Below are 72,089 nucleotides of genomic sequence, written 5' to 3'. Positions count from 1 at the left end.
TCCATTGACGATCCCATCACCGAAATTCCCGATAAGAGATCAACTCGAACTCAAGGCATTCTAGTGGCCTCGTCCTTGTCCGGCTCCAAATGTACGTGTCATTGTCAACACAAATTATTCTTCTAGATAGAAATTGTCAAAGTAGTCAATACATGACACTATAAGAATTGTAAGTGTTAAAGGCAATTATATTTGCATCTATTAGTATGTATTAGGGGCAATTATTGTGGATTTCTGCCTCTAAAGGTTAGGAGTAAAAACCATCGTTGCTAATTCCGCCCCTATTGTTCTTTCTACCATGATGGCAATTACAAGATTAGAGAATAAAATATATTAATTTCGGAACGGGATATTACATGGTAGATAGAGTTACCATAGATATATGACCTGAGTCTTGAATCTCTTTAAAATTATATTTGTTTGGGTATACCAAATGATTGATTTCTTATGAAAGTAGGAACCAGATGTGGGTTCATCAATCCCCACTCTTATTCTCAAGAACTCCCTTACACAGCCACCACGAGGATCACAGTCAACCCTCACCACCCTACCAATCGCAGCCCCTAGGGTTTCCCCCATGCGCACTGACATGAAAGACGGTGGTAGCCCATGAATCCGAACCCAAAACTCCTGCTCACACAACAGAACACTAGCAGGCACCTCCATTCCCTTTACCTCAGCAAGAATAAGCAACGATTTTCCAAAGAACCATGACCTGCCATTTAGCACCGTGCGCATAGGATTTCCCAAAGGACTCAAACGTGCACATGGGATTTCCACCTGTCAGGTGTATTTTCGTAATTTTACAAGATTAGGGAATAAAATATATTAATTTTGAAACTGGATATTACATGGTAGATAGAGTTACCATAGATATATGACCTGAGTCTTAAATCTCTTTAAAATTATATTTGTTTGGATATACCAAATGATTGGTTTCATATGAAAGTAGGAACCGGATGTGGGTTCTTCAAATCTTCTCACATGTTGTCGAGATGGTAGCTAACGACGGTAGTGAATCAACATTTTTTATCATTTCTATCCATAAATTCGCGTAGTTATTAAACAGTTTTTGTTTTCTCAGTATAGATATTAAATTCGCGTATAATATAGTGCAAAGTTAGTAAATTCACGTGTATAATACACGTACAAAAATAACAGCGGTCATCAAAGGGCCCATGTGACTAGAAAATACTCAGAAAAATCTCAAAAAGGGACAAAGAACGGGAAGTGATTACCGCGTGGAAAAAAAATTGAAGATGTGAAAATTGGGACCCAACAGCACTACTAGATATGAGAAATTATGCAACCCAACATCATTTCTATCCATAAACGATCCCATCAACGAAAATTGAAGGAAAAATTTTAGAGATGAAGGAAAAATATAAAACAAAGAAAGTGGCTAGCAGGTAGTAAGAGGAAGAGGGGTCAGACATTCAAAGAGTTCCATGGATTTGAAATCTTAAGGTGTGAGGTAGGATTTTGTTTGATCTTGGTTATATACACTTCTTACTCTTAAATCCTACAAAATTCACAATTTAATGAAATACTACAAAATCTTTAGCTTTTTAATACATCTATGTTTGGATGGATTTTAAAAATAACTATTAAAATCTCGACTGACTACACCTAGATTTTCATAGATTCTAAAAATCCTTTAGTTTATTACACTAGGATTTTAAAATCTATTAAATTCTCTTAAATTCGAGTTTGACTACACCTCCTTAAATAGTTTAAAAGAATTAATTATTTTGTATAATTCATGTGGCACCGTTTTATTAGGACTCAAACGTGATAAAGAGTGATAAGGACTCAAACGTCCACATATGATTTTCACCTGTCAAGCGCATTTTCGTAATTTCAAAAGAATTAAATATGTGCAAGGTGATAAAGAGTGATAAGGACTCAAACGTTCACATAGGATTTCCACTTGTCAGGTGCATTGTCGTAATTTTACAAGATTAGGGAATAAAATACATTAATTTCAGAATGAGATATTACATGGTAGATAGCGTTACCACATAGATATATGACCTGAGTCTTGAATCTCTTTAAAACTATATTTGTTTGGGTATACCAAATGATTGGTTTCATATGAAAGTAGGAACCATATGTAGATTCTTCAAATGTTCTCACATGTTGTCGAGATGGTAGCTAACGACGGTAGTGAATCATTCGCGCAGTAGATGATCGTTCTCAGCAATGTCATCATCGTTTATAAATATTGTTGTTGTTCTTTCAACAGTTTTTATCATAAATGTTCTCAAATTGATAACATATTGTTGGACTCATAGGCTTTACATGTGTGCATAGTCAGTACCTCAACATAACACTTGACGAAATCTACACTGAATGAATAAATCGATATGCAGTGGCCAATTTTAAAGTCGACATTGATTAATTTTGAAATTAAAAAAAATCAAATGAAGATTTTGGACAATTTCAGAAATCATTAGTAAAAAAAAAATTAAAAAAAAAAAAGCATATTTCAAAGTTATCGGCTAGCCGCAATTAAGGATATTTTTTTTTTTTTTTTGGTCAAAAGCTACAATTAAGGATTAACAAATCACACATATCTCTTTGTCATTTACGTTAGGTAAAAGATACATACCTGTTGTACTTTAAAACTCAACATAAAGCGTCAAATTACACTCACCACATCAAAACTTGTCATTTGTGAATCACAAATTGATTAAATTTAGGGAGTTGTTCTGCCTCTCCCAATAAATCATTATGCAGTTCTTTATAGTGTTATGTTTTTCTCAAACTTCTTTATGAAAGGAGTGCAGTTTGAATATTTTTGTAGTGTCAATAACACTTTAAGAACTTATTTGGAAGTGATTTTAAGATGACTGAAAGTGTTTCTAGTAAAATTGTTTTTGAAACCAATCCTTAGTAAGCCTAAGTGGATATTGGAAAGATACTTAAAGTGCTTTTTGCAAAAAACACATACCAGTGTTTCTTCCATAAAGCACTTCAAGTTTTTTTGGAACTCAAAATTAATTTCACCTTAAATGCTTTTAGTCATTTTAAAAAGCAATTCAAACTGTGGAATAAAAAATAATCAAGAAAATTAAAGAGGCGACACATGGACTCTTGGGTAAAAAAGACAAAATTACCCTTGAGGCACACCAAAACTTCTACGCGCAAACAGGGGACAATCATGGCTCAATAAAGGTCAAAAGTGATCAAAATAGATATTTATTCAAAACATATTTCATCCATCCTCATCAAATCTCCCTCACAAGGTAACTACCAAATTATATTAATTAGCTAATTAATTGATTTATCACTCAATTAATTTATTAATTAGCTAATTAATTGTAAATTACACCCAACAAACCACTAAAGTGGCCGGTTCCCATCTCTCCCAAAGGGGCAAGCCACACCCCTATAAATACCACACCATTTTCTCCAAAAACCTAAGTTGAATCCTCTTGCAAAATTCTCTAAATTCTCCAAACACTTTTCTCTCAAAATTCTAACTTTGGCATCGGAGGTTCTTCAGCCAAAGCCCCCCCCCCCCATTTTTCGTGGGCGCGTGAGGCTCTTGGTCTTGACGTAAGGTGTTAATTGTTTTCTATGTGCAATTTTGTCCAAGAAGAAGAGGGCAGAAATTTGGATCCACAAATTGGTATTTTCATTGAGAGTTTGATTCACACACTCGAAGAAGACTCTCGCATTCAACGTTTCTAATTTCTCGTTCATTTGTAGATTTTTCGTACGTTCTACTTCCTAGAATTTTTTATAAAATTCTTTGAACAAACGTAGAAGAAAATTACAATGACAAGAAATTTGGAAACCATAACGAACGAAACTTCCTACGTTCAAAGATTCGGATCTAGTGATGGAGATTGCGATGTAGCCCCACCACGACGAAACAAGGCTCAACATGGCAGCAAGATGAGCAACTTTGCCACCACGGAGCACTACCACTAAGGCAGCCACGGGAACCACCATGGCAAAGGGGAGTGGGCCAACTCCATCCAACAGACCATGGCCTTATGCGCTACCACTACAGCAGCCCAAACCCAGGACCAAGCCCAAGCCCAAGCGCTGGCAGCAGCTGCGTAAGTAGCCCAGCAAGCAGGCCAATCTGCAGCCCACACCGCAGGGCAGCCGAGCCAAGCTCAGCGTGAGCAGGCCCAAACCGTTGCCCAAGACGCATCGCAGGCCCAAGCTACACTAACCATTCCCTCGGCCTAGCGCCACACTGCACCTGTCACGCCCCGATCCTGACATACGTCCCGGATCGACACGCAATGTCACCAAATACTCGTATATCTAACATACCCATCTCCGGGATATGGCAAATCACAACTCGAGAATCAAATCTCATAGTAATTTTTTTCGTATACTTTATGGCTTCATCTAACCTCCTCGTTAGACTGCATACGTACCCTCATTAGGGATCAAGCCATTCGTAGTCCACCTTCACTATAACTCGACATATAACATAGTCTGTTTAAGCCAAAATGCATAACATTCCTCAATCAAACATTTGGACTTGACAAGCATGAATTATTCGATTCAAACTACATAACAACCCGCATGACAGTCAAGGTTTCTATTTCATCAATCATATAAATCATTATGTTTCAACATAAAATCGCTATTCATATCATGTAATATATCAAAGAATCAATAAAGCACAACAATATCCTCTAGTCGCATTGATCACTGATCTAATCGTTTTAATAACAATCATATTCAACATTCTTCCACAATCATCTCAAGTAACTCATTCCATGATATCAAGGAGGCACGATATTAACATTTAATTATGTTAATCAGTCAATCAGATTACATCTCAATGCTCAAAATTAATAAAGGATTTCTATATAATTCCCTGCTTGGATTTCAAGTAATAACTTGATAATTCTAATTTATGTTCACAAGATTTATTGTGGGTAATTCTCATTCACTCGAATCCAGGGTACAAGTCTAACTTATGAAAATGAGCAAGAGTAGGGATTCCGGACCACTCAACGGAATCTAAAACTATCAATCGGTTTCTCGCATGTAAAATTAGTGTCATCGATCACAATCTATAAACATCAAATATAGAATCATGCTTTATGAAATCATAATCAAGTCACTGATAACTTCGAAAGAGTCACCCAGACATCCAACGACTTTTCTAATTCAAAGCACAAGATTCTCAAAATCCATCGTTTATATGTACATTAAAAACTAGGGCTAGATGGACACAGTTTGGCTGAAGCTTACATCTTTGAAACTATCTCAATCCAAACTCAATGAAACCCGAGGTGGATATGATCCCGGACCATCACTCAAAGGAATCGCGGAGTATAAGGGATTCTGGACCATCTCTTAATGAAATCCGAGTAAATACGATTCCGGACCATCATCAACGGAATCGCGGAGTATGAGGGATTCCGAACCATCTCTCAACGAAATCCGAGTGGATATGATTTCGGACCATCACTCAACGTGTGATGGAATCGCGGAGTATGAGGGATTCCTGACCATTTCTCAACGGAATCCGAGTGGATACGATTCAAAGAAATGAGACAAGCACAAGTTACTTAAAGAAATGAGATAAGCACAAGTTACTTAAAGAAATGAGACAAGCACAAGTTACTTAATTTACAAAAGTTCAACCAAGGGAAATAAGGCATAAATACTAAATTTAGAACGAATCAACGAAGCGGGAGATGAAACCATATCGAAGCAACAAATCCCCATCACCACGGGTTAACGGTCTACCACTAGTCCTCACATTTCATCACAACATGCCAAGCAAACCAAGCAAACCAATCAAACCATATTTCAATATATAATCTCATTTCATAAACTTAAATCAATGTCTTAGTATTGGAAATAACAATTCAATAGAAACATATTCATAAAACCAATTCATATCCACACCGGATCATAATTATGAAAACTTGGGTAATTACCAATATCACATATATTAAAGTCACCCACATTTTATCATATCATACAATCTATGCACATCAACCACCTTTCAAATATGCAAGTCAAATCACATATCACAATCCTCATCAGTACACAAGCCAAATCATGTTTAATAAACATAGGTCTATGGCTAAATATATAAAATTCCCATTTCAATAGAAATCATATTTATAAGACCAAATCATATTCATAAATGATACTAATATAAGAAATTAAGATAATAACAATATTTCATAAATTCAAGTCGCTATCTAACCAATATAGGCCCACTCGATTTTCACTAGTAATTCCCTAAGGTCCATAAACAATATCTACAATAGCATACTAAAATTTGGTGTCAATTCACTGGTAAAACCGTCAATTGTTAGAATATTCAAGTGGCGGACCTTATCGAAAATATACTCAACCAACATTTCATAAATCGAATGTCACACATCGAAAAATTCGACTTTTTCTAAAAACTCTCAAATTTTACAAAAATGAAGATCTCAACAAGTAGAGTAAACTTTATACCTGTGGCCGAGTCCAATTTGGTCGAGAAGGCCCCCAAATTGGCTCGCACTCGTCGAAACCCTAAGGTGGGTGTTCTTCAATTCGGCTTCCTTGGTGTTCCAACGCCTCTACAACTGATTGGGTCTTGTTCCTAGGTCCAAAAGAAGTTGATCAAGGGTGATGGTGAATGGTGATACTCACCGGAACGATGAATCACCGTCGAGAACCCCCGGGTTCTCTGGTGGAGTTCTACCTGAATTAGACCTTAAAAACCCTTGATTTTTGGTGGAGATAGAAGGAGGAAGGTAGTTGAGCAAGTTGCAGGTGAAGGAGATAAGAAAATCAATTGAGAAATGGTAGAAATTGGCCTGAAGTTGGCCGGTTTGAAAAATGGCTAATGGAGTACACGGGTTCAAGAAATGGGGGAAAGAAAATGTCAACCTCCCCCTATTGGTCCTTTCTCATCCTCTAATAATCTGATTGGTCCCCCTTCACTTAACTTTTAACCCACATGTGGGAATTAAATAATTTCCACAATCTATAGTTCACAACTTCAAACGTCTGTAACTATACCGTTATAATTCAGACTCGTAAACAGCTTTCGCCTATGCGTTCGTGGGTTCGAGATCTATTCAACAATATAAATTGTGACCTCGAAAAGTCTATGGATTTTAAATAATTAATCTCCAAACTTCAAACTTCGTAACTAATTTAATTAAAATCTTGATTCAAACAAATTAAAATAAATTCTCAAAAAAATAATATAAAATCTCAATAATACAAATACATAGATTATAACAGTGAAATCCGGGAACTGGATTTCACAGAGCCCACGTGCCCCACACATGGCACGGCCCACTTCCGCCGCCCAACCCGCTTCGTGGCTCACTTAGCGATCCCGACCGGTCCAAGGCCGGTTCAACCATCCCATATTCATATTTCTGGACCGACGATTGAACCAGGGGTATTTTCACATCATTTATCCGTAGATTTGACATTTCCCAATTCAAATCTCGTGCCCAGAGTCCATTACATTTCCACCACTCAAGGAGACGCATATAGTCCAAGCTTTTCCAACCTGAATGACAAACCATACTTGTCTTAACAAGTCATAGAGTTAACAAGCGCCCTCACACAGCACGACCTTGGTGAATCAGCTTTTACAACGCACTGAGATGCAGCGTGCACTGGACAAGGTGTCCCGAAGCATGACAAGGGCAGATGATGAACCTTTCCAGCAACGCCCCGACAAGCAGCTCCTCAACCAGCCACAATCCAAGCGTTCTAGCAGTGTACGCTCTCATCTAGGTCCTCAAGATAGCATATACTCTTGTCTTAGCGCAGGGAGGAGCGTGCACTCCCGATCAAGCCCACGGATGAGCATACGTTCATGATTGAGGCCACACTCTAATTATTAACATGGACAACCTTCCAAGTGAAGTGTTGATTCATAACTAGGCTCGCAAGGAGCATTCTCCACCTCACATCGAAGTAGACAGCACAGCAAATGGAGAAAAGCAATCACTCAATCAGGCTCAAGTTCAACTAGCAGCTTGCAAATAGCCTGCTCGCTTGCCAGGAGCATGCCACATGCACCGCAGCCACAGTATAGACAAGTCGAGCATAAGGAAGAGCGGCCTAAACCAATAGGTCATGATCGGAGGCAGCTGAAAATTCCACTACCCCAGCAGAGGCAAATTCAAGAAAAAGTTGACAGGCTCCTGACTAAATGATTACGCAACGAGGCTGCTAACAATGCGCTTCAACGAGACATGACCAACATAAGCATGTCACCATTCACGAATGAGATCGAGCAGACAAATCCACCTTGCACTATGCCTTACTTCACTCAGTACAAGGGGGACAAAGATCTGGATTGACATCTTAAGCACTACTGCAGTACCATGATCCTCTATAGGAACAACGTCGCGCTTATGTGTAAAATTTTTGCCACAACTCTACAAGGCGAGGTGCAAGACTAGTTTCACACCCTACCGCCGCAATCGATCCAGAGTTTCAATGAACTTTTCTTAGTTTTCACTAAGGGGTATTCATCTAACTGCTCAATCAAAAGGACATCCGACTATCTCTTCAGCATCGTAAAAGATCCTTGGGAGACAATTCGCGACTATGTCAAGAAGTTCAAAGCGGATAAGGCTAAGATTGTTGGCTGCAACGAAGACATAGCAACATTCAGAAATGGGATTCCCACCGAACACCCTTTATTTGAAAAACTGATCATGGGAGAAGAACTAACCCTAACAGCTTCTTATGCTTTGGCGGAAAAGCACGCACTATGGGACGAGGCCAAGTAGTCTAACAAAAATGAGTTAGAAAAGAAGCGCATGGAACGTTCCCCGACTAGAGAAGACTCAGCGCCCAAAACATTCACCAAGTTCACAGTTCCAATCGGTCAAATTCTTCGCAAGTTCAAGAACGAACCTTGGTTCAAACTACCGTCACCCATTAAAGGCAATCTTACCAGGCTGGATCAGACAAAGTATTGTGCATTCCATCAAAAACCAGGCTATACTACCAAACGGCTGCCAAAAGTGGAAACAGTGCCTTGAAAAGCTGACAAGTGAGGGTCGGTGCGACGAGTATCTTGACGGGTCAACGATATGGCCTGCACAAGCAGGGGAAGTCTCCATCACCCCCTGAACTTGTTAAGGCTTCTCCAAATAAGTTCGAAGTCTCAAGCAACTCGACAAACAAGGCCTCGCAAGCCGAAGATTATCAAGTTTGTTATACAGTTTCTACCTTCCAGCACGGTTGATTCATTTCTTTATTCTCAATGAAGATTCAAGAAGATATTCATAAGCCTAGCTTAACTGCTGTCTACAACAATTGCTCAAAACCCTATCTGGGTCTGCTCTCTAGTGCGAGAGAATAAACTAATTGCTCTCCAGTACGAGAGGTAAACTAATTCGCCGATATCCATTTGGGTCTGCTCTCCAATGCAAAAGGATAAACTAATTGCTCTCCAGTGAGAGAAGGTAAACTAATTCTCCGACACCTATCTAGATCTGCTCTCCAGTGCGAGAGGATAAACTAATTGCTCTCCAGTGAAAGAGGGTAAACTAATTCCCCGACACCCATTTGGGTCTGCTCTCCAGTGTGAGAGGATAAACTAATTGCTTTCCAGTGCGAGAAGGTAAACCAATTCCTCAACACCCAAAAGGGTCTGCTCTCCAGTGCGAGAGGATAAACTAATTTCTCTCCAGTGCGAGAAGGTAAACCAATTCCTCAACACCCAAAAGGGTCTGTTTTCTAGTGCAAGATGATAAACTAAGCTCTCCAGTGCGAGAGGGTAAACCAATTCCCTAACACCCAAAAGGGTCTATTCTCCAATGCGAGAAGATAAACTAATTGAGTTCCAGTGCAAGAGGGTAAACCAATTCCCCGACACCCATATGGGTAAGCTCTCCAGTGCAAGAGGGTAAACTAATTCTTTGACACCCATCTAGGTAAGCTCTTCAGTTCGAGAAGGCCACATAGCTCAAAAAATCAAATGCTTGAAGACCTACTAAGCAGCAAATGGTCAGAGGGGCAGCAGCCACTTTGCACCCAACAGTTCATTCATCTGACACTTCATCTTCAACAGCTCTGATCTTGGCAGCTTCATCCTTGATTGCTCCATCTACGGCAGTTGAGAAATCAAAATTAAGCAGTTTCCTCATTTTTGGAAAGTAGCCCAAACAGTGGCTCATGCCATGCCACTTCCTCGGCCCATGCCGAGCCAATCCTTGGCTTCAATCAAGTCGAGCAGCATAAGCAATGGCCCCTGCCTGCCGACGTGTAGCACCACCCTGACGACTGCCCTGTGGAAGCACCACCCAAGAAGAAGACAAGGAGAATTAAGTTTTTCTTACGTCGGTGCGACGCGAAGAAGACAAAGAAATCAACGGAAGACGATTCTTTGCACGGGCAAGCAAAGAAGAGTGCTAAAGGAGGGGGAACAAATATCCTCTAGTTTCTCTTTTTCTTGTAGGGATAAATAATTGCCCTTTGAAGTTGATTTAATCCCCTACTTAAGGTAGGCTTAAATAGGCTTTGGAGGTGATTTACTTCCTTTTCGTAGAAGAATCTAATTCCAAGTTCAGGTGAGCATCTGCATCAAAGTTGGAGATCTCTACACCTGTTGTCATTTCCTACGAGCAGCCCAGCAGGTGTGAGGGCATTTGTGGAATAAAAAATCATCAAGAAAATTATAGAGGCGACACGTGGACTCTTGGGTAAAAAGACAAAATTACCCTCGAGGCACACCGAAGCTTCTACGCGCAAGCAGTGGACAATCATGGCTCAATCAAGGTCAAAAGCGATCAAAATGGGTATTTATTCAAAACCTATTTCATCCATCCTCGTCAAATCTCCCTCACAAGGTAACTCCCAAACTATTTATCCTAAATTATATTAATTAGTTAATTAATTGATTTATCACTCAATTAATTTATTAATTAGCTAAGTAATTGTAAATTACACCAAAAAAACCACTGAAGTGGCTGGTTCCCATCTCTCCCAAAAAGGCCGACCACACCGCTATAAATACCACCCCATTTTCTCCAAAAACCTAAATTGAATCCTCTTGCAAAATTCTCTAAATTCTCCAAACACTTTTCTCTCAAAATTCTAACATTGACATCAGAGGTTCTTCGGCCAAAGCGCACCCCCCCCCCCCCCCAAAAAAAAAGCTTCGTGGGTTCTTGGTCTTGACCTAAGGTGTTAATTGTTTTGTATGTGCAACCAAGAAGAAGAAGGTGAAAATTTGCATCCACACAAACGAGCTCTAAATTTAAGTAAATTTGGATAAGTTTAGATGACGGATCTTAGGGTAAACTGAACAAAAGAGAAATATACTCTTAATCATCTTGCCAAAACCAAATGGAGGGAGAAGAGAATAAAATGTTTTTTTTTATTTTCACTAATTGACGGATATGAATCTTATAAATTGGATTGGGGAAGAAAGAGTTGAGAATTAGATTAAATAACTCTCCTAATCACACTCACATGCATAGTTAATAAATTCACGTATAATACAAGTGCACAGTTAATAAATTCACATATAATACACGTGCACAAACAACAGGGGTCATCAAAGGGCCCCTGTGACTAGAAAAAACTCAGAAAAAATCTCAAAAGGGTAAGTGGAAAAAAAAGGACAAAAAACAAGAAGTGATTGCTGATTGGAGGGGAAAAAAATTGAAGATGTGAAAATTGTGACCCAACAACACCACTAGATATGAGAAATTATGCAACCCAACATCATTTCTATCCATAAATGATGCGGCCCATCAACGAAAATTGAAGGAAAAAATTTAAAGATGAAGGAAAAAGATCCATGGATTTGAAATATTAAGGTTTGAGTAGGATTCTATTTTATCTTGTTTATAGACAATTCTTGCTCTCAAATCCCACAAAATCCACAATTTAATAAAATCCTACAAAATCTTTAGCTTTTTAATACACCTACATTTGGATGAACTTTAAAAATGACTATTAAAATCTCGACTGACTACACCTATATTTTCATGGATTCTAAAAATCATTTAATTGACTACATTAGGATTTTAAAGTCTATTAAAAGTCTCTCAAATTCAAGTTGGACTACACCTCCTTAAATAGTTTAAAAGAATTAATTGTTTTGTATAATTCATGTGGCACCGCTTTATTAGGTTTATAGTCCTATATATATGCCAGATCAACAAACAAACAGAGTTATATCGGAAACATAACGGAATGATCATATTGGTGGTGGAAATTCAAATACAGGGACTACATTTATTGATTTTCATTACTATAGACCAAATTAAAAACTTATACTAATATGAGAAACCATTTTGATTAAAAAAGCATCTAAACTTTTCATAAGTAAAGCCTCATCCAAATGTGTGCTCCAACATTTTAACCACGGGATTTCAACACTTCCAATTAGGGCATTCAAATCAGAATGTGATGATCCTCCTTTTTCAATAGCCCTCTTTGCCTGCTCTGCAAGTTCCCAAGCTCTACTTCTCATTTCCTCTGCTTTCAAACCCACCATAATCTTCCTTACAGCTTTATCAACAGCTTTCTCCTTTCTCAATAGGTATACTCTTTCTGAATTGGAATCCTTGATTTTTTTTTTTTTTTTTTTTTTTTTTTTTTTTTTTATAGTAGTTGCTTCAATGTGGTTGAATTGAAGGCAAAACCTTGGCAGATAGTTGTGACTTGTGAGCAGCAAAAATATACAAAGCACAACAGCATCAGTCCCACATCGACGCTGCGCTGAACCAGAACAGCCTTTATATAGTCATTTCCGTACTCACAATTCTTACCTTACTTGAACCATGACCGTGCGATCAGAGCGTGAATAATAGCCCTGTGATGCTTGGAGTGGTCACACGGTTGTCCTACAGACCCCGCCTTCCCAACTCTGTTTGTTTTTGTGTGTAAAATTTCATATTATTCTTCAATTCTTTCTGCACTCGCTGCCTTTTGGTTAAAATGCACATACCGTCCGATCACAGGCATTCCGATCGCCGTGTAGGAAAAACTTCCAGTATATTTCTTGGATTTCTACATAAGATTATAAAGAATAAAATACAAAATTGCCAACAAATGGAACATATAAATCTAGAATTACATGATGCACAACAAACATTGCATGATAAAAACGCATAAATAAATTACGTCTCAATCTTTTGAGGGCGGATGTAATCCGTCTTGCTTGGGAGGGATTGAAAGAGTGCTTTCAAGCATAAACGAGACATCATGCATCTGTGACATTATTCTCTCCACATCGTCAGATTTTGACCCTGCTCTTACGCTGGAAACATCTCCGCCCTCCACCACATCTTCAGATTTTTTTCCATCGTTAGTGCTTGCATCACCCAAGCTAAACACGCAACAGAAAAAGGAGTTAACATAGGTTCTTTACGAGCACAAGCATTTTCCATGAAGCTTCATGTATTACGTTATTGAAAACCGCAAATTAGCATTCCACGGTGATTCGAAACAGGATTCTGCAGCTATAATAGCACCGATAAACATTTGCTTATATACGCACCTGTCTAATACAGAAGGCTCTAGCTGCACTCTATTCACGACAGTTGAACTGTTGGAACTGTTCAATGCTCCTGCTGAGAAATCTGGTTGCAAAAAGCTACCAAAATCCAAGTCACCGGAGCTGCTAGTGCTGCACAAATTTATTTCTAAAGTGTGGTCAACAGATGTCGTCTGATTAATACTTTGTTTTACAGAATTATCTGCAAGATTTGATGCATTCTTCGAGCTAGCAAAATCATTCCAAGCATCGAATGAATCACCATCCTCATCAGTAGTCTTATTATCAAGAGCCTTGTTGCTAGTGGTCTGCAATTGGTTGTCTTGAACCCAATCCACACCACCTTGTTTAACAGAACTATCCACAAGATTTGGTGCATTACTCGATCTTGCGAAATCATTCCAAGCATCAAACGAATCATCATTCTCCACAGTAGTCTTACTATCAAGATCCTTGTTGCTAGGGATCTGCAATTGGTTGTTTTGAACCCAATCAACACCATCAGGAAAAGAGTTATTCACATTTTCAGCTATTCCACCCTTCACCTCAGCAAGGATTTCCAACCGTTCAGGCCCTCCAGAAAACCCAGAGTTGGAAACGCCCAACAGATCATCTTGAAACCAGTCGGAGGACATGGATGCAGACCCAGTCACACTATGGTTTGATTTTTCATTCGTTGAGTCCACTACAGTTCCAAATACTGTGCCTATGTGGGCAGAAAGATCCACCGTGGAACCCACAAAGGGGTCAAGGGATTTTGATTCTTGGGGAAAGCTTTCAGAAGCTTGAGGGAGGTTTTCAGAAGCTCGAGGAAGGATTTCAGAAGCTTGAGGAAGGTTTTGAGAAGCTAGAGGAAGGGTTTCAGAAGCTTGAGGAAGGTTTCCAGAAGCTTGTGATTCAGAAGCAACAAACTGAAAACTTGCTGCCCAACCAGAATCACCACTCTCTCCTTCAGTAGTCTGCACAACTGTCTCAAAAGGCTTTACATTCTCAAACAACCTAAGAGTTTCATGACCTTGGAAACTCTCTTTACCGACAATCTGTGTGCTAGATCCGAACAACTCTTCGGAATTACTCGAAGCACCATCTTTCTTTCCTTCAAAGAAAAAGTTGTCGAGATTGACTCCAGCCAAATCTGGTAATTTGAGCAGATTGGGGATCTCATTTGGGAGATCAGTCTCAATTTTCTCTGGCTTAGAGGTCCATTTTATTTCAAGATTTAAGAGATCAGACAGACTTAACTCATCCATCCGCGCAGTCTCTGCTCTGTTTAATTCATTTGCTCCAACAGGTAAATCCACTATCTCCTGCAAACCAAAGTCTCGAACTTTACCAAGTATTCAAGAAGCCCCACAAAATTAATTTCAAAGTCGCTACATTGACGAGAGGACAATAAACCTCATTTCTAGCAAACAAACGATAGGCAGACAAAACTATAATTTCCCACTTAGATGATATGGTTGCGAAATAAATGGACTACAAAACTGTAGCACCTACGAATTCCGTGTGTTGACTGCTTAAGATCGAGTGCTAAGTAGATGTTGATACATATCAAATACAATGTACTATTTCTACATCTCTGCATAATCTCAGAATCACCTTCAACCATTTTAATTTTCCATGCACTATAGACTAACATAAATAGCTTCGAATCAGATAAAGAATTTTCGACATCATTACGCCGTTGGGCGGCTAGAATAAGCTGGTAAAACAAATTTAGCAAACTAAAACAATCAAAGCTTCAATCTTTTTCATCATCCACAAGCAAGAAAGCATATAATTTGTTAAACTGGTGATTTTTCTTGAATAAACGCATTGAGAAATCAAATTCCGTTTATTTCAAGTTTTCCCATCAACCAAACACAACAAAAGGAATCCCCATTTTATTTCCCCATCTTAATCTTAACTTTCTCATCAACCAAACAAAAGATAGAAAATCAAGTTGCATGCATACCGATCCACTTAAGCTCAGGTACTGGAGCAGCCAACGGTACCCAAAAGTATCCCGGAAATTGATGGGGTCGGGAGGGTGGTCCTTGCAGTGTTCTCTGCCGCAGAAGACGCAGGTCAGCGTCTGAACGCCCCTCAGCAGCCGCCCTTTGCAATGCTTGCACCTCAGGTACGGCGGGGATGGATCCAACTCCGCTAGCGTTTCTTTGACGGAAGGTAGATTCGGCAGCGGCGTGTCGTCTGGGTCGTACGACGACAGCTCCGCTTCTTTCCGAAGCGAGATCTGCACCTGCTTTATCACATCCATCGGGATTTCCATCGCCATTATCAGAGTTGGTGGCCGTCGATGCGTGTGTTGGAATGGGACGGTTGAGTGATGAGGGGCACAGAGTCACTCAATCGCCATGTTTCCCACCAGTTTCTGTTCGACTCTCATTACTCGGAATACGGTGGTAAATCCTTAAGAAATATTCTTAATTTAATTTAAGAAGTGTTATTGACATTCTAAAAATCATATTCTACACTTGTCATAAGTGTATTTTTCTTTCCAAATATAGAAAGTTTGAAGGGTAGAATAAGATTTTCGAACCGTCAATAACAATTCCCTTTTATTTAACTTATTAATCTTCTTTTTTTTTCATGATCAACTAAATTCAAACTTAATATCACTATATTGTATCATTGTAGCACCAAATGTTGGAAAACTCTTTTTTACAAAACGATATTTTTACTCTAAACTAAGAAGGAAATATTTGAATCCAAAAAGCATTAAATTGAAAAAAATATCCAACCATTAGATACATTCATCACTTGCTGATAACTTTTAATCATCTCAATCACACTAGTTTCAAAAGTTGGCTAAAATAATGAATTTACAAATTTCAAAAATTATTCAAAACCTACGTAATTTCGATTGATTACGTTTTGGGCTCCGCGAGTGGATAAATCTACGTAATTCCAAAAGTTGGCTAAGATTAAAGTAGACAACATTGCTTATTGGGTTTGCATACTATTGAAGATGTTCTTACACTACTTTCAAATTGTCTAAAATATTTTTTTTTTCAAGTGTGCATGCATAAGATTCTGCGAGAAGCAACAATCGCACTGTCTACAAAAGTTTTTTACTCAAATTTTACTAGCAAATCATGGGAAAATTCTACAAAATTCACATAAAATTTTAATTTCATTCAACTTTTATTGCTACATAAGCTAATGAGAATTCATACTAAACATTACAGATAATACTAACTCAAACACAACTTAACACAAATAAAATGGGAAAATGATTTACTTTAAAAGATGAATAAATATATCAAAAAATAACACAACTTCTATTTTTTTTAAATGATTTACTTTTAAAAGATGAATAATAAATCGGGAAATTAAAACACCTTCTCTTTTTTTGTTTGGAAGAAAGCTTAACCAGAATGGATGCTACTTCATTTCAGAGATAAATCATTTGCATACTACAAAACTCTTTGAGAATTTACTGAAAGAACTTTAACTTTTATTTTTTTATTTTATAAATCGCACATCAAAAGGAATTATTGACACTAAAACTCAAGCCTAAATGTTAATCTAACACAAATCTTTATTAACTCGATCAACCTTCGTTACCTTAAATCGCTTCTTCGGAACATCGCCTAGTCGGACCAACTTGTCTTTTTATTTTATTTTTTCCTTGGGTCCGACCAGCTTGTCGATTACACTCTCAAAAGTCAAAACAGTGTAATTTAAATTTAAAAATAAAAAATAAAATCACCGTCACAGCCTCACACAGATGAGAAAGCACTCATCTTTGATCTCCACAAGTCCCCAGTAAACACCGGCAGTCGAACCGTTTAGAATCGACGTCGCCGACTCCCAATTCCGCTACTTCCGATTCGATTTCAGAAGCTGAGGTAAAAGCCGAGATTGAGAGAGAGAGAGAGAGAGAGAGAGAGAGAGAGAGGAGAGAGGGAGATGGCGACGAGTCCGGCGGTGCTAAAGGCGGGGCTGGTGATAGTTGGGCTGTGCATAGCCGGGTACATAGTGGGCCCACCTCTATACTGGCACTTCATGGAGGGCTTAGCCGCCGTCTCCCACTCTTCTTCTTCCTCCTCCTCATTCGCTTGCCCTCCCTGCACCTGCGATTGCTCTTCTCAGCCTCTCCTCTCCATTCCCATTGGTAATTTACTCTTCTTTCTTCCCTTGCCCGTGATCCATTTTTACCAGATCTGACTAAATCTCTTGCATTTCTTTTCCCGTTTTGTTTTGTTGGGTCTTACACATTTTGTGCTGATTTGATGCCAATAAGCTCAAATTTCCATTGGATTCACTTATTTCAATCCATCGTTTTTCTGGGTTGGTGTTGAATTCAGCATCCAGGTCATGAAGTTTGGACTCTTAAAGCTACTGTTAGTTGATTTGCATTACTATCAGATGTATACTTATATTGGTTCTTCCTTCTTTTGCAGGACTCAGCAACATTTCATTTGCAGGTTAGTTTCTTTCATGTAGAAGTTTATCTGCACTTTTTGGGTAGTAAAATTGATTGCTTTACATCACTATGTGTTTATATATATGCGTGTGTGTGTGTGAGAGATGTTGTAGATTGAATGGGTTGTGAGATTACGGACATAAAGCTTCTCCTTGCCATAAAGCAGGATGCCTTCTCATGTTCATGTTGGATAATAATGTGGCAAATATATCATCCAATCCCAGTAATATTATCTCAAATATTTCAATTTTAGATCCTTTCCAATAGACAAATTTGAACTCTTCACTGTTTACCTTATTTTCCTCAAATCCCTTTTGTAAGCGCATATTCAGTTTTTTCGGCATAATGTGCGATGACTCTGTCAGTTGTGTGGTTTCTCCTCAGTACAATGTCTGAAGTTAAGACTGCCTCAAAGGCTCGTGGATTGGTAGTTTTCTTTTGTGGGACTGTCACTCGATCTGGCCTGCTTTCCTTGTGCAATTATCATTGTTTACAAATGAACGCAACTCTGCTTTTGTCTTCCTCTCAATATTCTTTTAAAGTTGTTGATTTCTCTTTCAAGGATGGATTTCTGTCTCTGATGCTTATTTGTTTGAACCAACCTTATGGAGATATAAGTAGCATTGACATGCAAAGTGGTGATTGATTGCCTACGTAAAGTTTCGGATTCTTTTTTATTCTTATATGCCTTGCATCGTCTATAACTCCATTTGTTTATTTGGCATATATTATGCAGACTGTGCAAAGCATGACCCAGAGGTGAACGAGGACACTGAAAAGAACTTTGTGGATCTTTTGACTGAGGAGTTGAAGCTTCGGGAAGCTGAAGCTTTGGAAAATCAGCAACGAGCTGATATGGCTCTGCTGGAGGCTAAGAAGATTGCATCCCAGTATCAAAAGGAAGCAGACAAGTGCAGTTCAGGGATGGAAACATGTGAAGAAGCAAGGGAGAAAGCTGAAGCAACATTAGAGGCACAGCGGAAACAGACTGCGCTATGGGAGCTTAGGGCTCGTCAGAGAGGGTGGAAAGAAGGGCTTACAAAGTCTAACACCCAAACGCAAGGAAATGTCCAGACCGTGTAAAAAGCTCCCTAGCATTTTTCGAACAGCCAAAGGCTAATCTTCTTCAACATGGTACTTCCTCTCTTGGTTAGCGACAAACTTTTACTAGGTTATTCTTTTCACCTTAAATCGGGCATGATTTGCAATCAATTTCATTTACCAAACTGAATTATTTGTATTTACAGTTAAAAAGTATAGAGAACTTAGTTGTGTTATCTAGCCTTCCAAAAATCAATCGATGTTGGCAAGAAACCGGATCATCGCATTCTCCATGGAATTATAGTTGAATGTTCCACTTGTAAGACTGAAACCGTAAATTCTTCATTAAACGTCAGTATCGATGGCTGTCTAAATCCTATCTTGGGCTTGATTGAATAATGTTGAATTCTTTTGGTATTTGATCTAGGAACTTTTCACTTCCTGAGCTTCTTCTATGTGCTTCCAATTAGCCTGAAAATGATTCGGGGAAAAGAACCCAATGAAATTCTTAGGGTTACTCGGTATGCTTGCATTCTTTGAAATCCACTTCAAATAGTTCTATAAAGAGTTATTATCACAATTGGTCTTTGAAATTGACTCAGCCAATCAACATAATTCCTGAAATTGAAAACTAATCAATGTAGTCCTTGAAAATGGTTGTTGCAAATTAATGTAGTTTTTCCGTCAAAAACTCTGTTAAGCGCTGATGTGGCACTTAAAATATTATTTTATAAATTAAAAATATTTAAATAATAAAAAGGATTTTTTTTTATAATAAAAAAAAACTGAAGAAAAAAACATGTGAAGTTTCTTGGTTCAATCACACAAAACAAAATTCTAATTTCAAAACAAAAAAATATTGCAAATTAAAGAGAAGAAATAGGAAGAATAAAGAAAGATGAGCGTGCGTACGGAGGAGAATGGAGGAGTAGGGACGGGGAGAGGAGGACTGAAAGGAATCGAGGGACCAGAAGATTCATGTGAGAAATTGAAATTGAAATATTATGGTATGATGCAGCAGTTATAGTCCTCAAAGGTGATTCTGCCGATTTCAATTTCCCTGAATTAGATGAAGCAATTCCCCGATCGGACTCCCTGTTTCCCATGGACTCGTGGTTGCAGCTTCGGCTTCTGAGGAAAATTGGTGTGAATTTAACAAACTAAATCACCACAAAATCATCACGGATTTAAATAAAATATCATAACCACAGTATGTTTTTGCAGAGATCAAGGGGATGTTGTAAAAAATGAAGACCCACTTTTTTCGTCTACCTTTTATATGGTACAAATATACTCAGAAGCAAAAAGGGGCTACGGCACCAGGTGATGGCGATGGTTCCGCTACGGGAGAGAGTTCGAGAAACAGGCCGTGGTTCTTTAGTTGGAAGAACAAAATATGAATCAAAGTAGTAATGGATTGAGCAAGAGGGAGCAACAAAAAGGGTAAATGCAACAGCAGTGGAGCGAAACAACGAGTTACTGTCCAGTGATAAATGACTGTGAGACTTTCTTCAAGTAAAAAATTAGAGATCTTAGATTTGAAATTCGTTGTTGGTGTGAAAACCGAACTTGTGATCATTAGAGGCTGAAATACTTCTGTAAATCTTCCCGATCTTCAAAAGAAATAGATAATCCTAACTTTTCATCCATTTTTCCCTTTTTTTTTTTTTTTTTTTAAACAGCGGTGGAGCGGTGGGTGGTACTTGCTGTCAAAACGAGAGAACGAGAGCTGAAGAATGAAAGAGCAGATGACCTCCACGTATCCAATAAGGGCATATTAGTCATTCCACTGTTGAGGCTGAAAATGACACCGTGAAAGAACAAAAAAATTGGGGGTATTTTCATCTTTACACTGCTTATGAACATTGTTTTTTCCCGTTGGGTTTTAATATATAATTTTGCTCATAAGTACTTTTTTTTAGAATCACGTTGAACTTTTATAAAATTCCAAGCGCTTTAGCATTGGAAAGTGTTTTTGGGGCTTTGAAGCATTTTTAACTTTTTCTATCAAACGCTATCAGATAGGCTTTTGATTTTTTATAACTTTTAGCCATTCAATGTTAGATTGAGGAACAATGATTGGCTGCTGAAAGAAAAGTAGGAGCTCATGCTCTTATCCAATTAAAACTTACAAGTGTCTGTGATTTGGTTCAAGTTCTATTTCTTTAAAATTATTTTGGACATGTGTCCAGTTGTGATTGAACATTAATAAAATTCAGTAGGAGCTCCTCCTTTTCTTTCAACAACCAATCAATGTTCTAGATTGAATGTTTCACTCGACACTCATCCTACGAGTCTAGGAGGTTAAATAATAATTGTTAAAAGTATTACCATTAGCCACTTAATAATACGGTCTAGTAGTATTCTTCTTCACTTATAAGTCAGAGATCTTAAATTCAATTCTCGTCAAATGTAAATTTGAACCACATTATTGCTAACCCATTATAAAGTTTAGCTCACTCTCCTATCCCTTAGTTTAGATAATATTGTTTATTTTAAAAAAAAATTACTAAGCATTTAGTTTTCACAAAAGCTACAAGATCTATGGGCCAAATAATTTTAAAAAACAAAAGAAAAAAGGACTTAAATTCTCTAGTATAATCCTTCATTCTTGAATTGGGGCATGCACGATTGCAATTTTTTTTATGGTTCGCAACACTGATTGGTCTGGAAAATCAACAAAAAGATTTTACATATAAAGATGTAAGACCTTACGCAAAACACATAACACTATGTGGCCCGCAATGTGAACCCAATTGTGTCAAATCATACCAAACAAAGCCGCGGAAGTGGTGTCGGCAAGACCCATGGGCCATGTCCCACGACCGACGACCCACCCCACACTAGAAGCCATCATCCACAATAAATTCCTTCGATTTCTACTTCACTTTATTTAATTGAATCTGGCCACCCCAAGTTTTGACCTTTTCCCTCAAATATCTGCCCTTCTCTACTTAATTACCTACAAACCCCTACACAGGCACCAAATTTCCGAAAAACCATATGATCCATCACATACACATTTCAACGGCTACGATCGCCCCACTCTCACTTGGCCTTCTCAAGGGCTGTGATTGAAGTACCGGTTCCTGTGATTGAATCATATCTTTGAAATGCATACGCAACAAGCAAAACAGCAGTGAGGGTCACATAGTCCTTCGCAGCGCATTGCTTGTTGGACTCACTTGGTGAACCGGTCTGCGGTCCGTTGGACCAGTACAAGTAGTTCAGTAACTCTTTGTTCTTCATGAACCGGTCCGGTTTAAACGTGTCCGGTTCATCGAAGACTTTCTCATCCCTCATGACCTGTTGTTGAAACCCACAGAGCAACTCACCCTTCTTGATTTCAAAGATTGAGTCGTGTGAACTCAGTTGGAAGTCCTTTCTGGCCCGGGCAAATTGGAGTGGAACCGGTGGGTTGAACCGGAGGGCTTCGCACACTACGGACTGAACCAGTTGCAAATTTTTCACCGAGTCGAAACTCAAAGTTGAACCGGCGTTTTCTCTGACTTCTTTGACTATTTTGGCCTGTAAACCGGTGGTGTCGCTTGCTATTGTGCCTATCAAACTTGGCAGAAAGACAGAAAACCCACCAAACGCATTGAAACCAAGTACAAAGAGAAGGTTGTGAATTGTTTCTTCTTTCGTCAGTCCGAAATCGGTTTCACCTCTCTTTACTACTTCTTTACCTGTAAACAAGTCCATTTGTATTCATGAACACATAAAACAAAGATATGGATGGCATTAAACTTGTCAAGTAATGTGATTTGTACCACATTTATTGATCACACCTCTAATAGCGTGTATTATATTGGTGACTCATATAGAACATGTATGGTAATGCCGTCTTACTAATCTTTTGTTGACATACAAACATTTATGTTGTTTGTGAATCTAGACCGCACATCAAGTAATAATCAACTTGATGAATAGTTTAAATATACAGTCTGACAAGAAAATTTTTACGTACAGATGTCGTCTATAGTATGTTAATGAATGCAAGTAGAAAAATTTTTTGAATTCAAATATATTTCGAAGGGCATGAGATTAATAGGTTGTTTAACAAGAAGTAACTTACCATGTTCTTCTATAAACTGGTAAAGCTGGTTGTAGTCTCCACTGACAAGAAAAGAAGGGTATGCAAAAGAATGGAGGAAAATCTCCTCCAGGGGCTGAAGCACACCAATCTTGACAGTGGGGAGGAGCTGGAGGGCGAGCCACCGGTCGAGCATGGCATAGCCAGACTCCGCTATCTTGGGCGAGCTTGCTGGGTCAGCTCCAACTAAGCATTTAGTGAAAAACTTGAAGATGAACTTCTGGAGTGGGATCAAATAACTGCCACTCCCATCTTTGGAAACATCCGCTTCTATTGTGTCCCAAAAGGTTGAGAGGTTGGCAGTGAGCTCAGGCACCCATGTCTTGGAGCTTCTTTTCAAGATGTCCAAGGCAAAGCTTTTGATCTGTGAAGAAGATATTAAGATGGTATTGGTAAGTTGATGGAAATTAAACTTACCAAAAGACGGGAAAAGTCGAGTAAAATCACATCCTATATAGTCGATTTCATATCTTGCGAGATGAAAACGTTTTTCACTTCAATCAAATTAAGCACACCCTAAGAACGTTTGCCACTAATAAATTACCTAAACCCTAAGGAGATGAAAACCCTTTTCATGAATTGTATTTTCATACTATTGAACCCCTTTTGATCTTTTTGCATAACCCCTCACGTACCGACAAAAATAGAAAAAGCTATTGCACAACCTTCTAATTAGGTTCAAGAATTTCTTGCACGACACGTTAATCCACTACAAAATGACAAGAAAATAACAAGTTTCAAGTCAATCTATTAACAAATCGAGTTACTATCGGATCACCCGTTAACAAGTCGAATCGTTACCAGGACCTAATAAGATATTGTATGTTAAATTTTGGCATTATGCACACCCGACACAACCTATTAACGAATCGAATCTTTATCAAATAACCTGTTAAGAATTCGTTAATAAAGCAGATTGACACGACTCAATCCGTTTGCCAGACCTGCTTCCAACCCAAGGTTTGTGATAAGATTTTGAACCACGGGGGTCCTACTTGTACAATTTTGGGCAGCAACGTTGTGGAGTGGATGTGCATCTAGTCTTTAAAAAGTCATTTCAAATATCATGAAGGACAGGTAAGAGGAAAACCGTAAAATAACAGTCGTTAATTTATCTTAGAAATTTCTGTGTGGTTTCAAGTCTCGATCCCTAGTTTTACACTCTCATTTCGATTAAAAATTAAGAGTATGAAAATCACCGTCGAGGAAAAAAAATACGCCAAAAAGAGAGGGAGAGAGAAACTGTAGGAAATTAATCCCATGTATCTCATTTCCCAGACTCAGCAACTAAAAATCATCACCATCCAATTGTTGTAATGGATGAGGATCCTCTCCGAATCCCCTTTCTGAGGATCCCGGAGAATCGTATCTGTTCATCATACATTACGATCAGTTTCCATCAGGTACTGTTTGTAATCAATTTTAAATAAAAAAATTCAAAATGATTTCTAACCGTAAGATGACAGATGAACAGATACAATGAAATGATCCCCGCAATCCTCACAAAGAGAATCCGTATAAGATCTTATTCCAGTTGTAATGGTCCCCCATCGCATACATTTTGGACTGATTTGTCCCTAAAGCATGACTCCTGTGATATACATTTGGACCATCTGGGACTTTTCTAAGTAACACAGAAAACACAAACCATTCTTTTCTTCCGGCCAAAATATCCAATCAATCACTCTTCGGAAAATCTACTTCTGGTTCAGCAACAACTGAAAACAGGAAATATCTTCAAATGCTCAGCACAATTCTTTCTTTCTAAAGACTTGGTGACGTTCTTTTGCTAGACTGTGAATCTAAATTGTACGCTTTAATTTTTAACAAAGAATTAACCATCCGAACAATACGCTGCGACAAATCAAATTAATAATCTGGATTCACAGTCGACAATCTATGTTTAACATTTCTAGTAAAATACTGGATGAGTTAATTCATTAACCACAGTGCAAAAAATCTTCTCACCCCTTTTGACAAATGAAAATTTCAAGCTTGTACTTTGATCCAAAAAATGAAATTCAAGCTTTTACTAGCTGAAGCTCTGAAATCGATTCAATTAAAACAGTTACCTATTAGGGAAATCAGCAAAAATAATAAAATAAAATAAAACTAAATTTGATTGCCAAACTAATTGGACATACTTATAGATACATCGTGTTATCCTAATAAATTCATCATTTAATCCTAATAGACATATTTCTTTCTTTTTTTTTTTTTTTTTTTTTTTTTGTGAGATCGGTTAGATTAGCGCTCCCGTAATTTAAATTAGTTTAGAGTAAGATATTGGTAAAAAAATATAAAAGAAATCTACTCGAACCCAATATTTGCAAAAAATAAAGAAAAATATGTACCTTAGAGTGTTGGGGTTCAGACGTATCAAGATAAGCGCAGGTCCTCAAGTCGCCGGTGAACTTGACACTGGGCATGAAGTCGCCGACAAGAACATTCTTCTTCTCGACCAACTCCATGTCGAACATGTACGAGAAGGACTTGCAGTCGAGGACGGCGACGACGTTGGGGTTGACGTTCAGGAACAGCGGGAAGCTGGGAGGGACATTCGTACGGAACACCGTGCTCTTGTACTTCTCGGTGCGCTTTTTGAAGAATGTTTCGGGACCCTGGAACCAGAAGTAATCCAGGCGGTCCGAGACGGGGCCAAGCAGCGGCCAGCCGTAGGCTCCGGGGATTGTACGGACTGGTAGAGATGCTGGTGGTTGTGGTTGAGAGAGCGGTGGCGATGACGATGAGGGAGACGGTGACGGTGACGATGGGATGCCTGGGGTCATGCTCATCATGAAAGCCATGATTTATTTTATTTTTGTTGGATTTTGAGATTTTGTCTAATGAAATGAGAGAGGTGATTGTGGGTTGGTCTTTCCAGTTGTGAGCCAAGTGCTTTGGCTGTAAAAGTTCAGAAAATATATGACTTGCTATATACCAGAAATTTTTAGGCTTTCTATCCAAAATGCTTGCTAAAATTAGTATAACTTCTTATTTTAAATTTTAAAATTTAAAATTGATAGAAGTAATTATCTATCATCAATTATTTTGATTATTTTATAAAAATCTCATTAAATAATAAGAAAATGACAGAACTACTCTCAATTTTCGTCAAATTGTTTTGGCCGATTGATTATTAAACTGAGGATGTTTTGTTGTCCTTATTTAACAGAAGTTTTTCACAAAAGAACCAAAATGATTGACGGTGAATAAACTCATGGATTACTTCTATCTCTTCAAAATGTCAAGAATCAACTTGAGGAGTTATATCAATCTCATAGACCATTTTGACTAAAAAGCCAAAATTTTTATAAGTGATTGAAACATGTATTTGTATTGTATTATTTCATGTATTACAATAAAAGTAAATAAGATGATTGATGTCTTATCTACAAGATAAACTTACACATAACATATTCACTATATTGTGACGTTTTGTTTGATTTTACGTGATATGTAAGTTGTTCTCCACTTAAGTATATTAAAATAAATGTATTTAATGAATCAAATTTTATTGAGAAATAAATAAAATAGAAATGATTTATCATTAATTGTAAAGAATGTATTAATGTTTCGAGTGTGATGGGTGAACAGGAAAATAAACTTAAGTGGATTTTATTTGTTTGATTGTTTAAAGGGGGAGAATAATATCGTTTCCAAGTAAGACAAAAAATGGGAAAAGGATGTTTCATTGTGTGGATGATTCTAACACATTTTTTTTTTTTTTTGTGCGCCAGAAGACTCTCTTAGAGTGAAATTCTTTATAAACTCTCACTTGACAGCATCATATAATTACATGTTAGTACCTTTCAAAAAAAAAAAAAAAAGAGAGAGAGCATATTTTAATGATTGGTCATAGTTTAACCATGATATAATGGTATTATACATTATTAGCTAATATCAATTTCATACATTTTGTTTTGTAAGTATACTTATCCAGAAATGTTAACGAAACTTTTTTTTTAAAGTGTGATTATCTAACACCTCATAATTTATTGTTAATTTTCATATCAATATTATAAAATATTGTGCCACAAGAAAACTTTCTTAAAATGAAATTCTCTATAAATGCTCACCTGACAGCATTATATAATTACATGTTAGTCGCTTTCAAAAAAAAAAAAAAAAAAAAAACTTATTTTAATGATTGGTCATAATTTAACCATGATACAATGGTATTATACATTATTAGCTAATATCAATTTCATACATTTTGTTTTGTAAGTATACTTGTCGAGAAATGTTAACAAATTTTTTTTTTAAAGTGGGACTCTCTAACACCTCATAATTTATTGTTAATTTTCATATCAACATTATAAAATATTGTGTCATAAGAAGACTCCCTTAAAGTAAAATTCTTTATAAACTCTCACTTGACAATTTAATGTTAAGTCGAACACTATAAAATATTGTGCTATAAGGAGACTCTCTCAAACAATAGAATACGTATGTTAAACTACTGGAAAGGGAGATCGAACACAAGACCTAGAATGTAAGGGTGAATGCTCTTAATAAATTGAGCTACAAGACACTTGTCTTTATTTACGATCTTTAAATCTAACAAAAATACCATACAAAATTAAACAAAAATGCGTTAGAGGAGAAAAAGGGTATGTGATTGTGTGGAAAATTATTTCCCTTGTACAAAACAAATACTAATTTACTAGAATGAAAATTGTTACACTATGATGAATTATTATTCTTGTTGAACAAAAACAGGTATTTGAAATGATTAAGAGGTTTTATTGGAAAGAGGATTTTCTTCAGATGTACTTTGTGGAAATCTTAATCGTTCATCGTGCGATCAATTTTCGTCAGATACTATTTGTATTTAATTTTAAATAAAAAAATCAAATAATTTTCTGACCGTACGATGTACGATGAATGACTAAGATGTGAGGATTCCTAAGATCCTCACAATTTGAATCCTGAGAGGATCCAAATCGGTTTTATTGAAGCGTTTGGTTGGTGTGTCATAAGAAACACATGTTGTGTATTTTTAATGCAAAATAATGATCCAATACGATCATCTTCAGATCCTCTTTGTGAGGATTTTAAAAATTCTTTAATTATATATGTTTATCGTATATTATATAATTTATTTTTTTTTACCAGACGATACACTATTAATAGACACAATTAAAGAATTCCTTGAATTAAAAGGATCCTAATTCGATAATGACAAGCAAGGAACTCGTCAAGAAGCCATGGTGACATCATTGACAGATACAGTGTGACACGTAGGTAGTTGACTGAAGTCATTGTTTACTTTCTTTTTATCCTCTCCAGATTCTCCCATCCGGATCCTGCAGACCTCCCTCCGTCACTCATCTCTCCCTCACAATTCCACCGAATTCTCACGGCATATTTCCCCGACCTTCAACCCCGGTCCCCTCTCATTTTCTTCTTCTTCTTTCTTCTCTGCGGTTCCGCTTCGTCAATCGCCACCGGAGAAGAAGGCAAGAATATTAAAAAGAAAAAATTTCAGCCGCATGATTTTACGAAAATAGCTGAGCTATTTGTATTAGGTTAATATTTTATATTAATTTTTTATAAAAATAATAAAAATATAAAATAATAAGAATATAAAATATTGATATGATTTAATTCTGATCGTACAAATAAAAAAAAATAGAAAAAACAGCCAACGAGGAGAAAAGGACATTCAAACGAGAAAAAGGCATCCAAGAAAGCAGACAATCTACTTCCTGTTCATGAAGGGAAACGTGGCCTATTGCTTTGATTGATTGTTTTGTCGTTCTTTCTAAACCGTGTAAGCTTGTAGGTCGGCCTGGCCCACATTAATGTTATGTTAGTGTAGAGACTGTGTGGACACTAGTTTTTGTTAATTTCTTTTTTGTTGAAATGTTTTTGTTCATTCTTTAATAATATTTTAATTTATGCTACTATATATTTAATTGAGATCTTTTGATATGGGTCCAAAATAACTAAACATTGGATCTATTTTAAAAGTAAAAAATCATTAAAAATTGGATTTATTTCAAAAGGTGGTCTATAAAATTAGACCTATTTCAAATTTTCCCTATTTTTTTTAAATATTAATCTATTAAAAAGTTTGAAATTAGAACGCAATGGATTGAAAAAAAAAAAAGCCTTGATCATTTGAACAATACAACCCACAACTTACTAGTAACAATATTAATTGTGTGCAAAATCGTTGATGCATTGTAGGATTCATTTGCATCAACGGCTCATAAGTTACTTGTGTATTTGTGAGCATTGCTCTAGTTTATTATTTCCAAACCTGCAGGAAAATTCACTTTCATTAACAACTCACAAGTCGCTCCTATATTCTTAGCATCACTCTAGTATTTCTTCACCATTTGAAAATCCCAAGTACTACACTTCGTTGCATTATTGCTATTTTCCTAGCAATTGACTTCTATTTTTAAGAGTGTTATTCACATACTCATTTTTACTTTCAACACATTCTTGTTAATTCTGTGTTCTTAATATTTCTTAATTTATTCGATACAATGGTTAAAAATAAATATAGTGTGTGACAACTAAAAAAGATTGTAGATAACATTACTTTTTTTTTTTTTTTTTTTGTTATGTGCGACATTAGGAAGGAAGGAATTTGAACATAGGTTTCGCGTGCAAAAATATAAAACTAATTGAAAGGAACATAGGTTTCGCGTGCAAAAATATATGTTCTTAAATTCAAGATTAATTTAAAATATTGAAGGGAACACCAATTGATTAAATATAAAACTAAGTCGTAAAGTACAGTTTCAGACGCATTTTCCATTTCCATTCAAATAATAACAGCAGAGTACAAAATCATTACAGCGGAGAAAATGCTCCCAAACTTTTTCACGTTAGGTGAATGCTGAGATCATCCAGATTGGTGGAGGCCAGGATCCTCAAACCATGCTCATTGGCTCAATGTAAAAGGCAGATGAAACACAGGTGAGGGGAGATGTCACTGATAGTTTCAGCAGCTCGGCAGATCACTCGGAAAGTTACCCAAAATTAGCCTGAACGACACCAATTGCTCCACTCTTTTTCAAGTTCAAAAATATCAATAATTAATCAGAATTTACACCTTCTAAAGAATGTAATATCGAATACGAAACAGTAGGATGGTAGATGCAGAAATTCCGTTTGGAAATACTTCTTTACGATGCACTTATGCTAATAAGCGCTTTTACAGGAACCAAATATAAGTGTTTCCTGAAAAAGTATTTCAGTATTTCTTGAAACAAGTGCAAACGTTTTTATAACTCATAAATACTTTTAACTTTTGTTATACATTTTTAGAAGCTAAAAGCGCTTTCAAACAAGGCTGAAGTTATACAAGTTCTTAAATATCATTCAATTGTTGATTTTATATGGTATAACATATATCATCTAGTGGGATGTACCCAATACAAGACAAAGGTATTTATGTATTTCTGTTGATAGATCACATCGTACACCATTCCAAGTGGCACGCTGAAATTGCCACAATTCATGTTCTATGATCTCCACATGTTAGTAGGTACGAGTAAGTTTCACAGACAGTTTGATTGCAGCATGAAGAAAAAAGAGGACACCACTCAATCGGAAATCATACATCAAATAAATCTAGGATTGTTTCAGCATATGCATAAATCCCCGATCAAGCTTTCTTATGTAATTTAACTTCTTCTTTTTAATAAAGATGGTTTCCTATATGTTCTATTGCCTAAGAAAACTGAAAACCTGAAAAATAAATAAATGACTTAGCAGACCTAGATCGACGTTTAAACAGATTCTAGTACATGGTTCCAAATGGTTTCTTTCAAAGCCTTCACATCGACTTGTTTGGAAGTCTTGTCGCAATGAACTTAAATTTTGTTAACCTGTATTGCTTAGATGTAGGAAGCAAACAGCAAGCAAAAAACTGCACAGATTTGTTTTAACGGATTTTGAATTACATACTGAAAGTGTAAAACTATTCATAAATCATACCATTGCAATCCTCATCATCTCCGGGATGAACATCTACAAAACTAGACATAATCCAAGTATAAACCTTTAAACTACATGAGTTGAAATCAAGTTCGTAAAATCACCAGAACTCATGTCATAGGCCATACACAAAGATTCTGACTCATCGAGCTAACTCAAATTACGTCAAGCTGAAAAGTTTGGAAAACCATTTTTGAACAAATATTTACAATGCTGTGAGCTTAGAGAGAGATCTGTTGGATAAATATTCACAGTTAAGGCCCTCCTCCACGACGTTTGTTTGGTCATCATGATCATAATTCCAGTTCCCGCAATTCTCAAATACATCACAATCAAAATCAGCTTCATTGTTATAGGCAGCATCAACTTGCTTTGCTAATTCTTGATCACATGTGTATATATATATATATACACACACACACACTGGCCTTCTGTTATCCTCATCAGATCAATCAACTAGACTCCTGAGAGTTGGTGAAATTTCATCTTTGATTCGCATGTTCAATACCATCTGTTCTACATATTCTATAAAAAGATCAAGAAAAAGTAAATCTTAGTAAACCACATCATTCTCATTTGGAAAAAATAGGAAGATGAGATTTACGAAGAACTCAATAGAATACCGAAAGCGCAACTCACCGCCAGCAAAAGAAAGATCAATGGTATCTGATAATAATAATTATCATTTGAATGTTGATCTTACCAAATCTTTTTAACATAAGACCCTGGATATTAAGTAGAGCGCTTTCAGAATCGTTTAGTGTTTCGTGCGGAGTGACGCAATAAAGGTATTGAGCCATTTTTTATCCTTCTTCACGACCCTGAGCCTGCATAAGTGGGGTAATTTTGCCGGCCAAAAGGGGGATGGTTTTCTTGGGAGGAAGGACAATACTGAGTAACTTCTTGTTCTTTTCAACCATGCATTTTGCTAGTTCGACGCTTTCTGGAATACCGGTTATAACATGATGAAGAGCGGTAAGACCCACATAGTCTTGTATTTCCAAGTCTTTTTGGTCTCATTAAGTGCACCAATTCTTTTGCAATGTCCACCTTCTTAAAAAAGACTGCCCAGTGAAGAATTGTCCCACCTTCCCTAATTCTTGCAGTTACTGCCTTGGGATGTCGCTTAAGAAGCTCCATTGCTGCATCACAATCACCCCTAATCACGAAATGCATAATAGCTTGATTAACGTGGTTGTCTTCGTCTCCTGCCAAGCTAGCTAACGTTACATATACAGTGGCGGATCCAGGATTTTAAACTCGGGGGGTCCCAATAATAAAGGTTAAAAAATTTATAGACAAAAATAACATTGAAAAGTTAAATATAATACATTTCATTCAAAAATCATGTGCAAAACAACATTACAAGCTATAAAATCCTAATTCAAGCGTCCACGACGAGGTTTCATAGTCTGAAAATGTTCCATGATAGCTTCATTACCAATACATGAAAAAACATCTTTCTCAATGTAAACAACTAAGCTGTCACTCGACCATTGATCTCCTATTTTGTTGCGAAGTGGACCCTTATTGATATTCATAGCGGAAAATGCCTTCTCCACTGAAGCAGTTGCAACCGGTAAAACCAAAGCCAACTGAACAAGCAAATATACATATGCAAATGTTCGATGCAACCCTTTCTCCACCATTTTCTTAGCAAGCTCATTAATTCCCCGCAATTGAGAAAAATCATTATCAGAACGCACAAAATGAATGTAAATATCAAGTTGATCTTGAAGTGCCGATCTATCTCGATCCGTGAGAATTGAAACAAGTGGAGGTATGATATTGGAGTAATGTAATTATAATATGGGATTGGGTGGGATTAGAAATTTAGGGTTTTGGGTGAAAATAAGAAAGATGGAGGAATTAGGGGGAAAAAGCAGTGGAATGGGGAAAGGAGAAGCAAAAGGGACTTCCGGGACGGGAAAGATGGCCCATGTGGGGCTAGTCTTTCAAAAAGATTATGGAATCATGTTGCAAACAGTGGACCAATTGCAAACGTTTGTCTCATTGGTTTAAAAAAAATAAAAATAAAATAAAATAACAAATTGGCCAAAACACTGCGTTTTGGACCAATTTTTTTAAATGCCCTGTTTTCTTTCTTCTCCCCTGTTGTCTTCTTCTCCGTTGCAAGCTGCAACTTGCTGCTGCTGCAGCACAGACAGTCTGCACAGGCCTCGTGTTCGAGTACGAGGGGTCCTCCGAAAAATTTCTAGCAGCATTTTAGAATTGCCGAGGGGTCCTGGGACCTCCCAGGTCCCTCTGTAGATCCGTCTCTGTACATATATATCCCCATAATGTACGTAACATATAGTTGTTACCCTCATCACCAAAACAAAAACTTATAGACTATATACTGTTAGAACCTACTCTATGTCTTCCACAATTGCACAGAGATGTGATAACAGAACAACAATACAAACAATCAATATTTCATTAACTGCCTTTACAATGTACTATTTATACTAATACTCAACTCTAACTTGCGGAGATGTGATAACAGAACAACAATACAAACAATCAATATTTCATTAACTGCCTTTTCTTCTCTTACAATGTACTATTTATACTAATACTCAACTCTAACTGTCACCGCAAGTTGATGCCATCTGACATCCTAACAGTAACCCCCCCCCCCCCTTCTTCTCTTAAAACCAATCTTACAAGTAAGATTTACAATTGAAAACTAAGTACAATTGAAAACCAGCAATAAAACCAGGAACAACACAAACACAAGAATGTATTGAAGGTTCACACTTTCTGGAAACTTAAGCTTCAGTCCATGGTACAGTTCCCATGTAGCATCATCTTTGGAGTGGTTTTGCCATTAACTAAGGCTTCCGTGGCTGCAGCACTTTCTTGATCATATGCACTGGTACATCTTGCAAAATCCCAGCATCTGTGATAAAGCAACTTTGGTTCTTTCAAATGGAGTTGTGATTTTACCAGGACCTTTGACTCCTTCAACTTTGACAGAGGTTGTTGCCAATAAGAAATCTGTGTACTTCACGGCTGCAGAGTTGATAGGGGCCCCTTTAGCACCCTGTAAACCCCATTCCATCACAAATGAATCATGCATTGTCAGCTCCTGCCGAACAGCCGTCCTCAACTCAGAAATCACAGGCTTTGCATCATCATCATCCGCACAATCATTTGCCAATTCATACTTCAGTCGCAGCAGCATTGCTCCTTTAAAGTAGCATACTTACGCATTTTTTTATTCTTCTTCATTTTATTGTATATATAGACTACTTTTGTTCTGTTTTACCATTGAATACTGTCTCTTTTTCTTTGTAAATTGCAACTGTTATCAGGAATTCAAAGTCAATGCCATTATCCATTTTAGTTTTCTACTTGAAAAAAGCAAAATAAATGACTATTTTAGAGTGCAAATAACAATGTAGAATTTCAAAGGAGTTTAATTAATAAATATTGAACGGAAATCTTTGTGACAATCGAGACATAATACCTTCATTGAGCAATTCTTCCTTGGCATCATTATCTGGCTCTGTCTCAACAACGTTTGGGTTGTTATTCGTGTGATTGTCAGATATCTCCCCTGAAAAATGGAATCATTTATGTTTATATCCCATCATTCTCTATTGGGAAATATATTTCTCCTTTTTCCTATCTTATTTTTGCTGTAGTTTAAATTGAACTATTCTATAAAGGATAGATCTAATTCAACTGAAAAGAGTCAGGTCGAAACCAAAACCGACACTACTCACACAGTTGACGTCTCTCTTTTTATCGACAAAAAAAAAAAAAAAAAGAACAAAAAAAAAAACAAATCTCACTTTTTAATGAATATGAACAAAAAAAAAATGTCAAATATTAGTGGCTTTTCCTTTTGGAAGGCCGAAAGAATTGGGCTCACTACACTTTGTATACAGTTCGACAAAAAGGCAAAGAGGTATGTTTGGCACCTCAAAGTTGAGGAGTTCCTCATAAACAAAACAAAAAAAAAAAAAAAAAAAAAAAAAAAAAACACACTACATGATTGATTCACAATTCGCGTATATGATAAAAATTGTTCAGAATTATAAATTACTCAATAAAAATTAACTTTGTAGAAAATTAATTAATTCTAAGATTGTTAATGAATCAATTGTAACAAATATATATAAGAAAGAAAGTTGGAGTTGGACAGGAAAAGGAAAACAGAGGGAAGAGAGAGGGAGTTGGACGGGGAAAAGAAAAGGGAAGGGAGAGGACTCCCTGCTCCGCCTAATTAACGCTTCCTTCTGCACTGCTTTTGCTTTGTTGTTTTTCTTTTCCCCTGTTTTGCTCTTTCTCACTTTGCCCTTTTTTTCTTGGAAAATAATCCTTGCCGGATCCTTTTCTTATAGATTTTGTGATCGTAATCGTTCATCATACATCATGCGGTCAGTTTTCGTTGGGTACTATTTCATTTAATTTTTAAATTTAAAATGATTTCTGATCACATAATGTACAATGAACGATCATTATCATGAAATCCTCAAAAAAATGATCTAGCAAGAATCCTTTTCCTTTTTGCTTTTTCCCTGTTTTGCTGTTTCTGTTAGCTAGCACCTTTTGCTAAAAAGAAAAAGAAAAAAAAGTGGAAAGAGTTATCCTGCTTCTTAATCCGATATTACACCAAATGCTTCACAACTTCAAGTCAATTTAGTTTAGTTTAAATCAGTCAAACTTAGTCTTGCTAGTCCATTTCGAGATAATCCACTACTTCTGAAGAAAAAAAAATATACGCAACTCACCACCCAGCAAAAGAAAGATCAATGGTATCTGATATATAAGGTTGAACATCAGATGCGATGCATTTTCCTAGGTACTTCCGAAGAGTCAAAGAGCACTCTGCATCCGCCAAATACTCCAAGATTATTCATTAAACGACCCTTAGACGGGATCAACAGCAAATGCAACTGAAAATACAAACAAAATTGTATCAAACACTTGGCCTCGCATCTCACACTACAAAAGTAGTAATAAGGATATCCAAAATTACAAAAGTAACAAAATACTGGTAAGAATAAGTTCCACATTATTAGAGAAGAGATCTTGAATGGGCTTATAAGTAAGTTGGGTTACTTCCTACATTGCCGATTGGCTTTATGGTAAAAAACCAATTTTCTTCATGGTATCCACGTGTGAAGTCAAACGGCCACACGCGCTCCACGTTGTTAATTAATTTTTATGATGGAACCTATGCTTTCTTCAAATACAGCAACACTATCGATTTTATCTACCTTGATACGGTATAATGATAAATACGCCAAGAACGCAACTTTCACAAAATTTACTTCGTCTGCCGGTTAGAAAATTGTCCAGAACCAAGTAAAATACTACTTTTAAAATCAACGTACTTCTTTTTGGCTTGCAAGTGAATACACTCGACTAAAAAAACGAAAGGGCACAGTGAGAGCCGATAGCAAACCCAACCCTGTTCTTCTTCTTGGACTGCTCTGTTCATCCCACCAAGGACATTATATGCCTCGGAGTGTACTGAATCCACCCTCATCGAGTAAATTTTGACTCCACCTTCAAGAGTGCAGCTTGCCTGCACAGATAGAGAAGTGATACATATTTAAGCAAACATTGCGTATCCAATCGATTATATGAACATTCGGCCACTCACTTCAAAAGTGGTTTTACCAAAATCTTGGTCTTGATAGATTTCAAATTCCAAAACTAATCCGAAACATCGTAGTATCAACAGGCCAAATTTACCTTTTGAAAATTCGTCTCTGCATCGTTTTCCTCTCCAACCTTAATAATATCCGTTAAATGGTCAATCAAATTCAGCTCCCATGTATTTTTCTGATTAATTTTCTGCGCACCCGACAGCTCAAAATTTAAGAAAAATTTCATAACAAACATCAAAATTTAATACAGTAAAAATGGCTCGCTCATTTGACAAATAAAATACTAAAAATATTGAAACTTTTTGTTAAAAAAAAAAAAAAAAAAATTTCAAAACTTTCAATTACTTGAAAAATCTAAACTGACATTTTCACTGTCGAGTTTGATGCAATTCTGGAGCAGCTCGAGGATATGCGCCTTTCCGAGGCAGGGATCGGGGTCTCCCTGCTGTGGCAGCAGATTGAGTGTCGGGCATTGCAATCTGGAAAATCGAATTAGGAAATTAGGGTTTGGGATTGGGAAAGTTCATGAGAGTGGGGGAGCGTTCGAGATGGATACTGATGGGACGAACAGGTTACGCTCCATTTGATGTGTTTGAAATTTATTTTGGGGGGCTTGAGAGGTATAATAAACTGCTTCTCGTGATATAAACATCCATTTTCTTTTGTTGACCAATCTCTGACCGTCAATTTTACTTTTGTGTGTTGGGAGCTGCCAAGTTATCATTTCAAAAATTTTGATTATTCAGTCTAACCAGCATCAGAATACATAAATATAATTATTTTTTGTTATTACGGTAAAATGCCACATGTAAAAAAAGAAGAGATGCAACACGAAGACTAAATGTTCAAACACGTATATTAATGTCTTTTCATTACAACCAGGGTGGATCTGGTTTTATTATACACGATCCAAATAACTTTTCATTACAAAATTCAAATAAAATTTTAGCAATCCAAAACTAATAACATTAATACGAGGCCGAGTATTTAGGGTCTTCACAGGGCCAATGCTTTATTTTCCTGTCGAACACGCCTGCTCCATAAGTAGAAATGACTAACTCAAGAAGGAGGGGAAATTGCATCCATATGAAAGATGCAACTGGAACACTTGCAAGCAAAGTAAGTAGAATAGCAATAGATGGTTTTCCATGAAGTATAATGGAAAGGGCTGAAGAAAAAGCTATCATCATTGCCGCGATCGATAAAAAAAGGGTGATGAGGCCTAATATCATTTTTGTTAGTAATGATTTGAGGAAATCATTTTCGGCATAACGTGATGTGAGGATTCCCAAAAATATCATTACTGAAGTTGTGGAAGAAAAGAGTGATATAACATCTGAAACTATAAAAGTTGTGAATGCCCTCTTACTTAAGAATATAGGAAGACCTGTATCTTGTTTATTTCCACCAGGAACCGTAAACGCTGCAGCAAACATGGTAGTAACGATGAGAGCCCCTACGACTGTGCAAGATGTTGCTATACCTTTCATTGCGTTTTCACCCTCTTTCACCAAATCCTTGTGACCCTTGGTAAACAATTCACGTGGTGTCATCTCATCCGTTTTATTTATTACTTCATGATCTACAGGCTGTGCAAAACGTTTTACCTCCTGCATGTCATTCAACAAAAACTTAGCAGAGATGTGACTATATATATACATCCGAAGAGTAATTCTGATCTCTTGGTACAAATCCTTATGGCTAAGTCTCAAGGTATTTTCAGTTCAAGTTATGAAGGAATGGACGACAAATATATAAAATAACTTCTGATTTCCTTATAAATTTCAATTATATACAAAACAGAAGATGGTGAATAGGAGAAAGGAGGGGGTTCCATCATCAATTTTCACGAATATGACTAAGTAGTCTCTTATAGAATAACATAGATTTTATAAGTATAATATATAATTAATTCTATAGGTAAGTAGTCACCTTGAACCATTGCAGTTCCCTTTGCACTTGCAAAGCTGCACCTCGAATAAGATTAATATGTGCGGCGGAGGTAATAGTTCCTACCACATGCAGCATGTTATTGCTCGACTTATCTTTCCTAGTTACGAACCACCATTTGCGTTGATCATCTAGTCCATATAATAGACTAAAAACTTTATGTTGACGACATTCAACTGCAAATTGAAAGATGTTCCGGCCTTTTTCATTGGTGATGTCATGGAGTTTATAATTTGCTCTGCATAAATGAGTAATATACTCCACATGCCCTTTTTTTATTGCTAGGAACATTGCTTTTTCCAAGCCTTGCAATTCTTTGACATCTTTATTTTTCGTCACTTCACACATGCGAGGTAGAAATTCAAGGATCCGAACATGGGACAATTTCATTTGATATATACGATTGAATCCTATGTTGACATTCAAAACAAATCAAACAATATACCCTTAATTCTATATATAGAATTAGAAAATAATTGAAAATTAAAAAAATAAAAAAAAAAGTAATTAAAAATTATTAAGACAATAAATAGGAAAAGAAAAGAAAAGTGATTTTTACACGCACTTTGAAGTTTTTCACACCCCTATTTATATAAGGACATTAGATTAAATAAAACAAACAAAATTAACGATCAAAATTAAACAAAAGTGTGTAAAAGACTAAAAGAATGTGTGAAATGAATTTCCATAGAAATCAATTCATAATGTAGCGTACCCAAAAGTTTACCAAAGGTCTTGACAACTAGTCCACGAAATGAACTTGTAGCTGCATTGAAATTCCAAATTGTCAGTAAAGTCTTCAATTACCAATTAGTTATAAGGAAAACTAATAAAAATAGCTTGAAAACCTTGAGTTTTAACGATAAGGACAAAATAAAGGGTAAGGTGAATAATACCATGTTTGACTTTTTAGTGTAAAAATGCGATTTTTCGTTAAAGTGAACAGTACCGCGGGCTTAAAACTCCCTTAGCTATATCCCCTTTTTATCAAAAAAAAAAAAAAAAAAAAAAAAGGTTATATCCCTGTTTAAACCATATAATATGGTTGAAAATTTTGATCTTTTTAGCATTACTTAATATGGTACAAAAATGTGATGAGTTTCTTCGAAATCAAAATCAATAATGCGTACATAGCCTCCTTGTGCCTGCACATTTTTACAGTTGTTCAAGGTGAGTTTCTTTGAAACCAAAATCAACAACTCTAACCCACATATAAAAGACCTGATAGGTGGTGGATTGCCTTAATGGTTAGACTTTTTTCTTCAATCCACTCAGTCCTAGGTTTAAACTCTCTTTTTCTTCTTAGTTTCAATGAGTGTAGAATATCAATTTTAATAAAAAGGCAAAAAGGTTCCGAACTCCATAAATATTTCAAATAATTCCAAAACAAACACAATAATCAAACTTTAGTACCAGTAGATTTGATAGCTTTGACCAATATTCTAAAAGCCGCTAGTCGGACTGTGGGGCCTAAGCGGTTTTATTCAAATTTGATTAAATTATTATATGACTTATAAACAAGTGTCTACTTATAATACATAGTTGTACTGTAAAAAAAAAATTGCAACATAGAATGATACATTAATTAATAGGTTGCAATGGATAAAAATATAAGACGAAGATTTGATCTGTATGTTGATAGAACATAAGCCCCACCATCATTTGAAACCAAGTTAGAAAAGAGGTAAATATGAAGAAGATGACCTCCTAGTCCTACATATCCATTGTCGAGGTAGATACCATAGTAGTAGGACTGTAGGAGTGAAAAATAAAAAGAGGAAGCATCCAAATGCATCTATAAATCAAGTTAAATAAAAAGGGAAAATATAAATGATATATACAGAACCAATAGGATGATTGACCTTGCCAATTTCACTTCAAGAATAAAGGCTTCTCCTAAAATATGGTCAATGTGTTTATCTTGAAATATATGGGCTTCTCCTGAAATACGCTTGCTAACTGATTTATATATAGTTGTGGTACCTTAATTTATGAAACAACTAAACATTAACAAAAACAAATGGCACGTCTGTCATGTAACATGCGTACCTGAGCAAATGAGATGCCCTTGCCTTTTACTACTCTGGTCGCCATCTTCCGGTTTTTGAACGTTTATACAAACATCATCATCAGTGGTATGAATAGGTTCCTCAGTGGTAGGCATTGGTTTTATTTGTATGCCTATCAAGATAAGAACACAAGCGCACTTATATATTAATACACGATATAAACTAGTTCCTTGAACCAATAATTTTCTATTGCTGCTTCTAATAAGAATAAAAGAAAATAGAAAGCTTAATTAGGACAAAATTTAAAATGAAGAGAAAATGGAAAGCATTACTAACCGTCATAAATCCATTGTTCACAGAAATTGAGTGAGCTTCCACTTAAGAATGCAGAACGCATACCAGCTAGTTTATTTAAAGGTGTTCTCCCGTAAAAATCTTTAGCAATAACTAACTCCGGACGGCGCTGAATTAAATCCCAAGCAATATCTACATATTGTGGAGTGTTTAGAAAGAACCTCTATAGATCTAGTTATAAAATTAGCTTAGTCTCAACATTATTAATATACAGCGGTTTTATAGTATTTACACAATGAAAAAAAAAAATTAAGGCGGCACTAATAATAATAATTATTTGAATGTTGATCTTACCAAATCTTTTTAACATAAAACCGTGGATAATAAGCATAGCGCATTCGGAATCGTTCAGGGTTTCGTGCGGAGTGACGGAATAAAGGTACTGAGCCATTTTTTCTCCTTTTTCATGACTACGACTATGAGCCTGAATAAGTGGGGTAATTTTTCCGACCAAAGGTGTGATGGTTTTCTCGGGAAAGACAATACTGAGTAACTTCATGTTCTTTTCAACCATGCATTTTGCTAGTTCGACGCTTTCTGGAGTTCTTTCTATAACATAATGAAGAGCGGTAAGACCCCTAGAGTTCTGTGTTTCCAAGTCCTCTGGTCTCATTAAGTCCACCAATTTTTTTGCAAGCTCCACCTTCTCAAATATGACTGCCAGGTGAAGAATTGTCCCATCGCTCTCGCCATGTCTTGCAGTTACTGCCCTGGGATGTTGGATAAGAAACTCCATTGCAGCATCCCAATCTTTCTTCTTCACTAAATTGTGCAAAGTTTGATTGTCTTCGTTTCCTGCCAAGCTAGCTAATGTTACATATATATCCCCATAAATAATGTACGTAAAATATAGTTGCTACCCTGATCACCAAAAGAAAAACAGATAGACTATATAATTGTTACGGATTTTTCTTATTCTTCTTAATTTTATTTTATGTATATAGAGTAGTTTTGTTCTATTTTACCATTGAATACCATCTTTTTTTCTTTGTAAATTGCAACTGTTAATAAGAATCCAAAGTCGATAGCATCATTCATTTTAGTTTTTTCCTTGTAAAAAACAAAATAAACGACGATTTTGAATGAAAATAACGATGTAGAGGAGTTTAATTAATAAATATTGAACGGAAATCTTTGTGAGAATCGAGAAACAATACCTGAATCTATTGCCGACCATTCCTCTAGCTCTGCATCAACGGTGGTTGGGTTGTTATTCGTGTGGTAATCTGATATCTCCTCTGAAAAAATGGAATCATTTATGTTTATGTCGCATCATTCTCTGTTGGTAAATATATTTCTCTCTTTTCCTTTCTTATTTTTGCTGTTGCTTAAATTGAACTATTCTGTTAACGATAGATCTGATTCAACTGAAAAAAAGCAGGCCAAAGCCAAAACTGACACTACTCACACAATTGACGTCTCTTTTTTTATTGACAAAAAATAAAAAATAAAAAAGACGTCTCTCTTTTTAATGAATATGAACCAAAAAAATGTCAAATATTAGTGGCTTTTTCTTTTGGAAGGCCAAATAAATTGGGCTCACTACACTTTGTATACAGTAAGACAAAAAGGCAAGGAGGTTTGTTTGGCACCTCAAATGAGAGTTCCTCATCAAATAAAATAAAATAAAATAAAAAACCTTCTTGATTGATTCAGAGTTCATGCTTATGATAAAAATCGTTCAAATTATAAATCATTCAATAAAAATCATCTTTGTAGAAAATCAATTAATTCTAAAGTTGTTTAGCCAATTAATTGTACCAAATAGATATAGATGATTTGTAACACGTGTTGAATCTAACCATCTGTTTTTAGACATTTCAATGATTAAATGATCTCATATTTTATTCATTTTACAAAAAAAATTCTTTACGAAGTGATTTATGACATTAAAAAAATTTGATCACAAACATAAAATTCTGTAAATCAATCACAAAGTATTTTGACAATGAACTTCTCCTCTTCGTGTGAGGATCCAACTTAATTCCAAAGACAAATGCCTAATTATATGGAAAAGGAGAAGGTGCACATACCGGTTCCTGTGGCTTGGCATGCTTCAGCTGGCTTCAACTTTTCTGCCAAAATATCCCAGGCAATTTTGGCTCTGCGTGTGCCCCTAATAAAAGAGAAAGTATCGGCCCCACAAGAAACCTGGATCGAGTGCAAAGCCTCGGCATTACTCTTCCTCCAAGCTTTAAATTCAACTTCACCATCTTCTCGTTTAGGAGGCTCAGTGGTGGCTTCCACAACTTCCCAAAGACCTTTTGCCAACAGGTAGGTTTCAACTCGCAAACTCCATTCTTCATAGTTATTTTGGTTCAGAAGTTCATGAACAATTGGACTTGGGACAACTGTGTCTGTCATCATCAATCTGTAAATTTATGAAATCTGAATTTATATCAATCGAGCATATGTTAGAACAAACTAGTAAGAAAAAAAAACTAATACTCACAGATTGAATTTTTGGGCAATCTTCAGATTAAGCTATGTGCACATAGTGCAGCCAAAGTTCATCTTTGGGTATGCTCGTTTATGATAACAAATCAGCCATTGAAAAAAGACTTGAGAGATCACTATTATTTGTATTACAACTGGACATGGGAGCACATACTGAATAAAAAAAACAAAGGGATCCAGCTCTACCGGGACAAATTAATTGATAAAGTAAGCCCTAAAGTCGTCGTAATGCCAGTCTACCACGAAGTCAACCCCCTATTTGCTTCAAATTGACTTTCTCTCCCTCTTATAAAACTCGACGAACCCACATCCCAGATTTCCCCTCCGTGCTTCACGGAGGAACACCTGGCTGGTTCCGCTCTGGATCTGATCCAACGTCAAGTTGTGATACCGCAATTCTAGCTTCCTCCGCTACCCAGCAGCTCCCTTGCTAGGCAGTATCCTTTGAGACAAAACAAAACAAATTCAAAGTTTCAAACTTTGAAGAAGAAGAAGATAATATTATCCACGGACGTTGGGTTAGCCTTACAATGAGTCAGAAATAATGTGACTCAATTAATTGTTTATTAAATATTGTTTTCTATGTTCTTAATGTAAATTCTATAAAAATTGATTTTATTATGTGAATTCAGTTGCTTTAATTAGTTTATAAGGGTTTCTTCTAGCATGATATAAAATTATTTATTTACTTCAAATATTTGACTTTCTTTTGTCAATTTACACATATAAATATATTTAAAACATGTAAGTCACGGACGTCGTGATTAAAAAATACGCGTGCATAAAGACTAGTTATAGGAAAAGGCGAAGGTGCACATACCGGTTCCTGTGGCTTGGGATGCTTCAGCTGGCTTCAACTTTTCTGCCAAAATATCCCAGGCAATTTTGGCTCTGCGGGTGCCCCTAATAAAAGAAAAAGTATCGGCCCCACAAGAAACCTGGATCGAGTGCAAAGACTCGGCATTACTCTTCCTCCAAGCTTTAAATTCAACTTCACCATCTTCTCGTTTAGGAGGCTCAGTGGTGGCTTCCACAACTTCCCAAAGACCTTTTGCCAACAGGTAGGTTTCAACTCGCATACTCCATTCCTCGTAGCAAAGTTCAGAAGTTCATGAACAATTGGACTTGGGACAACTGTGTCTGTCATCTTCAATCTGTAAATTTATCAAATATAAATTCAGTGGCGGAGTAAGAAATTATGTTAAGGAGAGTCAATCTTAAGTGATGATAAAATTATGATAAATTGAACTTATAAATGAAAATTACTTACGAAATTATCATAAATATCAATAGCATAAAAAATATTCTAAGTTTCTAACCTTGATATCGTTAGGATTAATTAATTACATTATTGTAGATAATACTTTACATCAACAACAGAAAGCTTGCATATGCACTTTGGTGCGAATTCTAATAAAACTAACTGGATATTAGTATGAGAACATGAAACTTAATATCTTTTATTTGATTAAGAGGCAAAGAATGATATTATGAAATTAAGTGTTGGACCCTCAAGTATGAGCAAATTACACTTGTGAGGAAGGTCAACTATAAATATAAAAGCCATGCTACATCAATGTGGCACATATAAATACAACATTTTCAAATTGTTATGAGGGTCATTTGACACTCCTAGGCTTTAACTGGCTCCGCTAGTGTATGAATTTATGTCGATCTAGCATATGTTAAAACAAACTAGTAAGAAAAAACTAATACTCACAGATTGAATTTTTGGGCAGTCTTCAGATTAAGCTATGTGCACATAGTGCAGCCAAAGTTCATATTTGTGCATGTTCGTTTATGATAACAAGTCAGCCACTATAAAAAGGCCCATGACACCCCTAGTATGTATTACAGCACCGAAGACAAAAAAAACAAAGGCATTCAGCTTCACCGGGACAAAAAAATGAAAAAAATGAAAAAAAATGAAAAAAATGATCTGGAATATGAAAAAGAAAAAGAAAAGAAATAGAGAATTAATTATTATATTTTATATTCCTGTTTCTTAGTTTGATACAACTCTCCAAATACTTCATTAAGTCATTCCAGCTCAGTCCTTGAAACTTGTTCAGTTCATGATAGTTCAGTGCAGCAAATGCATTCTAACTAGTCAGTTATCCCCAAGTCGGCCCTGGTAAAACCATTTCAAGTTTAATAGAAGGTTTTTTTTATATTTTATTTTATTTTTATAATCAAAATGGTCTCTGAAATTAACATAACTAATCATTTTGGTCTCTGTGATTTGAAATCGATAAAAGTGATCATTAAGTTTGTCCACCATCAATCGTTTCGATTATTCTGTGAAAAGTTTTATTAAATAATGACCAAAATGACAAAATATCTTCAATTTAATAAATAATGAGCTAAAATGATTTGACATAAAAACACTCACATCACTCAATTTCACACCAATTTGACACTAAAATTTCCTAATTTAATTTCAAATTGGAAATGAGAACTGTTATTAGCACTCAAAAAATTTTATTCAGCACTCCTCACAAGTATATTTTTCTTTCTAATTATAAAAAATTTGAAGTGCTATATGAGAATTTTAGAGGGTTAATAACAATTCCCTTAGAAAATTGAGCTTGCGAAATTGTACGGATTAGGTGGTGAAGAGTTTGAGGAACAAAGCAAGAGCGTAAGCAAGGAACATAACGGGGAGAGCGAGGTCCAATGGGATCGACGCTACCATCAATGGCGAAGACGAGTCGTCGCATCTGCAGCCGACATCACCTGGTCCATTCTCTCTCACACAGCAAGACAATGGAACCTAGAAAAGAGAGAAAGAGGAGGAGTATGAGTCGCCTGGGCCCCACAGCTGAGTTCAATCAGGAAAAAAAGGTTGATGGATTTTTTTTCTCTCTTACTTTTTTTTTTTTTAAATAAATGCAGTGGATTTGGTAAGAAGCAAGAAATATAGAATTTTTTATTTTTGATTCACTGTGGAAGAAGCAAAGTAATTTTCATGGAACAAGAAATTATCTTCATCCTTCACAAGTAAAGTGCTTCTTCTATCCCTTATTCAGTACATTACATGTAACTTAGAAGTTTTAAGGTTAATTTTGCATTTTGATTCTCTCATAGAAGTTTAAGTTTTATTAAACAAGGACCAAAATGATAAAATATTATCAATTTAATAAACGATGAGCTAAAATGATTTGACATAACTTAAAGCTATTTTTGTTATTTTATTCTTATTTAATGAAGATTTTTTTATCAAAATGATTGATGGCGGACAAACGTTGCAGAATGTGACGACGACATTTCCCGGGAATCAAGCATTCTCTTCGAGTCCCATCTCCTTTCTTTGTACCTTAAAAAACTCACGTCACTCAATTTCACACCAATTTGACACTAAAATTTCATAGTTTAATTTCAAATTGGAAAACTGAGATGCAGAAATGCGAAATTGTACGGACCAAGTGGTGAAGAGCTTGATGAACTGAGCGAGAGCACATGCGAGGAACGCAGCGAAGAGAGCGAAGGTTCGAAGAGATCGATGCCGTTGTTGACGGCGAAGACGACGTTGTTGCATCCGCAGCCGTCGTCACCTAGTCCATTCTCTTGCAAGATTCAAGATTGTGGAAACTATAAAAAAAAAAAATAAGAAAAAAAAAGGGAAAGAGGATGAGGAGTATGAGTCGACTGGGTCTCACAGCCAGGTTCAACCCACCAATCAGAGATGAATTGGAATGGATTGTCACTGTCTAATCAAGAGAATGGGACTGCTAGATTTTTTTTTTTGGCATATTTGTCGATTTGTTCCCTAAACTTGTATAGAGCTGACAATTTTCCCCCTAAACTTTAATTTTAGCCGATTACCACATATAATTAACTAATTTCCTACTTGAACTTTAATTTTAGTCAATTACCCCCTGAACTTTTATAAATAGGCAATTTCTCTCGTAACGCTAGTTTAGGGGGGAAATTGGCTAATTATAAAAGTTATGGGAGGTAATTGACTAAAATTAAAGTTAGGGGGAATTGGCACCTCTATACAAGTTATGGGGGCAAACCGACAAATACCTCTTTTGTTTTTTCTCTTACTTTTTTTTATTACTATTTTTATTTTTTATGAATGTGGTGGACCTGGTAAGAAGCAAGAAATATAGAATTTTGGAATTTTGATTCACTGTGGAGAAGCAAAGTAATTTCCATGGAACAAGAAATTCTCTTCATTCTTCACAAGTAAAGAAATTCTCTTCATGCCGGTACGCTATGCCATCAGCTGCCTCTAATTTTGTAAACTGTTAATTCTATCTTAAAAATTGAAATGATGAATCCTTATAATTGAAATGCCAATGATCTGAAGCTTATGACTGAATTATTACAGTTCTGTAAGATTTATTGATTACTTTCTTTCAAACTGTGTCTCCCAGCGGAATCGCCACCACTAAGAGCTTTGGCCTCGTAGTTCGTCGTCGTCCAGTATTCCTCCAAAATTCCACTCTCTTTGCTCACTACGACTCAGTGTGGCTTTATTCTTCTAGGTACACCCATATCTATATCCCTAGCGACTGTTCATATGCATCTAGTGTTAGAGAAGGCTTTTGCCTTTTGGGTTCAATTTCATCTGCTCTCTGCATTGGATTTGATGTCTTCTCAGCCTGAATTTTTTTATTCAGCAATGGAGGTTGCATTATCGCTTGAGAAATTGGCAAATGAAAGCTGCTCCAATTGCACAGTGTAGGACATTCATTGTTATTGTATGATGTCTTTTTAATATAAGATGATTAGGTTTAGTTGATAATATTTTGTACCAGTAACATCGATTGTTTCGTGTTATGAATTAACAATCTTACTATACTATGTTCATCCTCGAATTTACGACTAACAGGTTGCTGAGAAAAACAAAGATGTGTAGTTAACAAATTTTGTTGAAACTGAGTTTTTGGCTGAGAAGGTCAGTCTTGATATCTTCCTTTATTTTTCCTCAGTTGGAAAGGTTCTACAGGGACACTTGCGGTATGATTTTTGATGTTCTGCTTTTACCTTTGTAGGTGGAAGCCATCAAGAAAATATCTGAATATGTTGCTCAACTGAGGACAGTTCGCAAAGGGCACTGTAGAAACCCATAATTCAAGTTCGTTGTCATCTTTATCCTATGTTTAGTGTTCATCTTTTGAAAATAACATCACTTTATCCGATTTTGTCTTCCGTTTCTTAAAACCCAAGCACTACTGAACAGGGAAGTTGTTGCTATGTGATGATGAGTTTGTCGTTGTTGAAAGTGGTGTTATACTGTTCGGTGTGCTGATTGTAGCTGTTTAGAGGTTGTGGTTGTATGGTTAGAACCTTATATTAGTTTTTTGGATGAGGAAAATACATGAGGGACAAAATTTTGTCAAATTAGTTGTTTGCATTAGGTTTTGATAAACTCAAGTAATTGTATATATGTGAGATTTAGAAATCCGCACTTTTGGTTTTATATAGGCTCCCAATTTCTGGGCAAAGGAAATCAGGAAGAGAACAACAACGGTGAAAATCGACGGCCCATGTGTAGCATTCAGCCCAATTTATAAGAGGAGAGGTCAACATGTAGAACGAATGACATGAGGATTTGTTTAATTTTATCAAGTTTTGTATTGAGGTAAAACTCCCTCCCCATTTCACTTAGTTTTAAATGCTGATTAGTATAGAATCCGGATTTTCGCTGGATCCGTAAATCGTGTTTGTTCATCGTACATCAAGAGATCAAAAATCACTTTAAATATTCTTATTTAAAATTAAAGACAAACAGTACCTAACAAAAATTGACCGCACGATATACGATGAATGAATATGATTCAATGATTCCTAAAATCCTCACCAAGAAAATCTAGAGAGAATCCTGTTGGATTAGTATATATGTGTAAATAGGATTGTAAGTACCGTTGTTCAATAAATCACTGTATGCATGTATGGATTTATGTCGAACTTTTTTAAATTTAGAGCCTCAAAAGATGATTCCAGCGTTGATAAGGGAGATATCTGCATGTATGGATTTATGTCAGCATTTAGTATACGGCAGTTCAATAAATCACTGTAGTGAGTCAGACAACAGTCAACCTTCTTCTGCGTCTCATTCTTGCAACTAGCCGCATCTTTTCCATTGCAACATTGGCATCCTCTACTCTGGTATCTAAAATTACAACAGTATCAAGACACTAACAAGATCAATGGAGCTCAAGTCCAATGTGAAAGAAATTACTACTACAATTTACAGATGAGCTGCTTAAAGATAACTGTACCACATAGTCATCATTCCGATAAACCATAAAAAAAATCACATTGCTTCTGCCAGGAAAGGTCATTGATTGTATGTTCTCTAGTTCATTGTACAGGTTATGAATGCAAAGGTTAATACAGCGAAGCTATCGATTTTATCTACCTTGAAACGGTATAATGACTAATATGCCAAGAACGCAACTTTCACAAAATTTACTTCGTCTGCCGGTTAGAAAATTGTCCAGAACCAAATAAAATACTACTTTCAAAATCAACGTACTTATTTTTGGCTTGCAAGTGAATACACTTCAATAAAAAACGAAAGGGCAGAGTGAAAGCCGATAGCAAACCCAACCCTGTTCACCTTCTTGGACTGCTCTGTTCATCCCACCAAGGACCTTATATGCCTCGGAGTGTACTGAATCCACCCTCATTGAGTAAATTTTGACTCCACCTTCAGGAGTGCAGCTTGCCTGCACAGATAGAGAAGTGATACATATTTAAGCAAACATAGCGTATCCAATCGATTATATGAACACTCGGCCACTCACTTCAAAAGTGGTTTTACCAAAATCTTGGTCTTGATAGATTTCAAATTCCAAAACTAATCCGAAACATCGTAGTATCAACGGGCGAAATTTACCTTTTGAAAATTCGTCTCTGCATCGTGTTCCTCTCTAACCTTAATAATATACGTTAAATGGTCAATCAAATTCAGCTCCCATGTATTTTTCTGATTAATTTTCTGCGCACCCAACAGCTCAAAGTCGAACATTTAAGAAAAATTTCACAACAAACATCAAAATCTAATACAGTAAAAATGGCTCACTCATTTGACAATATAAAATACTAAAAAAATTGAAACTTTTTGTTAAAAAAATTAATTTCAAAACTTTCAATTACTTGAAAAATCTAAACTGACATTTTCACTGGTGAGTTTGATGAGATTCTGGAACAGCTCGAGGATCTGCGCCTTTCCGAGGCCGTGATTGGGGTCTCCCTGCTGTGGCAGCAGATTGAGTGCAACGGACTTCCTTCGAATCGCGGCGGCGGGTGCTGCGTGAGCCTGCGCACACTCGCGGTTGTCGTCGTTGGAGCCCAGGAAGAAGGGGCTAGTTGGAGACTGGAGACGAGCGGCCATTGGGAGCCTCCGCTTCTGGGTTGCCGGATTAGGGCTCAGAGCGTCAGCCATTGCAATCGGGAACATCGAACTGGGAAATTAGATTTGGGAAAGCTTATCATGATGGAATGATGGATATTGATGGGACGAACAGGTTTCCCTCCATTTGATTTGTTTGAAATTTTGTTAGTGAAATGCTAATTTAGTTCTTGAACTATATTTTAGTGAAAATTAGATTTCTGAATTAGATTTTTGGTATAATAAATCCCTAAATTCATTAAAAATTGCTAATTTTATCTCTACTATTATATTCAAAGCTATTTTATCCAATTTTTCGTCATAAGTCACTTAACGCACTTAGAGAGTAATACCGTTATTTTCTCGTCTATATGCCTTTTACATTTCATATAGGTTGAGGATCTAACGTCTAATTTATCTTTCAAAGTTAACTTCATACACTATATCTTTATGAAAAATTATCAATCTACCCTTCAATATGTATTACATGCAAATAATGTAACTTAAATTAATGAAAAATTGAATATAGTAGCTTCGAATATAATATTAGGGATGTAATTGGCATATTTTTATAATTCAATGACTGATTTTTCTGAAAAAAAATAGTTTAAAGATCTAATTTTTACTCAAATGATAATTTAAGGATTAAATTAATAGTTCATCCAAAGGCATTATACGTTGCTACTCGTGCATATGATATAAACATCCATTTTCTTTTGTTGACCAATCTATGACCGTCAATTTTACATTTGTGTGTTGGGAGCTACCAAGTTAGCATTTTAAAAAAGTCATCATTCATTCTAACTAGCATCAGAAGGCATAGATATAATTACTTTTCATTACTGCGGTAAAATGTCACATACAAAAGAAGAATGGATGCAACAGAAGACTAAATGTTCAAACACGTACATTAATGTCTCTTTATTACAACCAGGATGAATTTGGTTTTATTATACAAGATCCAAACAACCTTTCATTACAAACTTCAAAAAAAAATTGTAGCAATCCAAAACTAATAAGCATCATTTATAATAACATTAACACGAGGCCGAGTATTTAGGGTCTTCATAAGGCCAATTTTTTATTTTCCTGTCAAACACGCCTGCTCCATAAGTAGAAATGACTAACTCAAGGAGGAGGGGAAATTGCATCCATATGAAAGATGCCACTGGAACAATAGCAAGCAAAGTAAGTAGACTAGCAATAGATGATTTTCCATCTAGCATAATGGAAAGGGCTGAAGAAAAAGCTATCATCATTGCCGCGATAGATAAAAAAAGGGTGATAAGGCCTAATATCATTTTTGTTGGCAATGATTTGAGGAAATCATCTTCGGCATAACGTGATGTGAGGATTCCCAAAAATATCATTACTGAAGTTGTGGAAGAAAAGAGCGATATAACATCTGAAACTATAAAAGTTATGAATGCTCTCTTACTTAAAAATATAGGAAGACCTGTATCTTGTTTATTTCCACCAGGAACCGTAAACGCTGCAGCAAACATGATAGTGACGATGAGAGCCCCTACGACTGTACAAGATGTTGCTGTATCTTTCATTGCCTTTTCACCCTCTTTCACCAAGTCCTTGTGACCCTTGGTAAATAATTCACGTGGTGTCATCTCATCCGTGCTATTTACTATTTCATGATCTCCCGGCTCTGCAAAATGTTCCACCTCCTGCATGTCATTCAACAAAAACTTAAGAGATGTGAATATATACATCCGAAGAGTAATTCTGATCTCTTGGTACAAATCCTTATGGCCAAGTGTCAACGTATTTTGAGTTAAAGTTATGAAGGCATGGACCACAAATATATAAAATAACGTCTGTTTTCCTTATAAATTTCAATTATATACAAGAGAGAAGATGGTGAATAGGAGAGGAGGGGGTTCCATCATCAATTTTCACGAATATGATTAAGTAGTCTCTTATATAATAACATAGATTTTATAAGTATAATATATAATTAATTCTATAGATAAGTAATCACCTTGAACCATTGCAGTTCCCTTTGCATTTGCAAAGCTGCACCTCGAATAAGATTAATCTGTGCGGCGGAGGAAATAGTTCCTACCACATGCAGCATGTTATTCCTCGACTTATCAAGCGTACTTACGAACCGTCGCCAATGAGGTTGAGCATCTAGTCCATATAAGAGACTAAAAACTTTATGTTGACGACATTCAGCTGCAAATTGAAAGATGTTCCGGCCTTTTTCATTGGTGATCTCACGGAGTTCATAATTTGCTCTGTATAAATGAGTAATATACTCCATATGCCCTTTTTTATTGCTAGGAACATTGCTGTTTCCAAGTCTTGCAATTCTTTGACATTTTCATTTTTCGTCGCTTCACACATGTGAGGTAGAAATTGAAGGATCCGAACATGGGCCAATTTCATTTGACGTATACGATTGTATCCTATGTTGACATTCAAAACAAATCAAACAATATACCCTTAATTATGTATATAGAATTAGAAAATAATTGAAAATAAAAACATACAAAGAAAGTAATTAAAAATTATTAAGACAATAAATAGGAAAATAAAATAAAAGTGATTTTTACACACCTTTTAAGTTTTTCACACACTCCTATATATATATGGACATTAGATTGAATAAAACAAATAGAATCAATGATAAAAATAAAATAAAATAAAATAAAAAAAAGAATGTGTGAAATGAATTTCCATAGAAATCAATTCATAATGTAGCGTACCCAAAAGTTTACCAAAGGTCTTGAGAACTAGACCACGAAATAAACTTGTACCTGCATTGAAATTCCAAATTGTCAGTAAAGTCTTCAATTACCAATTAGTTTATATCCCCTTTTTATCAAAAAAAAAAAAAGGTTATATCTCTGTTTAAACCATATAATATGGTACAAAAATTTGATCTCTTTAGCATTACTTAATATGGTACAAAAATGCGGTGAGTTTCTTCGAAATCAAAATCAATAATGCGTACATAGCCTCCTTGTGCCTGCACATTTCTACCGTTGTTGGAGGTGAGTTTCTTTGAAACCAAAATCCACAACTCTAACCCACATATAAAAGACCTAGTAGGTAATAGATTGCCTTGATGGTTAGATATTTTTCTTCAATCCACTCAGTCCCAAGTTTAAACTCTCTTTTTTCCCCTTAATTTAGATGAGTGTAGAATATAAATTTTAATAAAAAGGCAAAAAGGTTCTATGTGACATCCCACATCGCCTAGCAAGTAGCGCGCGAGAGCATTCAAAGGATGGGTGACCCATCGGGAAGTTCTCGTGTGAGTTCCCAGAAACAAAACCGTGAGGGTGTGCTGGGGGCCCAAAGCAAACAATATTGTGCTACGGTGGAGTCGGGCCCGGGAAGTGGTCCCACTCGGGCTGGGGTGTGACAATTTGGTATCAGAGCCTAACCCTGGCCGTGGTGTGCCGACGAAGACGTCGGGCCCCTAAGGGGGGTAGATTGTGACATCCCACATCGCCCAGGGGGGTGATCCTTATATGTATATTCTCATCTCTACCTAGCACGAGGCCTTTTGGCAGCTCACTGGCTTCGGGTTCCATGGGAACTCCGAAGTTAAGCGAGTAGCTCGCGAGAGCATTCCCAGGATGGGTGATCCATCGGGAAGTTCTCGTGTGAGTTCCCAGAAACAAAACCGTGAGGTGTGCTGGGGGCCCAAAGCGAACAATATCATGCTATGGTGGAGTCAGGCCCAGGAAGTGGTCCCGCCGGGGCGGGGATGTGACATTCTAAACTCCATAAATATTTCAAATAATTCCAAATCAAACACAATAATCAAACTTTAGTACCACTATATTTGATAGCTTCGACCAATGTTCTAAAAGCCGCTAGTTGGACTGCAGAGCCTAAGTGGTTTTATACAAATTTGATTAAATTATTATATGATTTATAAATAAGTATCTACTTATAATACATAGTTGTATTGAAAAGCATAAATTGCAACATAAAAAATGATATATTAATTAATAGGTTGCAATGGATAAAAATATAAGACTAAGACTTGATATGTATGTTGATAGAAGATAAGCTCCACCACCATTTGAAACCAAGTTAGAAAAGAGGTAAATATGAAGAAGATGACCTCCTACATATCCATTGTTGAGGTAGATACCATAGTAGTAGGAATGTAGGAGTGAAAAAAAAGAGGAAGCATCCAAATGCATCTATAAATCAGCTCAAATAAAAAAGGAAAATAAAAATGATATATACAGAACCAATAGGGAGATTGACCTTGCCAATTTCACTTCAAGAATAAAGGCTTCTCCTAAAATATGGTCAATGGGTTTATCTTGAAATATAAGGGCTTCTCCTAAAATATGCTTGCTAACTGATTTATATAAGTTGTGGTACCTTAATTTATGAAACAACTAAACATTAACAAAAACAAATGGCACGTCTGTCGTGTAACATGCGTACCTGGGCAAATGAGATGCCTTTGCCTTTTATTACTCTGGTCGCCATCTTCCGGTTTTTCAACGTTTATACAAACATCATCATCAGTGGTAGGAATAGGTTCGTCAATGGTACGCATTGGTTTTATTTGTATGCCTATCAAGATAAGAACACGAGCCCACTTATATATTAATACGCGATATAAACTAGTTCCGTGAACCAAGAGTTTTCTATTGCTGCGTCAAATAAGAATAAAAGAAAATAGAAAGCTTAATTAGGACAAAATTTAAAATGAAGAGAAAAAGGAAAGCATTACTAACCGTTATAAATCCATTGTTCCCAGAAATTGAGCGAGCTTCCACTTAAGAATGCAGAAGATATACCAGCTAGTTCATATAAAGGTGTTATCCCGTAAAAATTTTTAGCAATGGCTAACTTTGGGCGGCGCTGAATTAAATCCCACGCAATATCTACATGTTGTGGAGTGTTTAGAAATAACCTCTATAGATCTCGTTATAAAATTAGCTTAGTCTCAACATTATTAATATACAACGGTTTTATAGTATTTACACAAGGAAAAAAAAAATTAAGGCACCACTAATAATAATTATCATTTGAATGTTAATCTTACCAAATCTTTTTAACTTAAGACCGTCGATAATAAGCATAGCACATTCAGAATTGTTCAGGGTTTCGTGCGAAGTGACGGAATAAAGGTATTGAGCCATTTTTTCTCCTCTTTCATGACCAAGACCATGAGCATGAATAAGTGGGGTAATTTTGCCGTCCAAAAGTGGTAACGTTTTATCGGGAAGGACAATACTGAGTAACTTCTTGTTCTTTTCAACCATGCATTTTGCTAGTTCGACGCTTTCTGGAATATTGGTTATAACACGATGAAGAGCAGTAAGACCCACATCGTCTTGTATTTCCAAGTCTTTTGGTCTCATTAAGTGCACCAATTCTTTTGCAATGTCCACCTTCTCAAAAAAGACTGCCCAGTGAAGAATTGTCCCACCTTCAAAAAGTCTTGCAGTTACTGCCTTGGGTTGTTGGATAAGAAACTCCATTGCAGCATCCCATTCCTCATTCTCCACTAACTCCCATAAAGTTTGATTAACATGGCTGTCCTCGTGTCCTGCCAAGCTAGCTAACGTTACATATATATCCCCATAAATAATGTACGTAACATATAGTTGCTACCCATATCATCAAAACAAAAACATATAGACTATATACTTGTTGTGGATTTTTCTTATTCTTCTTAATTTTATTATATGTATATAGAGTACTGTTGACTCTAAAAATTACAAAACTTACGTGGCGTGCATGCCGAGTAACTAATAAGCTCACTACGTCCTTCGGTTGAATACGGGGCGTGCCAACTCGTCGGCCGAGCTCGACCGAGGAGTAAAATTTGTTGATGTTGCATTGAGAGCGTTGTTGACTTCTTGATCTTGCGATTGCGGCCGAGGAAGGAACAAGTCTCGGCCTTTGGATTCTCGAGCCTGAAGACAAGGCTACTAATTCTGTGAAGTTCACGAATCGTCGACGCCGGATTCGGTCACAGTGATTATATTCGTGAGAGTATAAGCATGCGAATCAACACCAGACTATATGGACACAAGTACTCAAAGGTAATGTATGTCTTGATGGTAAATGTAGTTCGGCTGTTAGAATGCCGAACTCTGAAACTCACTTGTGAGTATCCAATCATAAAATCACTCGGCATTCAATGCGCCGAATGTCGTAACTCGTAACACCTTACTTCGCCGAGAAGGCTAATAAGATGACCTCTTCCAATAAGGATTCGGAAACCCTTCTCGACCGAGACTTGGATAGATAACCAGTCGGCCTCGACGCAGTGCTATTTATCCAAACTGAAGGTGCTCCTTGGTCGATTGATTCTACGGCAACAGTGCTGTTTATCTAAACTGAATGTACTCCTTGGTCGATTGATTCTACGGCAACAGTATTGCTTATCCAAATTGAAGATGTTCGTCGGTTGTCTTCACAGTGCTGTTTATCCAAACTGAAGATGTGTTGGCGGAAAAAGTAAATAAAAAATCTCAAGTTGTTTGAAAGGTTTGCGCAGGGCAGTTGTGTGTTGAGTTGGAGCGCCTTTTTCCGTTGCCACTGCATCTGTATTTATAGGACTGAAGTACTTACTTAGCGCGGCCAGATAATGTTGCAGAGATTGATTGGGATTTTACTACCTCCTCCACCTAACATGCATCACCAAAATCTCAAATCTCAAATGGCCACGTGTATTTTTAGAGGACTCATCTTTTGCATGCCTCCTTAGACTAGGTTTCCTAGTCCAACTACTCATTTTCTTTCATTCCATTATCCCATCACTGAATTAATAATTATATAGGAAATAATATTTCATACGGCATGCTTGTCATTCCATCATCAATTCATATGACCACATCCATCACTATGCAAAAAAGACCTAGCCTACCTAGGTTTCTGTCTCACCATTATCCAAGACCAACAAATCTCATGCTATGCCACGTGATAAGATCCCAAGCCGAGTTGCTCTAATCCATATGGTACACTGCTAACAAATCCAAATTAAATCGAACTGTTCTACTTGCTTCTACATCGGGACTGTGATTTTTATCCCATTTATTTTGTATAAGAAAATTTGAGATAACTTATTAAAAGATAATTATTATGATTAAAAACCATAACATTATCTCAAAACAAAATTATCTTAACTTTCTTATCAGACGGTCTAGAATCATGTTTACTCAACGGCCTCGATTGCACAGGCCGATAGTGTAATTTTGGGTCCAAACATTGCCCCCCAATTTCCTTGAGCTTCAGCTCATAAACCGAATGGTTAAGGAAATTAACTGTTTGTAACCAACAACATTTCGTCGTATTGACGAAACAAATTTTGCTTATCGGCATTAAAATCACCTTTGTTCAGCCAATATCTTGATCTTCCTCTGCTAATTCACCACTCGTCCCTTCCATGCACATGCATACATGCATGCACTCTATTTATTAACATTTGATGGGTACCATTTGTTTTCAGCAGCCCATTTGTGATGGCAGAGAAGCTGCAATGGAGAGTAGAAAATGAGACAGCTACCACAACTATCGACTGCCAAGGTCGAGAAAAAATTTGGGAGGGTCGAGAAAAATTGTTCTTAGAGCTCGGCCTATATATACATAACTAATTATATGTAACTAATAAAAATGGCCGAGGAACATTAGCTATATACGCTTGGTGGGCCGAGAAACACAAAGATAATTTCTGGATCGCCGAATATATCTCTCCTCCTTTTTGCTGCTAAAACCCTCTTTTCCACTTCAATGGGTAGGAAATGCTTAAAAAGTTTTTATAACCAAAATCCCTGCTACAATGGCATCCTTGAAAAGCCAACTTTGACTCACATAATGGCCATGCAGAAATCAACCGAATGACACCAAGCATGATATTGAGTCACCTTCATTTCAAACTTGGACATGGCACGAACTCCGAAGGTTTAATAATTTTTATTCGACTAAATCTCCTCGGCCATGCTAAGCAGCATATAACAATAACTTTGCCGTGGTGAATTTTGATTGTTAGTAACTCGCCGAAGAGACATGGTCATGGCTTCTTTTGACCCAAAAAAAAAATGGTCAAGGCCGAGGCTGAGAAACTTTGAGCCAAGGTCGAGCAGAATTTTTCTTAGCAGCTCGGCCTATAAGCAGAAACCAAGTGAACACTGTTGAGCTCAACAAACACATCATTGCGATTTTTCTCGCCCGAGACTATTCCACCGAATGGGTCACTAATATCATCATATTTGAGTCGCATCAAAATTCTCTGCTTACTTGCCCCAAGAAAGGATGCGGCAAAAGTGGACATCATGGTGCCAGATGACCACCAAAAAAGTATCCTACCACGTCCATAGGCTGAAGCCTACTACCATTCTTCTCGGTAGTGGCATCCTGAAGAAACTATATATATATATATACACACACACACACACACACGACATCAGGCTATCATGTTGTTGGCTTGAATTTTCAAACAAATTGCACACTACACCAAGCATCAAGCCTTAGTACCGCACCAAGCATCAGGCCTTCATTGCTTAAATTTCACCGAGAAAGAGCTTATTGAGAGCAAGCCTATAATGTCTGATAGCCGAACTACCAAGTTTCTAGTACCAAGGCTTCAAAGTTGGCCTCAATCTGCCAATTATTTTTATTATTTTTTTTTTAACGAGGGCTCAGTGCTCGTTGGCCCCCTATTTTCTTATGCATCGGCTCAAATAGCCAGATGGATAAGAAAATACATAAAAAATTGAAATCTAATGTATAGGAATAAAAGTGGCCGATCCATGAAAAGGAGGAGGCCAACGATGCTTTATTCTAAGTCGAGATCGTGTAATAACAAAAATTTTAAATTGATTTTGCTCTAGACCAAATAAAGAATTTTCTCCAAAGATTTTTGACTCGACAAAATATTTTTCATTTTCAGCCGCCGAATGTGTTGGACAATTATTATGCCCCCAGGCATAATAATTTCGCCAATTTCGGCTTTTAACCCGAACAACTGAGCCGAATGGGATTGCTCCATATCGGCTTTATAGCCAAATACCATATCGACTGTCATGGTTTCGGCGTCCAAGACCATATCTCCAATTACCATATCAATCGATGTGGTTTTATGGTTTGAAGCCGTGTCTTGTTCATCATTGGAACACCCCTCTGACGAATCATTTTCTGAGTCAATCTTTGGCTCAGAAAATTGAACATTTTCTTCTTGGCCTACTACACTTTTAGTCTTGACCGAACAAATAAGTGGCCTAGGTTCTTCTTTGGCCATCTCGACAATCTTCTTAGGCCGAATTTTGATTGTAGCCGGAGTGAAAAATTGCCCCCCGGTCTTTTGATCCAACCATTCCTCAAATGGAATGAATTTGTAGTAAAAAAAAATGTAAGGAAAATGTTCTCCATCTAGCCAAGCATTAAATCGAGCCCTGTCTTCATTTACCCATTGCTTTTGTAGGGTAACAAGAGCTTTTATTCTTAACATGTAAGCGAATGACTTTTGCATCTCTCTATGGCCACGAAGAACATTTTCCACTTCCAAAGATCTTTTTCGTTCCTTATTGTGTTTTTTCAATTCCTCTAGGCGCTCATACAATCGGCTACGTTCAACCAGATTGGAATCTTGATATATCATATGAACTTTGTAGTTTTAGCACTGGGTCCCACTGGGCGTGCCAAAATGTTGACTCTAAAAATTACAAAACCTACGTGGCGCGCAGACCGAGTAATTAATAAGCTCACTACGTCATTCGGTTGAATGTGGGGCGTGCCAACTCGTCGACCGAGCTCGGCCGACGAGTAAAATTTGTTGATGTTACGTTGAGCGCTTTGCTAACTTCTTGATCTTGTGATTGCGACTGATGAAGGAACAAGTCTCGGCCTTTGGATTCTAGAACCTAAAAACAAGGCTACTAATTCTGCGAAGTTCACGAATCGTCGACACCGGATTCGGTCACAGTGATTATATTTGTGAGAGTATAAGCACGTCGAATCGACACCAGACTATATAGACACAAGTACTCAAAGGTAATGTATGTCTTGATGGTAAATGTAGTTCAGCCGTCAAAATGCCGAACTCTGAAACTCACTTGTGAGTATCCAATTATAAAATCACTCGGCGTTCAATGCGCCGAATGTCGTAACTCGTAACACCTTACTTCGCCGAAAAGGCTAATAAGATAACCTCTGCCAATAAGGATTCGAAAACCCTTCTCGACCGAGACTTGGATAGGTAACCAGTCGGCCTCGACACAGTGCTGTTTATCCAAACTGAAGGTGCTCCTTGGTCGATTAATTCTACAGTAACAATGTTGTTTATCCAAGCTGAAAATGTTCGCCGATTGCCTTCACAGTGCTGTTTATCCAAACTGAAAATGTGTTGGCGGAAAAAGAAAATAAAAAATCTCAAGTTGTTTGAAAGGTTTGCGCAGGGCAGTTGTGTGTTGAGTTGGAGCATCTTTTTCCGTTGCCACTGCATCTGTATTTATAAGACTGAAGTACTTGCTTTGCGATGCTAGATAATGTTGCTGAGATTGATTGGGATTTTACTACGTCCTCCACCTAACATGCCTCATCAAAACCCGAAATCTCAAATGGAGGCCACGTGCATTTTTAGAGGGCTCATCTTTTGCATGCCTCCTTAGACTAGGTTTCCTAGTCCAACTACTCCTTTTCTTTCATCCCATTATCCCATCATTGAATTAATAATTATATAGGAAATAATATTTCATACAGCATGCTTGTCATTCCATCATCAATTCATCTGACCACATCCATCACTATGCAAAAAAGACCTAGCCTACCTAGGTTTCTGTCTCACCATTATCCAAGACCAACAAATCCTATGCTATGCCACGTGATAAGATCCCAAGCCGAGTTGCCCTAATCCACATGGTACACTGCTAACAAATCCAAATTAAATCAGACTGTTCTACTTGCTTCTACATCGGGACTATGATTTTGATCCCATTTATTTTGTATAAGAAAATTTGAGATAACTTATTAAAAGATAATTATTATGATTAAAAACCATAACATTATCTCAAAACAAAATTATCTTAACTTTCTTATCCGACAGTCTAGAATCATGCTTACTCAACGGCCTCGATTGCACAGGCCGATGGTGTAATTATGGGTCCAAACAAGTACATTTGTTCTATTTTGACTATTGAATACCGTCTTTTTTTTCTTTGTAAATTGCAACTGTTAATAAGAATCCAAAGTCGATAACATCATGCATTTTAGTTTTTTCCTTGTAAAAAACGAAATAAACGATGATTTTAGAATGAAAATAATGTTGTAGATTTGAAAGGAGTTTAATTAATAAATATTGAATCGAAATCTTTGTGAGAATCGAGAGATAATACCTTCATGGGGCGATTCTTCTGTGGCATCATTCTCTGGCTCTGCCTCAATAATGTTTGGGTTGTTATTCGTGTGATCGTCGGATATCTCTCCTGAAAAATGAAATCATATATGTTTATATTCCATCATTCTCTATTGGGAAATATAGTTTTCCTATCTTATTTTTGATGTAGTTTAAATTGAACTATTCTATTAAGGATAGATCTAATTCAACTGAAAAGAGCCATGTCGAAGCCAAAACTGACACTACTCACACAATTGATGTCTCTCTTTTTATTGAAAAGAAGACGTCTCTCTTTTTAATGAATATGAACAAAAAAAATGTGAAATATTAGTGGGTTTTCCTTTTGGAAGGCCTAATGAATTGGACTCACTACACTTTGTATACAGTACGACAAAAAGGCAAAGAGGTATGTTTGGCACCTCGAAGTTGAGGAGTTCCTCATAGAAAATAAAAAAATTCGTGATTGATTCTCAGTTCGTGCTTATGATAAAAATTGTTCAAATTATATATCACTTAATAAAAATCATTTTTGTAAAAAATTAATTAATTCTAAAGTTGTTTAGTCAATGAATTGTCGCAAATAGATATAGATGGTTTGTAACGTTTGTATTGAATATAACCATATATTTTTAAACAGTTCAATAACTAAATAATCTCATATTTTATTAATTTTACCAAATGAATCTTTACCAAGTGATTTATAACATTAACAATTTTAAGAACAAGCATAAAATTCTGTGAATCGATCACAAAGTATTTTGATAATGAACTTCTCCTTGTCCTGTGAGGATCCAAGTTAATTCCAGAGACAAATGCCTAATTATATGGAAAAGGCAAATGCGCACGTACCGGTTCCTGTGGCTTGGGATGCTTCAGCTGGCTTCAACTTTTCTGCCAAAATATCCCAGGCAATTTTAGCTCTGCGGGTGCCCCTAATAAAAGAAAAAGTATCGGCCCCACAAGAAACCTGGATCGAGTGCAAAGCCTCGGCATTACTCTTCCTCCAGGCTTGAAATTCAACTTCACCATCTTCTCGTTTACGAGGCTCAGTGGTGGCTTCCACAACTTCCCAAAGACCCTTTGCCAACAGGTAGGTTTCAACTCGCAAACTCCATTCTTCATAGTTATTTTGGTTTAGAAGTTCATGAACAATTGGACTTGGGACAACTGTGTCTGTCATCTTCAATCTGTAAATTTATCAAATCTTAATTTATATCACTCGAGCATATGTTAGAACAAACTAGTAAGAAAAAACTAATACTCACAGGTTGAATTTTTAGGCAATCTTCAGATTAAGCTATGTGCACATAGTGCAGCCAAAGTTCATCTTTGGGTATGCTCGTTTATGATAACAAATCAGCCATTAAAAAAAGACTCGAGAGATCACTATTATTTGTATTACAACTGGACATGGGAGCACATACTGAAGACAAAAAAACAAAGGGATCCAGCTCCACCGGGACAAATTAAATGATACGTACAGTAAGCCCTACAATCGTCGTAATGCCAGTCCCCCGCGAAGTCAACCCCCTCTTTGCTTCAAATTGATTTCTCTCCCTCTTATAAAACTCGACGAACCCACAGCCCAGATTTCCCCTCCTTGCTTCACGGAGGAACACCTGGCTGGTTCCGCTCTGGATCTGATCCAACGTCAAGTTGTGATACCGCAACTTCCTTTGAAACAAAACAAAACAAATTCAAAGTTTCAAACTTAGAAGAAGAAGAAGAAGAAGAAGAAGAAAGCCAGAGTAATTTGAGTGAAACGGGAGAAAAAGGAGGGAGAGGGCAGAGAGACAGTGGTCACAGAAAAGGAGGAAGAAAAAAGGGTGAAAAGGAGGGAGAGGGGAGTGAGAGTGGGACAGGATGAAGAGGGGAAGAGGATTATATAAAAAATAAAATAAAAAGTTAAATTAATAATAAAATATTAATAGATACTGATTAAATAATATAAAGATAAATTACATCACAATCTCCTGCTTTATATTTTAAATATTTTTTTTAAACGATAAATTTATTAAAATGTTAGATAAGGAAACCGACAAGATTCTTACTTATTGCAATATCATATGTATTTTATCTTAAAAATTTGTTATAATAGTAAACTTCTGTCAACTTTCTGCTAATTACTGACGTTTGCATGCCTATTTCTCACCCAACTGGAATTCCACATTGACTTTATTAAACACGTGGATCACCCCACCGATTAACACGTGGAAAGAAGAACAAATTCAAAAAAATCAGAAAAACTAAAAAAGAAACAAAAATTTAAATTTAAACTTTGACTGCTTGGCACCCTCAGCCAATTTCCAGAAAGAGGATGCCCCCTCCAAAAACACCACTATGAATGAATACGGCTTGGCACCCTGAAATTATTTTTCTCAAATTCTCAAAAAGCTTTTGAAAATCTCTCTCAAAGTTTGGATATTTGGATTTTCTGCAAAATTTGGGATAGTTTAATACCGGTAGGTAGGAAATTAGTGATTTAGAAATGGTAAGCCCCAAATGTGGAGGTGTAGAAGGGGTGCCCTGCGATGCAGCGACCATCCGGGGATTTCTGCAGCGTCTCGCTGTCCGTTGCTCTATCGACTCGTCGTCCGTGTGATTAGGGTGCCCACGGTAACTACTCTGTTTCCCCTCTCGTTCTCTACCTGCTCGACCCGACTCCCAGCTCCACAACTGGAATATGGGTTTGCCGTCCATGGATTTATCCTTGGGATGGGAAGTTCACCGGATTTGGGGCGAGGGTTGTGAAATTCCTCGAAGGTTAGAGCTTTGTTGGGTTCCTAAATATTCGTTATCCGTTACTCCCCGTCTGTGTGTTCTTCTTCTTATTCTTATTCTTAGGGGTGTAGTCAATTAGGATTTCAAAGAACTTTAATGGATTTTTTGTATGACAGATTCTAAAAGATTTTAATAGACTTAACAATTTCATATGGATTTTGACGGATTTTATATGGATTCCTATTACAGATTTGTATGAACTTGTATGGATTCTTTCTTGGATTTCTTAGGATTTTGTAAAAATTGAGAATCGCACTAAAGCATTTTTAATGAAATCCAACGGTTGGGATTAACATCTCCAACTCTCTGCAATTGAAACCCTAATTTTTTTCTTTTCCGTCCTTGCTCCTGTTCAGAGTTGAGATGCATTGTCAACATCTTGGTTAAGCACCATTGCAAGAATGGGGATCTTGATTTTACTTTTGGGGTTCTGAAGGAAATGAAAAGGTCCAAAATTGCTTACCCTAATTTGATTAGGTACTCAACTCTCTTCGGTGGTCTCTATGAAAGTGGAAGACTCACAGAAGCAATGGAGTTGTTCGAACGTATGATCCCAAAGGACCAAATTTTGCCCAATGTCCTAGCTTACAACATTTTGGTTAATGGGTTTGGCCATAGTGGCAAAGTCGACAAAGCTGATACCATGACTTCCAACATGATACTTGGAGGGTTGTGCAGAGAGGGGAGAGTTGAGGATGCTCTTGAGATGCTGGAGAATGCAAGTGTAGGCACTGATAGTGGATTTTGAATTGGGGATTTGAGATTTTTTTTTCTTTAAGGGAAAAATTCAGAAAAACCTTCAATTCGTAGTATTTGTTTGCGAATTTGAACTAGTTAAAAAAATATCCATGACGGATGAGTATGAAGAAGATGAAGTCTGAGATATGAGAAAGGGTTTTCTTCTATGTGAAAAGAAATCGGAGGGGGGAAGATAGGATTCTTGATGGCATATGATATTTATACCCCTCACTCTTAAATCCATCAAAATCCACCATTCATTGAAATCCTAGCAAATCTTTAGGATTCTCATTACATATAAACTTAGGTGGACTTCGTAAAAATTTTAATTGACTATTCGGATTTGGATGTATTCTTTAAAATCCTCTCAAATCTTAATTTGACTACACCATGATTTCAAACCCTTTCAAAATCCTTTTCCAAAATCATAGTTGAATATACCATGATTTTAAAATCTATTAAAATCCCACCAAATTCTAATTTGATTACACCCCCTTAGTTTTCTCTTTTGAAAACCCGAACCAACATATTGGATCTCTAGAACTGAAGGAATTGAAGGAATGCAGATGTTGTGGGCTGGCGGTGGGGGTTGAACTAGAGGGAGCTGGGGCTGAGGGGTGACGGAATGAGGTGAGGATTGGGGATGTTGGGGGCGGGGGTGGGGGCACAAACAAATGTGTGGGTGGGGGGGGGGGGGGGGGACAAAATTATTTGTTTTCAATTAATTTTAATTGTTAAATAAATAATAAATCATTTTTTATTCTAGTTGGCGATGTAGTGAGGCGTGCATTTGACACGTCAACATGTAACAAAAAAGTTGATGGAGGTGTGATATTGCAATGAACTCATAAATAATGGCATTACAATATTTAAAATATGAGATATGAGATTGTGGTTCGACCCATAATTGAAGTAGTTTTGTATGATTTACCCATAATATAATATTAAAGTTTGTTAATTATCTTACTTTCTAGTCTGACACTATACCAAAAGCTTCATAAAATCAGTCCAGCTTGGTCTATTCTATGTCAGTCCAGCTTAAAGGTTGTTTGGTACTGCTATGTAGGGGTGGGCACAGTTCAATTCGATGAGTGAAACCGAAAAATTTTACGGTTTGATTCGGTGCGGTTTTGAAGCTAAAACCGAAATGAAATCAAATCGAACAGTTTCAAACAGTTTCGATTTGGTTTCAAACCATTTACATACAAAATGAAAAAAATAAATTATTTGTCTTCTCCTTCTCACACCCCTCACCCCCTCACCCCACCTTCTCTCCTCCTCCTCCTACCAACACCATTAATATTTTTAAGAAAAACATACAGTTCGAAAACCTTATTTCAAACCATTTTCAAACACATAATATTTTTAAGAAAAACGTACAGTTCGAAAACGTTATTTCAAACCATTTTCAAACATTTCCTGGATGCAAGGTCAAGTTGCATATTCAAGCCTCCAAGGGACTCTGCACCTCCAGCAAGGCAACAAATGCGTTCTCATTCGATAATATCACTCTAGGGCAGTAAATACTTGCAGCAAAACCTACAACACATCCAATGCTTCAGCAAATGCCTTGTATCAATTGCATGACCTCGCGTCTATGGGTTTGATATAATCCTACCATTTTGCGTCTGTGGGTTGATGAGATGATTTTGAACTTTTGAGAGTGAGACTGATTTGAGACCGAGAGCATCACTAAGGCCTACTCTAACTCTGGAGTAAAACTCAAATTTTAGATTTTAAACTTATTCCAACTTGTTCCAACCTTTGAGGCAAATATGAGTTTCAACTCAAAACTCATTTCTGGAGTAAATTTAGCCCAAGATTCCTCTTGTGTTAGTGGAGCTAGTTCATCATATATATGTACTTTTTTTCAGTTTTATATTTATAAATTCATTGAATCCAACAACTAAGATCTAATATGATCGAATCCAACAGTAAAAAAAAAAAAAAAAAAAAAGGATCTAAGGGTCTAAATTTAAATTTAACGGCTAAAGTAATTAAAAAAAATTATTTTATGTGTTTCATATTCTTCATGGTGTTCCACGAGTTTCATGGTATCAGTTTAGAGATTTTTCAATATTTATCGAAATCTGAATATTTTTTTATTAAAATGTTCATAAAATTAAATTAGGGTTGTCTACATAATTTTGTTTAAAAAAAATTTACTTTAAGAAAAAAAAAATTATCCTAAATTCATTCTCTAATATTCTCGGGCTAAAAAATTTAATCCATAAGGGTTGAAGAAAAAAAACTGTTTTTGGGTTAAAACCTAAATTTTCTTAACTAAAAATTTTAGATTTTAAACCAAAGATTGGAGATGGTCTAAGCAGAAAAGTGATGAAATTATCTATAATTGAGTCCACACTAAATGTATGGATTCTTAACAAACAACCAATTAGAACATAACATCTAATATGGATATTTAATTAAATGTTTTCTTTTTATGGTATTGTTAAGGAGACTAAATTTTGTAAACTAAATGATGTGGCTGTTAATATTTTTTTTTTTGTCAAAATGTGGTTGTTGATAATTTATGTATTGATTAACTAGCTTATTTTTTAATAGTAATAAGTAACAATTGAGGATGAAATGATTAATTTATCCTTAAATTTGATATAATTGATTCTGCAATCTAACATCAATTGGTTAATTGCCTAATTTTAAATAATCAAACCGCAATTTATCCTAAAGTTTTATTTTTATATCTTTGTTTCATTGTCACCAAATTTTACGCAGCGGTATATTTGTATCATTTAGTTGTTGTCATTCTAGTCACATCCAAAAAAATTTTGACGAAATTATTGGAAGATGTGATGACGTGCCCACTGATGATGTTCAACTTAACTGTCATGTCCCACTTTCTTATTAAACGTTATAGGCACCATTAGAATTCTGCACAACAGTGATAGCAGCCATGTCCCACCTTCTTTTTAAACGTTCTGGGCACCACTAGAATTCTCTACAACAGTGATCAGAAATTGTTTTCTTTCGTACACATTTAATGGTGCCAGCTTTGCAACCGCAAACGCAGGTAATATGGTTCATTGAGTGGGTTGTAGGCTTAAAAATCATAAATTCATACGGCCATAGCAATGGAAAAAGAACTGAGTCAATTTTGGGAGTCTTCGTCAAGCATGGTCCACAATCTTTTCCATTTTCATTTTATAAATGCAGAGTATATACTGTATACAATGCATGGCGTCGTCGAGTGAGAATTTTCCTTTAAACTGGATATTAAGGCGTCTCTTTAAACTGGACATCAATCCGTGAGCAGAATTCATATACATACCCACTGATATGAAGGTAGGCTGGGATGTGTTAAATCAAAGTTAATTAATCTGGAACCTTTTTCGGAATTATTCCTTGTAGTATAGAAATGTAATTTCTAATTAGCATATGACTTCTATCTGAATAGGGATTGATATAACTCTATATATTGATATAATCCTACTTAAATAGGAATTAATATGGGAATTATTATTAGCACTTTAAAAATCTCATTTTACACTCCAAATTTTCTATGTTAGGAAAGAAAAATACACAGGAGTGTAGAATGAGATTTTTGAAGTACCAATAACACTTCCCATTAATATATCCATATGTCATCGCGACCAAGGTTCTACCAAAAAAAAAAAAAAAAAAAAATCTTTTGAAATATGGTTTAAATGCCAATATTTTCTCAACCTGATTGCATGAAACACTCACGAGTGAGCATGTACCCTAATTTTCGATTACCAAATTATATATTCTACTCAACTTATTATTCACCATTATATTATCTAAACCACTATTAATAGAACTTTTATTGTCAACCAAAAGAGTAACGAAAACGCAAATCACCACCAGCAAAAGAAAGATCAATGGTATCTGATTTATCAAGTTGATTATCAGATGCTATGCGCATCCGTGGTACTTCCGAGGAGTCAAAGAGCACTCTGCATCCAACATAAACTCCAAGATTATTCATTAAAAGACCCTTGGCCCCGCCTTCATCAAATTGTGCAGACGTCTGATGATAGAGGGGATCAACTGCAAATGCAACTGAAAATATAAACAAATTGTATCACAAACTTGGCCTCGCATCTCACAATATAAAACTAGTAATAAGGATAGCACAGGATGAATGATCACCGTCAAACTTTTTTACATTTAGAGCCTCAAAAGATGATTCCAGCGTTGATAAGGGAGATATCTGCATGTATGGATTTATGTCAGCATTTAGCATACGGGAGTTCAATAAATCACTGTAGTGAGTCGGAGAACAGTCAACCTTCTTCTGCGTCGAGTATCTAAAATTACAACAGTATCAAGATACTAACAAGATCAATGGAGCACAAGTCCAATGTGAAAGAAATTACTATTACAATTTACAGATGAGCTGCTTAAAGATAACTATACTACATAGTCTTCATTCCGATAAACCATAAAAAAAATCACATTGCTTCTGCCAGGAAAGGTCATTGATTGTGTGTTCTCTAATTCATTGTATAGGTTATAAATGCAAAGGTTAATACAGCAAAACTATCGATTTTATCTACCTTGAAACGGTATAATGACTAATATGCCAAGAACTCAACTTTCACAAAATTTACTTTGTCCGCAGGTTAGAAAATTGTTCTGAATCAAGTACAGAACCACTTTTAAAATCAATATACTTCTTTTTGTCTTGCAAGTGAATACACTACAGTAAAAAACGAACGGGCAAAGTTATAGCCGATAGCAAACCCAACCTTGTTCCGATTTATGCCTCGGAGTGTACTGAATCCACCCTCATTGAGTAAATTTTGACTCCAGCTTCATGAGTGCAGCTTGCCTTCACAGATAGAGAAGTGATACATATTTAAGCAAACATAGCATATCCAATCGAATATGTGAACTTTCGGCCACTCACTTCAAAAGTGGTTTTACCAAAATCTTGGTCTTGATGGATTTCAAACTCCAAAACTTATCCGAAACATCGTAGTGCCGAATTAACCTTTCGAAAATTCGTCTCTGCATCCTTTTCCTCTTCAACCTTAATAATGTCCGTTAAATGGTCAATCAAATTCAGCTTCCATTTATTTTTCGCATTAATTTTCTGCGCACCCAACAGATCAAAAATCGAACATTTAAGAAAAATTTCACGAACAAACATCAAAATCTAATGCAGTAAAAATGGCTCACTCATTTGACAAATAAAATACTAAAAAAAATTGAAACTTTTTGTTAAAAAAATTAAGTTCAAAACTTTCAATTACTTGAAAAATCTAAACTGACATTTTCACTGGCGAGTTTGATGCAATTCTGGAACAGCTCGAGGATCTGCGCCTTTCTGAAGCCGTTATTGGGGTCTCCCTGCTGTGGCATCAGATTGAGCGCAAAGGACATCTTTCGAATCGCGGCGGCGGGTGCTGCGCGAGCCTGCGCACGCTCGTGGTTGTTGTCGTGGTGCCGAGGAAGAAGGGGCTGGTTGGAGACTGGACACGAGCGGCCATTGGGAGCCTCCGCTTCTGGGCTGCCGGATTAGGGCTCAGATTGTCAGCCATTGCAATCGGGAAAATCGAATTGGGAAATTAGATTTGGGAAAGCTTGTGAGGATGGATACGGATGGGACGAACAAGTTTCCCTCCATTTGATTTGTTTGAAATTTGGGGGTTTTTGAAAAAGCACGGTGAACTGGTGAAGTGCCGATTTAGTTATTGAACTATTATCTTAGTAAAAATTAGATTTCTGAATTAGATTTTTGGTAAAATAAGTCATTAAATTCATTAAAAATTGCTAATTTTATCCCTACTATTATATTCAATGTTATTTTATCCAATTTTTCACCAACTTAAGTTACTTAACACACTTAAAGTGTAATACCGTTATTTTCTCGTCTATAAGCCCTTAACATTTCATATAGGTTGCGGATCTAACGTTTAATTTACTCTCCAAAATTAACTCTATACACTATTTCTTTATGAGAAATTACCAATCTACCCTCCAATATGTATTATATGCAAGTAACGTGACTTAAATTAATGGAAAATTTAATATAGTAAATTCGAATCTAATATTAGGAATGTAATTGGCAAATTTATATAATTCAAGGACTGATTTTTCTGAAAAAAAATAATAATTTAGGAACTTAATTTCCACTCAAATGATAATTTAGAAACTAAATTAACAGTTCACCTAAATGCATAACCATTTTCTTTTGTTGACCAATCTATGACCGTCAATTTTACATTTGTATGTTGGGAGCTGCCAAGCTAGCAATTCAAAAAAATCATCATTCATTCTAACCAGCACCATAATGCATGCATAAACAAGATTAGTTTTTACTACTACGATAAAATATCACATGCAAAAGAAGAAGGGCTGCAACACGAATACTAAATTTTCAAAGACGTACATTAACGTCTTTGCCTTACAACCAGGGTGGATTTGGTTTTATTATACAGGATCCAAACTTTTATTACAAACTTCAAAAAAAAATTTGTAGCAATCCAAAACTAATAAGCATC

General features: G+C 36.4%; 4 protein-coding genes, 1 long non-coding RNA gene and 2 pseudogenes across 5 annotated transcripts; 1 reads left to right on the top strand and 6 right to left on the bottom strand.

Annotated features, from left to right (window-relative positions):
- Nucleotides 1-12,829: 12,829 nt before the first annotated feature.
- On the bottom strand, nt 12,830-15,863 carry LOC137708673 (uncharacterized). Its single transcript, XM_068447797.1, has 3 exons — nt 15,432-15,863; nt 13,481-14,784; nt 12,830-13,309 (listed from the first exon to the last, which is right to left on the bottom strand). The coding sequence occupies exons 1-3, from the start codon at nt 15,750-15,752 to the stop codon at nt 13,108-13,110; spliced, it is 1,827 nt and encodes a 608-aa protein (XP_068303898.1). The 5' UTR covers nt 15,753-15,863; the 3' UTR covers nt 12,830-13,107.
- Nucleotides 15,864-17,079: 1,216 nt separating this feature from the next.
- LOC137708569 (uncharacterized) lies at nt 17,080-19,198 on the top strand. Its single transcript, XM_068447679.1, has 3 exons — nt 17,080-17,594; nt 17,884-17,907; nt 18,643-19,198. Exons 1-3 carry the CDS (start codon nt 17,390-17,392, stop codon nt 18,987-18,989), a joined length of 576 nt encoding a protein of 191 aa, XP_068303780.1. The 5' UTR covers nt 17,080-17,389; the 3' UTR covers nt 18,990-19,198.
- A 2,337-nt stretch (nt 19,199-21,535) lies between these two features.
- On the bottom strand, nt 21,536-25,975 carry LOC137749459 (fatty acid hydroperoxide lyase, chloroplastic-like). The gene is made up of 3 exons (XM_068489549.1): nt 25,398-25,975; nt 23,026-23,407; nt 21,536-22,636 (listed from the first exon to the last, which is right to left on the bottom strand). Exons 1-3 carry the CDS (start codon nt 25,848-25,850, stop codon nt 21,996-21,998), a joined length of 1,476 nt encoding a protein of 491 aa, XP_068345650.1. The 5' UTR covers nt 25,851-25,975; the 3' UTR covers nt 21,536-21,995.
- A 5,232-nt stretch (nt 25,976-31,207) lies between these two features.
- Nucleotides 31,208-71,126, bottom strand: LOC137709169 (condensin complex subunit 2-like; annotated as a pseudogene).
- Nucleotides 35,612-50,801, bottom strand: LOC137708779 (condensin complex subunit 2-like; annotated as a pseudogene).
- LOC137708780 (uncharacterized) lies at nt 36,301-37,092 on the bottom strand. Its single transcript, XR_011064830.1, has 3 exons — nt 36,994-37,092; nt 36,715-36,816; nt 36,301-36,544 (listed from the first exon to the last, which is right to left on the bottom strand). It is a non-coding gene; the product is annotated as an uncharacterized lncRNA (long non-coding RNA).
- Nucleotides 51,596-53,071, bottom strand: LOC137708778 (ankyrin repeat-containing protein ITN1-like). Its single transcript, XM_068447931.1, has 2 exons — nt 52,741-53,071; nt 51,596-52,426 (listed from the first exon to the last, which is right to left on the bottom strand). Exons 1-2 carry the CDS (start codon nt 53,023-53,025, stop codon nt 51,785-51,787), a joined length of 927 nt encoding a protein of 308 aa, XP_068304032.1. The 5' UTR covers nt 53,026-53,071; the 3' UTR covers nt 51,596-51,784.
- Nucleotides 71,127-72,089: the final 963 nt, after the last annotated feature.

The sequence above is a fragment of the Pyrus communis genome, chromosome 11, assembly GCF_963583255.1.
Source record: "Pyrus communis chromosome 11, drPyrComm1.1, whole genome shotgun sequence".
NCBI classification, from domain to species: domain Eukaryota; kingdom Viridiplantae; phylum Streptophyta; class Magnoliopsida; order Rosales; family Rosaceae; genus Pyrus; species Pyrus communis.
This window is presented reverse-complemented; position numbering and strand designations above follow the sequence as displayed.

Bases quoted from the DNA above. Each gene is read 5' to 3' on its own strand.
- LOC137708569 (XM_068447679.1), top strand. From the start codon at position 17,390: ATGGCGACGAGTCCGGCGGTGCTAAAGGCGGGGCTGGTGATAGTTGGG. The intron at 17,595-17,883 runs GTAATTTACTCT...CTTCTTTTGCAG, and splicing joins TCTCCTCTCCATTCCCATTG to GACTCAGCAACATTTCATTT. The intron at 17,908-18,642 runs GTTAGTTTCTTT...TATATTATGCAG, and splicing joins CAGCAACATTTCATTTGCAG to ACTGTGCAAAGCATGACCCA.
- LOC137708778 (XM_068447931.1), bottom strand. From the start codon at position 53,025: ATGGAGTATATTACTCATTTATACAGAGCAAATTATGAACTCCGTGAG. The intron at 52,427-52,740 runs GTGATTACTTAT...AATGACATGCAG, and splicing joins GGGAACTGCAATGGTTCAAG to GAGGTGGAACATTTTGCAGA.
- LOC137749459 (XM_068489549.1), bottom strand. From the start codon at position 25,850: ATGGCTTTCATGATGAGCATGACCCCAGGCATCCCATCGTCACCGTCA. The intron at 23,408-25,397 runs GTACATATTTTT...TCTTCTTCACAG, and splicing joins CTGAACCCCAACACTCTAAG to ATCAAAAGCTTTGCCTTGGA. The intron at 22,637-23,025 runs GTAAGTTACTTC...ACTTGTTTACAG, and splicing joins CCAGTTTATAGAAGAACATG to GTAAAGAAGTAGTAAAGAGA.
- LOC137708673 (XM_068447797.1), bottom strand. From the start codon at position 15,752: ATGGCGATGGAAATCCCGATGGATGTGATAAAGCAGGTGCAGATCTCG. The intron at 14,785-15,431 runs GTATGCATGCAA...TTTGGTTTGCAG, and splicing joins ACCTGAGCTTAAGTGGATCG to GAGATAGTGGATTTACCTGT. The intron at 13,310-13,480 runs GTGCGTATATAA...TTGCGTGTTTAG, and splicing joins GAGCCTTCTGTATTAGACAG to CTTGGGTGATGCAAGCACTA.